Source organism: Phoenix dactylifera, unplaced genomic scaffold, assembly GCF_009389715.1.
Source record: "Phoenix dactylifera cultivar Barhee BC4 unplaced genomic scaffold, palm_55x_up_171113_PBpolish2nd_filt_p 001520F, whole genome shotgun sequence".
NCBI classification, from domain to species: domain Eukaryota; kingdom Viridiplantae; phylum Streptophyta; class Magnoliopsida; order Arecales; family Arecaceae; genus Phoenix; species Phoenix dactylifera.
The window spans coordinates 12,689-84,777 of record NW_024068829.1 but is presented as its reverse complement, the minus strand read 5'-3'; the positions used below and the strand labels follow the sequence as shown (position 1 = coordinate 84,777).

The 72,089-nt window shown below is 39.4% G+C and overlaps 2 protein-coding genes across 5 annotated transcripts; both read right to left on the bottom strand.

Annotated features, from left to right (window-relative positions):
* Positions 1-14,901: 14,901 nt before the first annotated feature.
* On the bottom strand, positions 14,902-24,573 carry LOC120108734 (protein IQ-DOMAIN 14-like). Of its 3 annotated transcripts, none has more exons than XM_039122431.1 (6): positions 24,262-24,573; positions 22,853-23,013; positions 22,497-22,781; positions 20,167-20,397; positions 15,950-16,081; positions 14,902-15,808 (listed from the first exon to the last, which is right to left on the bottom strand). In XM_039122431.1, exons 2-6 carry the CDS (start codon positions 22,925-22,927, stop codon positions 15,173-15,175), a joined length of 1,359 nt encoding a protein of 452 aa, XP_038978359.1. In that variant the 5' UTR covers positions 22,928-23,013; positions 24,262-24,573; the 3' UTR covers positions 14,902-15,172. The 3 variants fall into 3 exon arrangements, with proteins under 3 accessions (XP_038978359.1, XP_038978358.1, XP_038978360.1); XM_039122430.1 differs by having other exon boundaries at positions 22,853-22,974; XM_039122432.1 differs by having other exon boundaries at positions 22,853-22,947.
* A 12,966-nt stretch (positions 24,574-37,539) lies between these two features.
* Positions 37,540-47,415, bottom strand: LOC103722842 (probable inactive purple acid phosphatase 16). Of its 2 annotated transcripts, none has more exons than XM_008813539.4 (5): positions 47,036-47,415; positions 42,558-42,782; positions 41,534-41,807; positions 41,263-41,437; positions 37,540-37,878 (listed from the first exon to the last, which is right to left on the bottom strand). In XM_008813539.4, exons 1-5 carry the CDS (start codon positions 47,331-47,333, stop codon positions 37,648-37,650), a joined length of 1,203 nt encoding a protein of 400 aa, XP_008811761.1. In that variant the 5' UTR covers positions 47,334-47,415; the 3' UTR covers positions 37,540-37,647. The 2 variants fall into 2 exon arrangements, with proteins under 2 accessions (XP_008811761.1, XP_038978361.1); XM_039122433.1 differs by lacking the exon at positions 37,540-37,878 and adding an exon at positions 39,804-40,331.
* Positions 47,416-72,089: the final 24,674 nt, after the last annotated feature.

Genomic DNA, 72,089 nt, shown 5'->3' with positions numbered 1-72,089 from the left:
TCATGATTGTCCTGTATTAGAGATAGAACATAACAAGAGGATCTTTTATTAGAGATGAACTTGGACTACAATGGACCTTACTGATAATAGACGCGCAGGTTGTCGGAGTTCTATGTCCATAGAATCGGAGTATCATCGAGCTACTATAGTCAATATGCTCCCAGTCGCACAACTTCGATAACTCGGTATGGGCCTTCCCCATTTAGGCTCTGCTTATCGAGTGCTCCTAGTTGGGACACTTCAACCTTTCTCAGGATGAGATCTTTAGGTTGGAAGAGCCTGCTTTTGACCCTTAAGTTGTAGTACCCTAGCTACTTTCTACTGTACGCTGCCATGCGGATCTAAGCTCACTCCCTAGTTTATTCCAGCAAGTTGAGGTTGGCTCGGAGCTGATTTGAATTCGTCCAGTCATCAAAGTTCTCCACTTGAAGTGATGGGAGTCCGATCTCCAATGGGATCACCGCCTCTATTCTAAAGGCAAGGTTGAAGGGTGTCTCTCCGGTAGGAGCTCAAGATGTGGTTTCGGTATGCCCACAAGACATTGTAGAGCTCTTCAAGCCACAACCCTTTCGCCCGATCCGGTCTTACTTTTATCCCTTGCAAGATCATGCCGGTTGGTCACTTCGGCCTTCCTGTTGGATTGGGGTTGGGCTATCGAAGTGAACTGGTGATCGATCCTAAGTTTGGTGGCAAAACTCTTCAAATTGGACATTTTCGAACTAACACCCATTGGTGGAGATGATTACTCGAGAAAGTCCAGACCTACATATTATGTTTCACTAGACGAATTCTTGAGCTTTCGCCTCGATAATCCGAGTCATTGGGCTCGGCTTCCACCATTTGGTAAAGTAATCCACCGCTACAAAAAAAAACTTGCGCTACCCAGTTGTCGCTGAGAATTGTCTGAGGATGTCAATCCCCCACTGCACGAATGGGCAAGAGGCACTGAATGACATCCAACGGTGCCACTAGTAGCCATTGGACATTTGTGTGGTGTTGGCATTGCTCGCAACCTCTTGATGAAGTTGGAAGCATCCTTGTGCAAGGTCGGCTAGTAGTAATCTTGTCGTAGGATATTGTAGTCTAGAGACCTACCCCCCAGATGATTTCCACAGATTCTCTAATGCACCTCCCAGAGTGCATTGTTTCCCATTCTGGTTGGGGGGCACTCTGCCGAGTGCGTTGATTCTAATGTGAATCAGGATCCTAGTCTTGGAGAGCAGTGACTGACCAAGCGTATGCGGTGAGCCGACGATTGAGCGTGGGGGGGCTGGGTTGATTGAATTTCAGTCGGGTCGGCTCTGACGCACAATTGCCTATTGTAGGCCCTGGACCGTCGCGGTCAACATTTGACCTATTGAGTGAGCAGGTCAAACTGATCCTTGTATACAGGTGTAGTGGGCCAATCCGGTGGAGCGAGTTTGGGGGATTTACAACGACCCTAGGTGGTCAAAGCACAACGTTGCGAACCACGCAATGTGTCGTGGGTTCCTCATGACCTCATGCTGGGTGTCTCTTCCTCCAGTTGAAGTTGTTATAGCTAGGAGATCATACCTTCCTCTAGCTCCAATCTGGTGTCGTCAAATCTAGACTGAGGTGGGAGTGTAGCTCCGATGACAACAGTGATGAATCGGGTACTAGTCTCCTCTGCTGGCTAGGCCTAGAAGAAGTCCACTTGCCGGCCAATTTCCACTGAGGGGACCCTCCATTGCCAAAGTCAGAATTACGAGGCAACAATATAGGAAGGAGAGATCTCAGCAAAAGGTGATTTTTGTGAGCGATAGTAAGTGCTTATTATGCATGTACCTTAAGTCTTGCCAAATTGCCCTTTTTATATAGGAGAGCCAGTCTTGTCGTTTACCTGGGTCGACATATCGATGTGCAATGAAGCTAGGCAACAACAGTTGGTACGGTCGCGGTGCGAAGGTTAGTCTGTGTGGGTAGAGTGCAGTACAGTGTGACTCTGGATATGGGCTGCCATGACTGCGGACGGCTTGGGCTGTCAGTTGTTAGGGCTGCCAACCCTGGTCGGGGGCGTTGATTGGAGCTAAGTCATCACCTCTGTTCATGTTCGAGATCGGGGATCGGTCTAGCCTGAAGTCGGGGTATCCCATATTTTCCCCATCAATCATCATCCTTACCCCTTCAAAATATAGTGTGTGTGCCTTCTTTCAAATAGAATTTACTTTCTATTAGCTCCCTTATTGCCGGCTTTAAAACTGTTGTAATTACCTTTGTATTATCCAAGACCTTTGCTTGAGGAAGATGATTGGAGTGGGTAAGCAACAAGGAGGACTCTATCTTTTGCAACAATCTACTGCTTTTGCAGTTACTGTGAAATCTACTCTAGAATTTAATCTTTAGCATTGACACCCGTGACACTTGATTTCTTTTCCTTGCTAGGTCAAATAATAATATTTTTGTTTACAACAAATATATCATTGCAGTATGTGCCTTTTGGCAAAAGAAACTAGGGTATCTTTTTTTGTTAGCTTATTTTCTACTTCTATCTCATTTGAAATCGATTTACTGTAAAATTGGGGGTAGATACAAAGTACCATCCTTATCTGGTGCATATTATTTTTAATAATTGTTGATGATTATGCTCATTGCACTTGGTGTATTTGATGAATCACAAATCAGAAGTACCTCATTTTTTGAAATCTTCATAGCCATGGTGAAAACTCAATTTAATAATTTTGTTACAAATATTTGAAGTGAATGTATCAAAAAAAAAAAAAAAAATCAAAATGATAATGGTCTTGAATTCTTTTCGCAAGATAAAATTCATTTTTCAAGAATATGGGATCCTTTAATACCATAGTTGGGTTGGAACTTCTCAACAAAATGGAATTACTGGAAAAAAAACATCGATTTTATTTGATGTTGCTAGAGAATTAAGATTTCAAGCACGTTTGCCTTTGACCTTTAGGGTGATTGTGTTCTTATAGCTTCCTACTTGATTAATCTAATACCTTCTCTTATTTTCAATTACAAGAACCCAAATAAATTGTTGCTTAACTCTAAACCCACTTATAAGCATCTTTATATTTTTTCTTATTTAGTTTATGTCCATAATATCCACCACAAGTATCAATTTATTGCTCGTGCTTGATGGTGCGTGTTCATTAGTTACCCATGTAGTCAAAGGGGTATAAGCTTTAAAACCTTGATAACCACACCACTTTTACCAGCCGAGACGTCAAGTTCATGAATATATGTTTCCTTTTCATGAATTACTTGTTAGTCCTCCAACCATTCTGGTATTCCATTATCAATTCATGAGCTGACACATAAGATATCACCCCCATATTTATTTGATACTTCTCTAGAATCTATACCAACTCCTAGTACTAATGAGGATCCCAATGAACACAATCATGATCCCATGATTCCTTACAGGAAATTCTTATGCTCCCATTGTCCCTCATTGCTCCTCTGGACAACATTCGACCCTATGTTGGGCTAAAAGATTAAGAGGGCTCCATTAATTATTGCTCACTGCCACTCTCTATCGGCTTCTTCGAGTGTGATCTCAAAAAGTACTATATATCCTATATCTCAGTACCTTAAATCTCAGAATTTTTTTAAGCCTCTCATTGCTTTTGTACAGGTTTATCTTCTAATTCTGAACCTAGAACTTTCGTTTTCATCCAGGCAATGAAGCATTCACATTAGAGAGATGCCATGGCAATAAAAATTCATGGCCTTAGAAGAGAACAACACTTCGACTGTCACTTCTCTTCCACCAAAAAAGAAATCCATAGGCTACAAATGGGTTTACAAAATCAAATACCATGCCGATGGTTCCATTAAGATGTACAAGGCATGATACACTCAGCAAGAGGGGTTGGACTACCATGAATTTTTTGCACTAGTTTACCAAGGTTAATCGCAGTGAGGTGCCTTTTAGCGGTACCTACTAACAATGGATGGCCGTTACATCAACGATATGTGAATAATTCTTTCTTACATGGCAACCTACATGAGAAAGTTCTTTATAGTTTTTCAATAAGGGGTAGAATCATGTTTTGTAAGCTCTATAAAGCTCTTTATAGTTTGAAGCAAGCACCACGGAATTGGTTTGTGAAGTTTCAACCACTCTCTTTGAAGCTGGTGTTACACGATGTCACGCCCCGAACCCATCACCCGGGTCCGGTACGTGACCGGCCGCATGAAGCCCTAGAGCATTGCCCTAAAGATCATGCAAGGCCTAAGATAAACAACAATTCAATAAATCCACAACTAATTAATTAATTCAAATTGACAAATCTGAAATGTCCAAATAAACAATCGGTTCAATTACAAGATCTTCAAATGTTCATAAATAAAAGATAAGCTGCTTCCAACTATCTAGCAGTCTGACTCCATATCGATCTCACTTTTTGTCCCACCCGACATATCCTACAAATCCAGTGCCTCTGAAAAAAAATGTAAGTATAGTATGAGCTTTTCCAGCCCAGTAAGAATCCCAACAGCCACACACAATAATAATAATAAAATAATCAAAACATCAAATAAATGTCATTTCATCTTCTCAAAAGCTCAACAATAACAAGTGTATAAAATCAGTACATATACACAAATCCTTTTTCACATTATGTGATCCATTCCCGTATTACTCTGATCTCAAGTTTTCAGACTTTTCACTTCTGGCTTTGGACTAACCAAGTTCATGACCCAGTCCAAGACTGCACAAATCCCACACATAAGCTCGTGGCAGCTATCCCATGCGTAAGCCCGTGGAGGCTATCCTACGCATAAGCTCGTAGAGGCTATCCCACGCGTAAACCCATGGAGGCTATCCTACGCATAAGCTCGTAGAGGCTATCCCACGACAAGGTTAGTCCAACCCATTTTACATGTCTAGTTTTACATGTTTAATCACATTTCAATCATGTCACATATTTTCATAATTTCTCAAAATATGTTATTCATTCCCAATTTAATTATTCCAATACTTTCATAATAAACAAAATGCACACCTCATAGTGTCATACAAGCTCAAAAACAAATAGCAACATGCTGATAAAATATATCCAACGATAAATCCAATATATGCATAAATAAAGTGCTCAGATGTAGGGATTCTTACAGAAATTTGTGGACTGACTCAAATACGGATCCGGATCACAACCTACGAGCTGGGGTGCTGAGTCCCCTGATCAAAACCTCCTGGCTCTGCTGACTCCTCTCCTACAACATCAGTTACCAATCACAAACTAAATTTTTTAATATTTAAATATTCTAAACCATAATTCACATCTATTATGGGGTCCAACACCAGGTCCCCAAACATCTCAATCCTTCCAGATCTAGGGCAGTCAGGGTGGTCTGACTCCCACCCTTGTACCACCGGCCTATGTCGTCGCCAGCTGTGGCCGCTACCACACCGGCGATGATGGCCGATCCCGATGAAAAGGCCAAAAGAAAGGGATGATCCCTCTCTCTTCATGGTTGGGAATACATCTCCCTCCCTCAAATCCTTTTTTTTTGATCCAAGGGCAACAATCATGGTGGCTGTGCCCTCTCCTTCCCCAACCCAACAACACCACTGGCCGAGCCATCGCCATATCATCGCCGGCCAAGAGAAGGAGGGAAGAAGAGATATCTTCTTCTTCTTCTTCTTCTTCTTCTTCTTCTTCCCCCAAGAGCCGGTATGCTTTCCTCCCTTCCCCCCTCCTCCATCATCACGGTGGTTCTGCTTCCCCCACCCGACGGCAGCCACAGTGGTCCCGATCTCACCGCCGTCGCCGGCCGGCGGCCCACCGACGTGAGAGAAAGCGGAGAGGGAGATGAAGCCATGAGGAGAAGCCCTCGGTCCAACAACCCCCATCCACAACAAAGCCCTAAAAATCTCTCACAAACCAACACAGTCCCGTCCAACCCCCCCATATGCCATGGATCCCGGCCAACCGGCGGCCGGCGGCAGCGAAATCCGAAAGAAAGGGGCCGAAACAGGGGTATCCTGTTTCGGATCCCTCTCCGACGGCTTCACTGGCCAAAACTCCACCAACACCACCCAAAAACCAATCAATGAAGCACAAGGGATTACCTCGGTCCGGCGGGATGCTCCGGCGGCCCTTCCGGCGAGAAATTGGTGGAAAAATCCGTGAGTAAACCCACGGATCCGAGGCCTCTTCGTGCGTTTGGTGGGTATCCTCCTCCTTGACCAGCCGGCTTGCGAAATCCGCTGCCTTCCCCCACGATCGCCCTCTTCTCCGGCGGTCAAGCTCCCCCGACGACCGGCCTCCTCTCATGCTGCCGCCCCCGCTATGTTCCTCCTCTTCCATGATTGTGCCTAGGGCACAATCGTAAAAAGGGAATGGGCTCGGTCTTTTCGGGCCAGCCCATCATTTTTTTCTTCTGGGTATTACATACTCTCCCCCTTAAAAAAATTTCATCCTTGAAATTAACTTACTTGAAGCCTCAAACTTTAAAAAATATACATCCATCATATCATCCCTGAGATCTCAAATAGTCTCCCTCTTGGAGTACCTACTCACAAGATTTTGACATACAAAAATCATAGCATCTCAAAACTTGATCCTTTCTATTTACCACACGTAGTAAGTTCTTTTGATCTCCTTCAAAAGAATTTCAAACTTCCAACCTTGGATTAAAATGCCATAACTATATCCCAAGAGATTAATTTCTCTTGATTCTACACAGAGATCATAATTGGCTTGACAGAAATAGGAGAAATCTTTAGTATCAAATGCTCTTAATATTCTATAATCATTTTTCTTTTCTTAACTTTGCCTGTGATTAAATGATCAATCTTTATCCTAGGAAAACCGCAAACCTGTTCAAATAGGTATATTAACAATGTTAGAGCTAGAAGTTGAAGAACTATGTTAAATCATTCCAGGCCCAAGCTTAATCACAGAGCTATCAATCCGTTAACGCTAAATTTGAGATGCCCCAAAATTCTTCTTAGAATTATCAAAAATAGGAGAGCTCATAACTACTTCCAGTAGGCAAAAAAATCAACGATATTCCCCTCTACAAGAAAACTGAGCTAATAACTACTTCCAGTAGGCAAAAAAATCAACGATATTCCCCTCTACAAGAAAACTAACTCAAGTCTTCTATAATAATACCTTTCAGATCAAGGTATTATTATTATTATTTATTTTATTTTTTTTTAAATCGGTTTCAAAATAACTCAAACCACTACACTTCCGCTGCGCACTCTGATCTAACTCATCAAATTCTTTAAAGTCACAAAATGATTTCTGACCAAAGCATCACTTTGCACCGAGACTAAGAAAATCCAAATTTTAAATTTTCAAGTAGAACTATAGCAAAATCTCTAGATCTTTTTGTCCTCGATTTATATAGAGTATACTTACCATAACTAACCCCCAATCCTTTAGTCAAGTTTAAGGTCACTACGTGATCTCCACAACCTTCTTAGAATCCAAAATATCTAAGTTTAATTTAAAAGGGATAATTCTTGTATTTCCTTAGCAATTTAATTAGAAAATCTATATTGATTTTCCTTCCAACAGAATTTACTTCAAACTCAATGGGTTAGAACTGTTGAGCCAATATCACTATGAGTAGGAATTAACTCTATCCACCTCCAAATCCTTCTTCACCAAAATCCTTGATGTCTATGATCAATGCTACACATAATAACTCACATAAGCATCTCAAAATTGAAATCTCTACTCAATATTGTATTTTACAATGACAAAAATTTCTGGTTAGATCAGAAACCTAGACTTGAGTTCAAGTTAACACATCCAATAATCTCCAACAATTATAAGAAAAATTCAGGAGCCCAATCCAAATATACAAATTCATATAATTAGAATACTCCACCAACTTGCATACTATATGGCCTTAAGAATTTAATCCACTAATAGAAATACGTAAATTTACAATATTCAAACATGTCAATTCCAAATATAATCCACATACAGATTTAACCTCGAAAAATATTCTTTTCAATATTATGAAATCTTCTTAGCTCACTCCAATACTAAATCAACGTACAAATCCCACTCTAATAATTAGTAGCAAAATCAAAAGTACAATCACATCAAAACCCATTTCAAGTTTGAATTTTCAAGTCATTTAAATAATATCTGAACATGGTACGATCGATATGCCATTGCTGACCTTCCTACACTTATCTTAGGTCAAACCTCTCTTATCATGATCAAAGACAATTTATACTTTTCTTCCACACTCATCGAAAACCAAATCCGATGCATACATTTTATCACAATGCCCAGTGATCTTACACCTTAAGCACGAAATTTAATTGTCATATCCCAAGTGATCATAACCTTAAGCTATGATATATTTCTGCAACAGTCCCTAGTGATTTTAAACATATGCTCAGATTCCAATATCATTCCTGTTACAATCTCAGGTAATTATAAACCAAGGTTTTGATAGTTTTCCTATCATAATTCCCCACTCACACTCATCTGAACCTAAACCCTAGGATACCTTAACCTGAAGCTCTAATACCACTCTGTCACGCCCCGAACCAATCACCCGGGTCCGGTACGTGACCGGCCGCATGAGCTCTAGAGCAGTGCCCTAAAGATCATGCAAGGCCTAAGATAAACAACAATTCAATAAATCCACAACTAATTAATTAATTCAAATTGACAAATCCGAAATGTCCAAATAAACAATCGGTTCAATTACAAGATCTTCAAATATTCATAAATAAAAGATAAGCTGCTTCTAACTATCTAGCAGTCTGACTCCAGATCGATCTCACTTCTTGTCCCACCCGACATATCCTACAAATCCAGTGCCTCTGAAAAAAAATGTAAGTGTAGTATGAGCTTTTCCAGCCCAGTAAGAATCCCAACAGCCACACACAATAATAATAATAAAATAATTAAAACATCAAATAAATGTCATTTCATCTTTTCAAAAGCTCAACAAACAACAAGTGTATAAAATCAGTACATATAAACAAATCCTTTTTCACATTATGTGATTCATTCCCGTATTACTATGATTCTCAAGTTTTCAGACTTTTCACTTCTGGCTTTGGACTAACCAAGTTCATGACCCAATCCAAGATTGCACAAATCCCACGCATAAGCTCGTGGTAGCTATCCCACGCGTAAGCCCGTGTAGGCTATCCTACGCATAAGCTCGTAGAGGCTATTCCACGCGTAAGCCCGTGGAGGCTATCCTACGCATAAGCTCGTAGAGGCTATCCCACGACAAGGTTAGTCCAACCCATTTTACATGTCTAGTTTTACATGTTTAATCACATTTCAATCATGTCACATATTTTCATAATTTCTCAAAAATATGTTATTCCTTCCCAATTTAATTATTCCAATACTTTCATAATAAACAAAATGCACACCTCATAGTGTCATACAAGCTCAAAAATAAATAGCAACATACTGATAAAATATATCCAACGATAAATCCAATATATGCATAAATAAAGTGCTCAGATGTAGGAATTCTTACAGAAATTTGTGGACTGACTCAAATACGGATCCGGATCACAACCTACGAGCTGGGATGCTGAGTCCCCTGATCAAAACCTCCTGGCTCTGTTGACTCCTCCCCTACAACATCAGTTACCAATCACAAACTAAATTATTTAATATTTAAATATTCTAAACCATAATTCACATCTATTATGGGGTCCATCACCAGGTCCCCAAACATCTCAATCCTTCCAGATCTAGGGCAGTCGGGGTGGCCTGACTCTCACCCTTGTACCACCGGCCTATGTCGTCGCCAGCCGTGGCTGCTGCCACGCCGGCGATGATGGCCGGTACCGGTGAAGAGACCAAAAGAAAGGGATGATCCCTCTCTCTTCATGGTTGGAAATACATCTCCCTCCCTCAAATCTTTTTTTTTTTGATCCAAGGGCAACAACCATGGTGGCTGTGCCCTCTCCTTCCCCAACTCGACAAAACCACTGGCCGAGCCATCGCCATATCATCGCTGGCCAAGAGAAGGAGGGAAGAAGAGATATCTTCTTCTTCTTCTTCTTCTTCTTCCCCCAAGAGCCGGTATGCTTTCCTCCCTTCCCCCCTCCTCCATCATCAATGGATGGCCATCATCACGGTGGTTCTGCTTCCCCCACCCGACGGCAGCCACAGTGGTCCCGATCTCACCGCCGTCGCCGGCCGGCGGCCCACCGACGCGAGAGGAAGCGGAGAGGGAGATGAAGCCACGAGGAGAAGCCCTCGGTCCAGCAACCCCCATCCACAACAAAGCCCTAAAAATCTCTCACAAACCAACACAGTCCCGTCCAACCCCCCAGATGCCATGGATCCCGGCCAACCGGCGGCCGCCGACGGCGAAATCCGAAAGAAAGGGGCCGAAATAGGGGTACCCTGTTTCGGATCCCTCTTCGATGGCTTCACCGGCCAAAACTCCACCAACACCACCCAAAAACCAATCAATGAAGCACAAGGGCTTACCTCGGTCCGGCGGGATGCTCCGGCGGCCCTTCCGGCGAGAGATCGGTGGAGAAATCCGTGAGTAAACCCACGGATCCGAGGCCTCTTCGTGCATTTGGTGGGGATCCTCCTCCTTGACCCGCCGGCTTGCGAAATCCGCCGCCTTCCCTCACGATTGCCCTCTTCTCCAGCGGTCAAGCTCCCCCGACGACCGGCCTCCTCTCATGCCGCCGCCCCCGCTATGTTCCTCCTCTTCCACGATCGTGCCTAGGGCACGATCGTAAAAAGGGAATGGGCCCGGTCTTTTCGGGCCAGCCCATCAATTTTTTTTTTTCTGGGTATTACACACGATCTAGAGTTGATTTCTCATTGTTTATGAAGCATCATAGAGTTAGCCATATTTTTATCTTGATTTACCTAGTGAAGCAACCCAAGAGAGGAGTGAATTAGATTTCTCAAAAAAATTTCTAAGTATGTGTAGTGTAAAACTAACTTCTGAAAGTGTACATGAGAGGCTTAAGACAAGAGTGCACAGTAAATATACAAAAAAATAAAATCAATAAAGAAAACAATCAGAACATCACAAACATAAAGAAAAAGAATTTATAGTAGTTCAATGTCAAACCCAGCACTTACATCCACTCCCCCAGGCTCCCTCCTTAGAAATTTTTAATCCACTAATCATTCTCAAATGATTACAACTGTCGTATATTACTGACTAGGAATCCTAGCTTAACCCATGTACTCACTCATTTTTCGGGCATGAGCAAATCCTCTATACTCCATTCCAAGGTACTAATCAACCTATCCTAAGTTTCAATACGCTTGAAACTTGTTACCCATAAATACAAAGAGAGATAATGAAAGAACAATGAATACAATAAATACTCCTTAATGAGCTGAAATAAAACCAATATAGCACTTTTTAATTTGCTTGAGGGAAGCTCTTTTTGTTTTGCACTTCAAGTGAAAATCTTCGCTTAATGCTCTTGAAGTGGTGGTTGTGCTTGCATTGAATGCTCTTCAATATATGTGGCTTTTTTTCTCTTTCAATATGCTTAATCTCTTCAATCTCCTTTCCATGTGCTTTTATTATCTTGATTATGGGTTCAGAAACCACACGTTTCTCTGGATCATCATAGCGTACTTCCACATATCCACTCAGAGGAAAGTCTTTTCGTAATGGATGACCCTCGAAACCATAATCTGTTGATATACGGCGTAAATCTGTGAAGCCTTTGATATCAACTAGAGGTGTTGGAGAATGGTTTTTGACCATTGAAGGCCATTGGAGAGTGGTTGGAAAGCATTTAATATAGTTTGTTCGTATTGAAAAACTAGCCATTATAGAGTTGTCATAACTAAGGTGTCAACCTTAGGGGCTCGTTTGGTTCGCGGAAAAAGAAGGGGGAAAAGTGTGGTCAACGGGAAAGTAATGAGATGCCTCTTTTTTGGTTGGAGTTTTTAAAGGAAAGACATGAGAAAGTTGTATTCCCATGGGAATATGATTCCCACATTTCATGGAAAAGTCTTTTCCATGAAAAACATGGGAAATTTACTTTTCCATGAGGTGAGAATCACTTTATTTTTATTTTTTCCCAAAAGGGCCCTTCGGCATTAAAGAGGCATTAAAGACTTAATTTTTATTAAGGGCATAATAAGAATTATACATAACTTTTCCAGGAAAGTGGATGGCCAACCAAACATAAGCACTTTGGAAATTTGTCACTTTCCCATGATCAACCAAACATGCCAAAAATACTTTCCTGGGCATCCTCTTCCTAGAAATTTGTTTCCCAGGAATCATATTCCTAGGAGGGAAAATGCTTCCCGCGAACCAAACGAGCCCTAGGTCTTTAGGGGTTGATTCCTGGTCCTTATAGTCGACTCCTAGTCCTCAAAGGTCAACTCTTAAAAGGCTAGAAAAACTCTATTTTCTGCCTTTGGCTTTCCAGAGGTCGACTTCTGAATTTCAAGGGTCGACTCTTGCATCTTGGGGTTAACTCATGAAAGGCCAAAAAATGAGGCTCTTTTGTTTTTGACCTGTGGCTCTTTAGGAGTTGACTCCTACAATCTAGGGTAGACTCCTAGCCTGTGCCAATCAGCTCCGAAGTGCTAGATTCGATTTTTAAGGTTCAGTGGTTAACTCCTATGCACTTGGGGTCAACTCCTGATGCTCAAAAAAATTTAAGTGCTCTATGTTGACTTGTGGGAATCCAAGGATCATCTCTTTTCATGCTTGAGTTAGCTCCTATGGTGTAGAAGCCTCCAAATAGCTTCAAACTCCTCTCCAACTTCAAAGTTTTGATCTTTTGAGCTTCTCCATGCTCCTCTAACTATTCAAACTTCTAAAGCTTCCTCGAACAAAAAATTAAACTACTCCAAAAGAAATAAGCATTAGTAACATACTCAATTATTTTATATCATCAAAATCAATCTTTTGGGTCAACATCTTATATACATTAATATCATCATCACCGACAATGACTCTATTATGATTGATCATGTCAAGTCTTTCTTAAGCTTCAAATTCCATGTCAAATATCATGGACATCTTAAGTTTTTCCTTCGCATTGAGGTGGCTCGATCATGCAAAGGTATTTTCTTGAGTCAATGGGAACATACTCTAGACATACTTGATGATGCTGGTTATTTAGGTGCAAAAATTTCTGATTGTCCAATGGAACAACATTTGAAGTTCAACAACTGGAATGCACCTTTACTTTCTGACCCTTCATCCTATCATAGGCTTGTCGAATGACTCATTTATCTACTGTCACATGTCCCAATATCATCTATTTAGTCAATATCCTCAGCCAATTCATGAGCCAGCTAAGAAAACCTCATATGAATGCTGCTTGGCATATCTTGTGCTATTTAAAAGGCACTCCTAGTCAAGGCATTCTACTTTCTTCTCAAATTCCTCTCCATCGTTCAGCTTATTGTGACTTTGATGGGAAAGCTTCCCTACAACTTGATGCTCAACATCAAACTATCGTATTTTTTTGGATGACAGTCCAGTCTCATGGAAAACAAAGAAGTAACATGTAGTTTCATAATCCTCTACTAAGGCTGAATACTATTCCATGGAGGCTACTACATGTGTGCTAACTTGGTTATGCTACTTGTTGAATGATTTGAAAGTTGATCGTCGTCCACCATCCACTTTATATTGTGATAATCAAGTGGCTTTAGACATTGCTACAATCCTGCTTTTCATGAAAGAACCAAATACATTGAAATAGAATGACACTTGGTCCATGAAAAAATTTCGTAAGGGGTTCTTCAAACAAAGTATATACCATCTGCAAGTCAACTAGAAAGCTTTGGTTGCGATCAATTTAGTCACCTTGTTAGCAAGTTGGGCATCATCCCTGCACCAACTTGAGGGGAAGTGTTAAAGAAAATCAAGGAAGTTTAAGGCACATAGTAGAATTCCTCTGTACTGAAGATCTTTCCAGATTCATTGGAACACAAAGCACATGAAAAAATCAAGGACAGTCAAAGGCACATGGCAAAAACTTTTTGTACCAAAGATCTGTCCAATTCATTGGCATGCCAAGCACATGGGAAAATCAAAGATAGTTAAAAATACATGGCAAAATTCATCTGCATGAAAGACCTATCCAAATTCATCCTATACATATCACAATATTTCTTTTTTTTGTATTTTTTACCATTTTTAACCTTTAGATTCTGCATGAATGATAGGATCTCCTCTGTTCAATTGTTGTATATATATATTCCACTTCATAAGGTAATAGACAACAAACCATTTTTAAATCTCCATATTATTTTATAAATCCAATAACAAATACCATGATCAACCGATGGCCAACCAACATTAAAACTTTTGTCATGTGTAGGATTTTTTTGAAGTATCTTTCTACTCAAAATTTTGCAACCCGGTCTTGACAGAGTGGTACCTTTACCACTTTTGCGAAACTCAAGTCATTATTCCATTTTTGAAATCTTAGACTGGGCATTACAAAGAGTAACGACAAGGGGCTAGGCATAGGTTGAGAATATTTAAAACTTTAAATTGTTCCAAGAAGAAGACCTAAAACCAAGAAAATAAAGGATTGGCCTCATCGAAGTCTTAGACTAACCAAAAATCCGAATCCCTCAAACTTAGCTAGACAAAGTTTACAATGACCAAGGTGGTCCTCTTCGACCAAAGCCTACCATATTGAGTGTTTTATCTTCAATAAAAAGTATTGAAGGTCAGAAGCTTATATTCCCCATTGCTAGTGTACCACCTGATTAGCTAGGTAATCCTCCCTTGTTGCTACTGTTAAAGGAGTCATGCATTAAACCAAAGCCATTCACCTTTTGCTTCATAATGCTACCTTCCTACTAGAGGATTTCTGTTTCAAAGATCATAGATACATGATAGCAAGCAAGTTTACGCAGGGAATACATAAGGTAAAACATCTAACAACCAATTGGTGACTTTGGCCAATGATGAAAAAATTTCTTTTTCACAGAAGGGTAAAGGAATAGGTATCCAGTAACATAGTTAAACAATTCAAATTTAAGACATTTTTATTCTAGGATACATTGTCAACATTATCCACTGCTATGAGCATCACTGCAAACCTTGGTCGCAGTCTATATAGATGCAATCTCAAACCACACCCATGCAAAACTATAAAGAAACTTTCAAGAGAGAATTCTGATCCACTCCTCTAATATAAAATCCCAAACTGCATTACGAGAAGAAAAACTGAAAGCTTCTTATATGCTGCACTCTCACAAGAAGTTCACCTAAAGGCATCACCTCGATCCCAATCCAGCAAGGAGCATTCAGAGTCAAAGCCAAGGTAGTTAGAGGACCTGTGAACTTTATTGGGACTTGTCTGACCTTTCAAGTTTGGTGATCTCTGATTAAATACTGAAGGTTTGCTGGTCTTGCTGGGGCTTGCATCACCGATGATGGAAGGGAATGGTGAGAGGAATCTATTCGTATAGGGGGAATACTGATCAGAACAAATGTCAGTTCCCACCCGCTGTTTTGGTGTGCTCAATGATCTAAACCTTGCCTTAGTTGATGCTGTTGATGCCATGTAGTTTGGAAATGAAGGGGATGGCCAGAAGGAATCGTCATCCCTTGTGGAAGTTCGTCTTGACCGGTTAAATGATCTCCTGCCAAAATATCTGAGTTGAGTTTCTTCTGCCTCATCTTTGTTGTCAGAATCCAAACAGATTTGTGAATTTGAAACATGAATGTCCTGATGGAGTTTTTCCTCTGGACTTGGACTCGGATGAACCACAGGAATGTCCTTATCCAATGGCTGTGAGCCAACCCATTGCTCTAGCCAGCTCCATCTATGGTTCAGATCATCAAAGTCTAGTTCTTTAGATGATGGAGTTGTTGCCCTTCTTGCGTTTCTCTTCTCCTGATGAAAGAAAAAGATCAGAAGCATGGTGGCAAGTAAGACATGGATGCTTACTAATCAAAATGAGAACTATACTCGTTGAAACACCCCTCTTAGGGCGAGCGGTAAAGAAGAGAGTAATGTGATCACCAGAAGCCCTACCTGATGGACTGATGCATATTCCATTGCTCTCTCCCGCTTTAGTGCGGCCTCTCGCCTGGTTTTCAGTATGGCATCAATCTCGTCCTTCGATAATATGCTTCCATCCCACCTTCTCTCATTGCTTTCTTGAAGCTGCCCAAGCAATAACACAAATAAATGTGTAAATTTTATAATAGTAACTTATACTGGTCCGGGTAAAGTTTACAATAGGAGATAAATTTATGGCAAATCATGCAATGTTGTAGCCTTCTAATTTTTCAGACGATCACAAGCCACTCGCACTCTTGGAAAGATAAGATAAACTGGTCATATAACACTGGGTGAAACAGGAAAATTAAATGGTTTAACAACATATACTGCTTGTTATTGGATGTAAAAGAAGATGCTGAAAAATTTCTATAATGAAGAAAATTAACCAAAGTACCAGAGGTTGGTACATCATGCACCTGGGCCACAGCAATATTGTGTGGACCTCCTGAGTATTTTTTTTCTGTATTTCAATAATAGAGATAAATTGCAGATGTAGTAGTCCACTATTTTGGGCTAATGGGCTGGCCTGAAGAGGCCAAGCCCATTAGCAATCAATCATGGTCGATCACAATCGATCAGGGGAGGTAGAGAAGGAAAGGACTCTAAATAGGATGAGATTCCAGCTTTATCCGGCCAGTGGTTGGATCTCCTTGGACTCTCAGAGTCTAGCATGATCAAAGGTTGGGAGTTTCTGTCACGCCCTAAACCCATTACCCGGGTCAACCACGTGACAGGGCCACATAATCCCTAAAGCAAAGCCATAGAGATCATGTAAAGCCTAAGACAAGCAATATCCACATATAACCAATAATAATCAAATTAATTCAATAAACCACTAACATTAAATAATCAACTAGTTCAATTACAAAGTTTTAAATGTCCATCGGTATCAACAAAATAAAAGAGATAACTAGCAAGCCCATAAACTCTATCCCACGCGTAAGCCCGTGGAGGCTATCCCATAACAAGGTTAGTCTGAACTATATCTTAATCGCCTGATTTACATATTACTCTTGTCAAATCAATTTTTACTTACAGAGTGTATTTCTCTCAAGTTCCAGGTATTATTGTTCATATAACCATGCTTTCAATAACTCATACATATAATATCCATATGAGTATATTCGTACTAGAAATTATATAAATCATACCATTATATGCCAAACCAAATTTATCGATGGAAAACTTCCGATGCAAATCCAAAAGTACAAATCAATAACATGTATATATATTTATAATTGTAACCAAGTACAGAGATTCTTACCTTTACCAAAGACTAACTAAATACAATAATCACGACCCACTTCACGATCTACGAGCTAGGGTGTAAAGTACACCGATTAAAATCTTTTCGCGTAGAAGACTTTCCCCTTATAGAATCAAACTCGAATATCAGAAGAAAAACATGCATGGACTAGTAACCTAGACTGCCTACCAACGTCCACCAGGGGTCCATCACTAGATCCCCCGAGTCCCTTCATCACTTACTTAGCTCAACTAAAAAGAAACAAAAAAAACTATGAGAGAGAAAAACTAGAGAGAAATAGAGAGAGGAAAGAGAAATGGGAGAAGGAAGAGAAGAGAGAGAAAAAGAGAGAAACCTCTCTCTGTCTTCTCTCTATATGAACGGGGAAGTTCATCTTCCCCTTCCCATCCCCCATCCCCCTGCAGGTCGAAGGGGTGGCAGCCATAGTGGCCCAGGCCGCCCACCCCCACCAATTGATGGCGGCGCAACCTAGGCATTGTCAACAATGACGGCCAGCTGACATAAGGAAGAAGAGAAGAGGAAGAAGATCAATCCACACAGATCTCGGCCAAGATCACTATCGATCACCTAGGCCAATAGCTGCACAATCTCAGGGGTCCCAACCAAGTTCAAGCCCGGCCTAATCCAACCATGTTATGTCCTAAATTTAGGGCATAATATTTTAGGTATCAAAGCCTAGGTTTGATCATAGGTAGAAAATTAAGCTTAGGTTTATGATTTGTAGGGGCATAGAACGAGTATAGAAGAGTTTGGTTTAAATCACAGTTGCACAGCAGATGTTTGGTGGATAATTAGATGAAGACTAAGTACCTTCATTTGTTTGAGAGTGAAGTTAGGGTAAGTTTCGAGGATGAAACTCTTTTTACAGAGGTAGAATGTAATGGCCTGGTCAGGGCCCGATCTGCTTGACCACCCCTACCAAGCTTTGGCTTGACCCAGCCAAAGCTAAGTGTGCCTCGCACGTGATGGGCGGAGACTTCCATCGGGAGTCTTTCTTTCTTCCTTCTCCCCTAACAACTCTGACTCGAAGTTGGAGACCTAGGGCCGCCGAAGCCTTAGAATTCCTCTATAAAAACACCTCCCCACCCCTTTGTAACCTCCATTACAAGCATCATGCCTCCTCTCTTCTTTCTCCTTGTTTTGTCGGGTTCCTTCCATTGTGAACACTGGAAATCTAGGCTAGGGAACATTATCGGAGCTAAGGTAAACACCATCCTTCCTTTCCTTTGTTTTCTTTTCTTCCCACGGCCTTAAACCACCATCATCGTCCAAGAAATCGGTTGAAAATCGACCAACAAATTCTCTTGTTAATTGCCCCCATTTTACCTTTTTCTTCATTTTTCAAGCCACTGATGCTACTGCCTCTTGATGCCAGACCCCTGGTCGAGTCCTCCAACCTCCCTACAACCTTTCCGGTGGAGCTATGACTGTTGGTGATTGGCCAACAACCAAAAAATGGAGAAACCCCCTATCCTCTATTTTTTCAACCCCTTTTTCCATGATTTCTCGTCGGTCCACCACCGCCATTGGTTATCCACCGGCCGCCGGCTATGCCCCCTAGCACAATTCCCAACGATCACAACCTCCTTTTCTTCTAGGATAGATAAAAACTCTCCCTTTCTTGTTTCTCTCTTTTCTTCCTTTTTCTCTCTCTAAGTAGACCTATGGACCCCAATGATGGATCCGGTCTTTCTTTCCTATGGATCCAAGTTGACCCCCATAAAGAGGCCCTGAACTACTATGGCTTCATGATTTATTGATCGAATTGCTTAGACCTAACCCATCTAGAGCAGTCAATTGTTGTACTGGCCAACTGTTCCCTTTTCATGTTATTTTAATACTATTAAAATCATCAAATAGGAATTAATTTTATTTTTAATATTTTAAATAGGTTTAGTAGATTCATCTAGCAAACTTTGAAGGTTTAAAGTAGAAAAGTAAGTAAACCTTACACTCCTTATAAATTTTCAAACTATAATATTTTTCATGCATTTGATTTGCTATTTATAATACCATATTTTTTTTAAAATGAAGGATCAGTATATGTGATATAGAAATCATACTTTATTATGAAAAGTAGTTCCATAAATATTTTTAATAAAAATGACATATTTATGAAGCGCAAATCTATCATGTCATTTAGTGTGTTTTCATCTACTTTGTGCTAAGAAAAATATTAAATATTTTAAAGGCTCTCAGATAGCTATATATAAGCCCCTAGAATTGGGGAAGACGAAGCTAGCATCCATACAAAACACGACCCTGTCAACAGATTTAAAGTTGGCATACGAAGCATGATACATTATCAATTACGAAACATGCCCCAATCTCGAGTACAAGTGACCCTAGTACGAATATATGTGAGCAATGCTTTAAATTATGATATAGCTAAATGGCAAAAAAAATGAATTAAGTATTTATTTGCAATATAAATTTAGAACAATATTTATGAAATATGGATGATCTGTTCATGCATAATTTGCTTTATGAGTAGCTTTATCACATTGTACCATGAAATGCTTTATTTTTGTAATATCTGTTATTTTTTTAAATAATGCATGCATTATCATAGAAAAACTTATGATTGATCCCATCAAGTAGTGTAAGTCTTACTTACTGAGCTAGGTAGCTCACATCTCTTTATTTTGTTTTTCTTTTTCTAAATGAATAGGATCACTAGGAACGAAGGATGGTCAAGACTTGAAGTTCACGCTAGCAAGCTCGGCAATTTTGTAGCAGAATTTTAATTCTTTAATTGACTATGAGTTTGTAGTTTGTGACTTTCTAAATTATAATTTAAATTATATGTTGAATAGAATATTAAACAAAATATTTTGAATCAATTACTTGATAGCGTTGAACATGAAGTAATAGGGGATGAGGTAACAAAATCAGTAAGCAGTGAGATTTAGGAACCTACCATTGTCTTTATATCCTCCTTTTCCTTTGTTTTCCTATGGATAAGGTCTCTGCCATCACGATTCGGATTATCCTCGACAATTCTCATTCTGCTAGCACGGGCCAGTGATTGAATCTTCATAAGAGACTGCAAACCTTTGAGAGCAATGGCTGTCTGACGCCTCACTGATTGACCACGAACAAGAGCTTGAAGCCTAACCAGGCCCTTCAGTGCTCGCAAAGCTCTCCTTGCCTACAAGGAATTTGTACCCAAACCAAACACAAATGTAATGCCTGTCATACTAATAAACTCTTGAAAATTCAGTAAATAACGAAGGCTTTCTCTAAAGGGTGTGCTGAATTAAGTTTTCCATCCTCATCCAAGATGCCTACGCAGGAAAAAGCATAATTTGAGAAAAGTTGGTATATCATGTGGACACATAAAAGTTCTGCATGAAAAACCTACGATTTAAGTATGTATGGATAAGTGTAATAAACTTCAGGGAAGATAGGGAGAAAAGTAAATCTTTCTAGAGTGCTTCACAGTACTAGTGTATACTGTCACATACCGGATAATATCATATCAGTACCAAACCGAGACTCGCTATGCAAGATGTACTAAATCTCGGTGCACAAACCGACCTCCGTACTGGGCAAAACAATACTGTACCAGCATGGTACCAATATCGGATCCAGCACCAAAAAGGCAAACTTTATTCAGAACTTTTAATTAGAACATGGGCTTCGAACTAGGCTGAGATACAATTATGGATCAGTATCAATCACTCTCCTAGTTGATACCATCTGAAACAAAACTGAAATTGTCTGCTATTTTGACCAGTATAACTCTGTCATATAGTTGGAATCTTTGCAGCAAGATGTCAAGACAATTAAGATGCTTATAATCTGAAAGAATATTTTTGCTTCAGCCAAGCAAAAGTTTAAGTAAAAGCTATTAGGAAGACCTCAGCCAATAACGCTATGATGTGAATGATATCAACTTGACCAACAATAAAATCATATTTGTCACTCTTTTATTTATCATTTGAACTAGAAAGGAGCCTACATGTAAGCTTTATTTTTATTTCTGTCACTTGAAAAGAAAGAACTTTGATGTGCATTGCAATAAGAAGGTAAATAATTTTAAAAAAAGAAAATTGTGATAAGACAACATTGCTTTAAGAACTCTAGAATCTAAATCATGGTAAAATTAACATACTCAAAGTCAAGTTTAGCTGTGACAAAAAATCGTATATGGGTCAATTTGTTAATAGAATCTTGGTTTTGTAGTTAAAGTTGGAATATTCTTTTTAGTATTATATTATTTCACATACAAGAAGAATTGCTTCTTGGAACTTGCATAATTTATTGGTTCACGCGAGAGCATTATTGCTGTCCAACACTGACTGACCTCCTTATACCATTACATCACATTAAAGCATCTCTTGGAAAAAATGTTCAACAGTCTGGGTACAGTTCTGAAAATGTTAACATGGAGATAATAAATATAAAATATTCTACAGAATAGCTAAAACATGGCCAAATTTTAACACAATATAAATGCAATACTAAGTATAGGCTGCTTTTGTTGCGGAATAAGGAATGAGAGTAGCTATATAGCCCTCTGTCTCATTATTCCTCCATAGAGGTGCTCATCCTTTGTTCACAGGAAAAAATTGTTTGGTTGCAACCTGGGTAATAATGGCAGGAATAGAGATGAAAAAAGTAATAGAAAAGGTAAAAGTTGGGATCAAAAGTGAAAAAGTGGGAAAGCGAAGCCAGTACAATATTAAGGTGACTGAATGTAGCATGATAAACCAATACCCACAAGTTATTTAGGTTTATTCCACAAGTCAAATGCAGCCGAAAGAGCCCAAGAGATTCTTGAAAGGCAAATGGTACAACTGATAAGGTGGCATAATGGTCGAGGGAAATAATAGCTCATGAAAGAATTGATTTAGTAAAGAACAACTTGGTTGATCCCAAGGTAAAATTGCATCACGGGATAAGAGAACATGGGAAACTTTAAAACTGTATGAAAGAGAGTAAAGAAATCCCTGTCATATTATACCCTGGTGCTGCAAACTTACATTTAACAAACCAAATGATCTGAATGTTCTACTAAGATTTCAAGCTATAGGCTTGCATGGGACATTCAAGTCCATGAAAACCATAGCGGAACTGGCAAGCTTATGGAATTTTTCATTGTATGTATGTGTTGGCATGCACTGAGCATATTGCACCATAGGTGAGATCATTGTGATAGAGGAAAATGGCAATCTATAGAATATCTGGTATCTCATGAACAGTAACAAAGTTTGCTTAACAAATAAACAGTAACACAGGGCTTACAAGATAGCCACGGAAGGCGGTCTGAATTCTGATTGCTGCAATATCTCTGCTCCTATGATAAGATGATGGAGTTCCTGTGAGGCGGACAACCGCAGCAGCTGCCTGAGCAGCAGCAACAGCAGCCTCGGCAGCTGCTGCAGTTGCAATGGCAACAGCCACTGCATGCTTGCTCTGCTCTTCTTCTACTTCTCTGAGTGATGGTTCCTTCTGTGGTGATGGAGCCGGAAGGGCAGGTGAGCATTTGGATTTTAGCCTTCCAAAAAGCCATCTTCTCCTCCTCTCACTCTGAAACAGAGGCAAACATGACACCCAATCTAAAGTGTTGTAAAGCCACAAAATGATGGGTAAACTCTTACATTTTCCGGTATTGATCTGGCCTCAGAGCTAAAGAACCTCTTCACGCGTTCAAACCAACGCTTCCTTTTTTCCATTGCATAATCATGGCAAGGTACTGAGAAATTTCAAACATGAATGCCACCTTATTTGCATTACAAGTAACTTATTAGATCCTAGTATCCTACCATAAAACAAAGAAAAATAGTAATAACATCAAAAAATATATGAAAAAGTTCAATAATAAAGTAAGAGAAGAAAAAAGAAAGATATATCATAATTCATAACATTATCGTGCATAATTAATTAGAACTTCATGCCATACCCAGCGAGGAAAAGAAAAAACCGCATAGACTCTGTGATTGCCATCTGTTCAGGAGTGAAGGACATGATATGGAAGGCTATAACAAAATTGAAGTTTTGATTTTGGGGAGATATACGTAAAGTTTACAGATTACGAAGGATATAACACGCATTGATATATTGAATGCAGCATTATGAGAGCTTTTGCCGAGAAAGAGGTCTCAGACAAGCAGAGTCTGGCTTTATCCACAGATTAAATGCCTTTCTTCAGAAACTGCGATGAGATATTTACAGTCATATCTCTTGTTCACTATCCAAAGGTGATTCAGTAGACAATATCCAACAAAAATCATGGACACACACAACTAATTGGAGGAAATCCATTATGTTTGTTTGCCATCAAACCCAAAGAAGAGAAGTTTAGACACGTTGTGGTTGTTACTATCAACCAAAACTCAAAAAATCTTCGAACATCTCCTTGCAGAAACATGAACAGTAGAACATAAACTGTTTGCAAACAATCATACCCTAATAAAGACATGTAGTCAAACTTACATCAAATGCAAATAGTAATGAAATCTAAGCAACGCCAAAATATTTAACTCCCCACACAAAACCAAACCGAAAAGAGAGAAATAAAATATAGGGAAAAGGAAACAGCGATAATAATTATGTTTATAAAAGTCATTTCAATTTCTTTCTGGATTAGCCAACTAAAAGACTAACACCATAACATGCATCATGCCAACTGGATGAGGAATCATAATATTTCCTGCAGCCACCTACAACACATCGACAGTGCAATACCAACTAAAAATCGCCTCGAGTTGGAAATCATGGCTACAGAGCTATAGCGCATTCCTTTTTCCCTTCCCATGGACAGTTGTAACAGAGTTCAGAACTGACCAAGAATAGCTAATACAAGGTGATGCCGGTTTACCTATCATCAAATCTAAAGGCATAGGTGCCTGAATGGCTTAAAACCCAATAAATCTCCTCGACAGATCTCTTAGAACAGAATAACTATAGAATATAGCGTAATTCAAATATCTGTATGCGATTTGCACCGAACCTAGAAGAAGATACTGTGCATTTATATCTAATAAACAAAGGATTAGTGTATGTATACCTTTTCACAATGAGACAGCACTGGTTTAAGGCCCGTAACTTCTCAAGGGACATATATGTAGGATATCTTCACATAGTCCTCAGAGAACCTGATCTAAGAGCAGCCAAGAGTGCCATTTGAGAGCCCCAACTCCAGAACTTGATCATTGAAGGGAGAAAAGTTATTCACTGGTCTCCCCTTACTTTTCTTTTGTCTTTATGTTAATTTTTTTTCCCCTTGCTTTTCTTCTGGTTGCTCCACTTCAGCAGGTGGAGAGGGTGGGGGAAGGACTGCCTGGAAAAGGCTAGACTGCCTGTTTTGAGACGCATGTTTTGGCCACGCCGCTACTATTCAAATGCCAGTTAGCAGACTCAACTTTTCATCCTCGAAAGCAAACCAAGCTGCTTTCACAAAACAGCTGTCCAGAGAGCCCACGCAGGGGAGGACAAAGGTCCACTGGGAAAATTACCCATACACCCTTGTTCGTATTGGGTAATACTAATTGTGGGTTTCGAAAGGAGGTGCACGTGTCTTGTTTTGTGAAAAGGATCTCTCTCCTCTTTGAGTGTCATGAATTTTTTTTTTTTTTTCTAAAACAGATATTTCATACAATACGAGTACGAATACATCCAATAGAGTCGGAAAATAAAAGGTCCCAAAGTGCTCCGAGCATCTCTCTCTCCCCATACTATAGGGTACCTCCTGAGTGGCTCGCAACATATGCCGCCACCCAGTCGGCCGCTCTGTTAGCCTCACGATATACATGCATGGCTCGGAATATGACTCACTCCCTCGCCATCTCAAAAATGTCGCAAAGTAAAGGGTGAAGCCCCCCATAGCTGCTCGAGTCCTTTCGGACCCAGCTGATCACAGTAGTCAAATCTCCCTCCAAAAAGACTGACCTCGCTTGAAGCACTAGCCGCGCGTAACACATACCCATCCAAGCCGCCCGCAGCTCTGCCCCAGGGACCGAGGTGTCAAAAATCTGACAGCCCCCTGCTGCCACCACGCTAGAGCTCGACTCCCTGATGACGAATCCAGCCCCTCCTCTCCTACCTCCATCCAAAATTGAGCCATCAAAATTGACCTTGAGAAAACTCGGAGGTGGTGGCTCACAGGTGAAGAATACCCTATGTGGAGCAGCCGAAGCAGTATGGGGGCCCCAGATGTCCCGAGCTGTCAAAGGTCTATGGGCTAGGTCTACATGTATGATCTTTGCTGCCTGAGCTCGAACCTGCTCCATCACGAACCGCGATGATGGCCTGCCCTTGCCAAAAATCCGAGCGTTCTTGGCCAGCCATACCTGGTAAGCTGTATAGGACGCCCGAATAGCCAAGCTGCGCATCTGAGGGATACCAGCCCATCGCCGAACCACCTCCAAAAAGCAATCCCTCTGGCTCCAAGCATCCTCCGGAATCCCAGTCAGACTTCAAGCACCCCGCGCCCAGTCGCACTGGAAGAGCACATGATCCACTGACTCGTCCATCCCACAATCCAGGCATAGGGGGGAAAGACTCACTCCTCGTCTACTCAACACTGAGCACGTCGGCAGACGCTCCCAGGCCACCTTCCAGAGAAAAAGAGCGACCCTCTGATGTAGCCCAAATCTCCACACCCAGCTACAGTCCAAGCCCGATGCTGACATCCGCTGAATAGCTCGGGACACATCACCGACCCCGACACTCGCTCTGCAAGTAGTGCTCCACATCCTGACATCTGGGCCTGCAGATCCCGGAATGAGGAGCGCCCGAATCCGCTCTACCAAATGCTCTCCAAACGATTGGCCTAGTCTGTCACCATCCCACTCCGTCGTCCCCGGCCTGAGAAGGTCAGAAACCCGAAGCCCCTCTGCCCCCTCACCACTAAACATCGTCGGCCATAATCTCTATGGGAGTGCATCCACCCACGGATCCTCTATCACATCAATGCTTCATCCGTCGCCGATCAACCATCTAGAATGCGCCAAGGCCATCGGCAAGTACCTCACGATCTCTCGCCACAAAAAGGAAACCCTATGGCTGCCGACCGCCTGCACAGTAACTCCGCTTCGACCATATCTACCTGTCATGATTAGGCTCCAAAATCCATGTGGCTCCAGAACAACCTGCACTGCCCACTGTGCTAGAAGAGCCTCGCGCTGCGCCAGGAGTGACTACACCACAAACCACCCTCACGCAGAGGCAAGCATACTCTCTTCCAGGCCACCAGATGTACTCCATGACCCCCCCACGAGAGCCCCATAGGAAACCCCTCATGAGCTTCTCAATCTCCTCTAGGATCCTCTTCGGCATGACTGTATGTGTCATCAGATAAATGGGCATAGAACATAGAACTGACCTGATCAGCGTCGATCTGCCCATCATAGAGAGTGATGATGCTCTCTAACCCTCTAGCCTGCTCCGCACCCTCTCCAACAAGGTAGAGCACTCCACCACCTGCAGTCTCCTTCCTGTAAGGAGGATCCCTAGTAAACCAGGTGATGCCAGACCAACTTAAATGGAGGCAGGAGAAGAGGGGAAGGGAAGGAGGAAGAAGAAGAGAAGAAGGAGAAGGGAGGAGAAGAGAAGAAGAGGAAACGTGGGGAAAAGAAGTCTTTTAATTCTGCATTAAAAACCCTAATCAGCTTACAAGTTCCCTTTAAATAGGGCCCCATAAGAACAATTAAAATAAACCCCTTACATAAAATAATTCCCCACAAATAAGCCCTAAAATGAAAATAAGCCCAGAATAAAATAAACCACAAATAAATCCCTAAACACAAATAAACCTAGAAATAACAATAAGCAAATATGCAAATAAAATGGGGACCTAGCTGATGTCCCCATCAACTCCTCCCGGGTGAGAAAAACTCGACCCCGTCGAGTGTAAATCGGGGCGGCTGTCGTACTGCTCCAGAAGATCCGGGTCAAGGCGCTGCAACTCAGCTCGCGAAATCCACGACACATCTGATTCGGGTCGACCTTTCCACCGAACAAGGTAACGTTGGTAGCTTCCTCTCCTGGTAGATATAACCTGCTCATCTAATATATGTTCTATGTGTTCTCTGCGTGCATGAAACTGTGGAGGTGGAGGCTCACTAGCAGGTGCTAGAGCAGGGTGATCAACAACAGTGGATGTATCAACAAAAGGGTCAGAAGGAATGAATGTTGATTTCTTGTATGGGACTAAATCTTCAATATTAAATGTCGCACTAATCCCATAGTCTTCAGGAAGATCTACAACATACGCATTCGAACTGATTTTCTTTAGGACTTTGAATGGTCCCGCACTACGAGATTGCAACTTTTTGAACGTTCCTGAAGGAAGTCGTTCAGGTCTAATTCTTACCATGACTGAATCACCTACATTTAATTCTTTATAACGGCGGTGCAAATCAGCAAAGGATTTATATTTTAAGTTATTAGAGTGAATAAGTTTGCTGATCTCCTGATGCAATGAATGCAGGTGTGAAGCAAATGATTGTGCAGACTCAGAGACTCTATGTTGATGAGACATGGGGATCAAGTCTATGGGTTGCCTAGGTTTATAACCATTCACCACTTCAAAAGGACTCATGCCTATGGTCCTATTGACCGAACTATTATATGCAAACTCGGCAGTTGGTAACACGAGATCCCAAGTCCTAGTATGCTCACCTACCAGACATCTGAGAAGACTCCCTAGACTTCGGTTGACAACTTCGGTCTGGCCATCAGTTTGGGGATGATAGGCAGAGGAAAATTTTAATTTGGTACCCATCATGTGCCAAAGAGTTTTCCAAAAATAGCTCATAAATTTAACATCCCTATCGGACACAATAGATTTAGGGAGACCATGGAGTCTAACGACTTCGTCAAAATAGAGTTTCGCAATCCTAGAAGCATCAGAAGTCTTAGAACATGGTAGAAAATGAGCCATTTTAGAGAACCGGTCCACTACTACAAAAATGGAATCATGTTTGGTCGAGGTACGTGGAAGCCCTAACACAAAATCCATGCTAACATCTTGCCACGGACAATCAGGAACTGGTAGTGGAGTATAAAGCCCAGTGTTCTGTTTACGTTGTTTGGCTAATTGACATGTGCGGCACTGAGCGACGATCTTGGCCACGTCTCTCTTGAGACTCGGCCAGAAGAAACGTCTTTCCACCATCTCAATGGTTTTGTCTCTCCCGAAATGCCCAGACAGTCCTCCAGCGTGTACTTCCCATACTAGAAAATCTCTCAAAGAAGTTCGAGGAATACACAATCGGTCGGAGCGAAAGAAATAATCATCGTGTAAAAAGAAATCATCGTGCTCTCTCTCTACTCCATCTCGTAAGGTCAGGTATACATTACTAAAATCAGGACATGTGGTATATTGTTCCCTGATCCTTTCAAAACCAATTACTTCAGTGCTCATCATGGATAGGAGGAAGATCCGTCGACTGAGCGCCTCAGCAGCCTTATTCTCAACTCCAGCTTTATGTTTCAGCACAAAAGTATAGGCTTGTAGAAACTCAATCCATCGGCCATGTCGAAAGTTTAATTTCTTTTGAGAATTGAGATACTTTAAAGCCTCATGGTCTGAATACAGGACAAATTCTTGCGGTAGCAAATAGTGTCGCCAATGTCGCAAAGTTTGCACTACCGCATAGAATTCCTTATCATAGGTGGAATAACGCAACCTGCCGTCACTTAAATTTTCACTAAAGAACGCGACAGGGTGACCTTCTTGGCTTAACACACCACCTATGCCAACTCCAGAGGCATCACATGCGACCTCGAATACCTTAGTGAAATCAGGGAGGCGCAAGACAGGTGCTCCGGTCATCCTATGCTTAATATCTTTAAATGCTTGGGATGCCGACTTAGTCCAGATAAAGTCTCCTTTCTTCATGCAATCTGTGATGGGAGACATTATCGAACTAAAATTCCTAATGAAGCGACGATAGAAAGTAGCCAGACCATGAAAACTGCGTACTTCGGCTAAGGTCTTGGGCTCAGGCCAATCGACTATCGCGCTTACATTTTCTGGATCAGCAGAGACACCCTTGGAAGATACTATGAACCCTAAGAAAGTGACGTGATCAGTCAGGAAGGCACACTTCTTAGGGTTTGCAAAGAAGCTTTCTCTCTGCAGGACTTCACAAACCTGCCTTAGGTGTGAAAGATGGAGCTCTTGAGTTTGACTATAAATGAGGATGTCATCAAAGTATACAACGACAAATTTGTTCAAGAAAGGTCGAAAGATCTGTGTCATCACCCTCATAAAAGTACTTGGAGCATTTGTTAATCCGAAAGGCATTACTAACCATTCGTAGAGTCCATTTTTGGTTTTGAATGCTGTTTTCCATTCATCCCCAGGACGAATCCGAATCTGGTGGTACCCACTCTTTAGGTCGATCTTGGAAAAAACTGTAGCACCAGACATGTAGTCTAAAAGGTCGTCCAGCCTCGGAATGGGAAAACGATACTTTACCGTGATTTTATTGATAGCACGGCTATCGATGCACATCCTCCAAGAGCCATCTTTCTTGGGAGTGAGGAGTGCAGGTACAGCACAGGGACTCAAACTCTCACGAATATACCCTCGAGTGACGAGTTCGTCAACTTAGCGTTTCAGTTCAGTGTGCTCGTTTGGATTGAGTCTATGGTGGGGAAGATTTGGCAGTGACGCTCCAGGAATGAGATCAATTACGTGCTGGATATCACGCATTGGAGGGAGTGCCTCTGGAAGATCAGTTGGAAAAACAGAGTGAAACTCCTCCAACAGAGGAACTACGGCGGCCGGATGTTCGACATTTGACTCCACATTAATAACTCTAGCCACAAGGGCGAACACAGGTGAATGGCTTTCGATATCTTTCATTACCTCTTTCGAAGTAATGATGTGGAGTGACTCTTCCTTTTGTGGTGTAGCACCCTTCTTCTCAGGAACGGGCTCTCTAGGAGGCAATGAATTCAATATAATTTTCCGACCCTGGAACATAAAACTACACGAATTTGACCGACCATGAAGTGTGACGTCCCTATCGTATAACCAAGGTCTTCCTAAGATGACTTGACCTACGTCCATCGGAAGGCAGTCGCACCAAATCTCGTCTTTATAAGATAGGAATTGAATCGGGACAAGGCATCTTTCTGAAACCGAAATGGACGTCTTATCTACCCAGGCTACTTTATATAGATTAGGATGAGGGGTAGATTTCAGGCCAAGGCGAGAAACAACTCCAGACGCAATGGCATTGATGCAACTCCCGCTATCAAATAAGATTTTGCATATTTTACCATTGATCTTAATAAATGTATAAAATAGGGAGGTTCTTCGCCAGTCTTGTTCGGTCTTTGTTTGGGCTAGTGTGCACCTCACCACATGGAGCCTATGGTTTTGGTCATTCCTATCAGTGGGCTCATTTTGGTATTCAGTCTGAACAAACTCTAATTCGGTCTTTTCATCTCCAAAGTCATCTACAAAATCCTCAATGTTTGGTTCATAGACTTCTTCGACACATTCAGTATCCTGGGTTCCTGCTTCCAGTTCAGTCATTAAATAAGTCTTGGCATTACATTGGGACGCAATATGGCCAAACTTTTGGCACCTGAAACACTGGGTTTGGTTTCTTAAGGGCGGGTTGGACCCTAATATGCCTTTCCCTTTATCAGTTGATGTACTTTGAGCAGGCACCGGGAACGTCCTAGTCGGTGTTTGGCTAGAACCGGGCTGTGAAGGATGGTTGGAGAGTGGTCTGGGTTGTGGGAGATGGCTTTGATTAGGTCGGGCTCTTGGGGGTAAGAACCGAGAGTCGGTACGTCTCACCACAGGGACTCGTAAAAAACTATCCACGTCTTGAGCCAATTGGTATGCCTGGCCAAGGGTAGTAATCTCTCGGAGGATCAATTCTTTCTGGATCTCCTCACGGAGTCCTGCCCGAAATCTAGAAAGAGTAACAGTCTCCTCTTCGATTACACCACACCTCATGTGAAACTCCTCAAATTGTGCAATGTAATCGGCAACAGTTGAAGTTCCTTGAGTTAGTTTCTGCCACCTATCCATAAGGCGTTGTCGGTAAGAGAATGGCAGATACTTCTCATTCAGTTTCTCTTTCATATCCTCCCAAGTGGTGATGCGTGGAAGCCTCTGGGTCTCACGCCGATGTTCAACGTTATGCCAGTACCAGTGAGCTTGCCCAATAAGCTTCATTTTGGCAAACCGTACTTTTCTATCTTCAGTCATATCGTACCACTCAAAATAGTTATCCATGGCTGCTCTCCAATCAAGGTACACGCTCGGCTCTAATTGACCAGCAAATGTGGGGGCTTCTACTCGCACGGTACGAAGTAGTCGCTCGTCAAGATCGCGCTGGTGATCAGAATGATGTTGGTTCCTAGGGGGATGGGGAAAAGCTGCAGGCGGTGTGGTCAAACCAAACTCGGGATAAGCTGCGATTGGGGATGATGGTTCCGGAGTCCTAGGGTGTTGTACTAGGGCACGGATCTCACGTTTGAATTCGTCGTTATCAGCTCGTATTGCAGCTAATTGTTCCAGAATATCTTGTATGACTCTGGGGTCCATGGTGGATGAAGGGGTCTGAGAGTCAGTGAGGAGGTACTCTCTACCACTACGGGTGGGCATACAGGAACTACTCTAGTTGGTGATATGATATGCAATGCTACTAATGAACCCTAATTGTCCAAATGTAATGCAGGACAACCTACTGATGCAATCCACTAATGCAACCTACTATGAATTCGGAAGTCAGCAACTTTTCACAAAAATAACTTAAAATTAAATGTTACTAATTTGTACTTTGGTTAGTTCAGAATTAAAGTAGAAAATTAGTCACTATAAGAAGTTAGGTTGCAAACACGTTTTACGGTCATTCCAAGTCTGAAAGTAATCTGATCTATGGATGTTGATGATGTCCTGACACTAAGGTGTGCTAATTTAATATTTAGATTTAATTGGTAGGTAGGACGGGTGTGGTGGAAAATGTTCTAGGTTTTGCAGTTTGACAAAAAAATAAGTTTCAAAATAGGACTATCATGCAAGAGAACTAGAACATATTTAGATAAGCAAGCCCAAAGGAGGAAGAACCTATTACCTGTGGTGAATACAGTTGACCAGAATCGTCTGCTCGTGGAGTCTCGAACACGAAGTTGACGCTGGGCAGAGCTAGCTGGAGTTGTAGACCTGGATCTACAGCACAAAGATTCCTGGGCTGTCGAAATGGGCTGAAGAACACTCTGAATCGGGCCTGAAACAGGGCCTGCAGCCAAGGGCCTTGGGCCGCGCTTCAGCAAACGGCACACGGGCCTGGACCAAGCCCGTTCTGAAACTGCCTGGACCTGGGCCGCGCTCAAGGAAGGTTGGCGCGCGGGCCGGGTGGGGGAGCTGGGCTTGCGGCCTGCTGACCTCGGGCTAGGGTCAGGCTGGTGGAGCTCGGGTGCAGCGTGATGGCACCGCTAGGATGTCTCCTAGTCTCGGGTGAGAAGAGAAGGCCGGATGGAGCTCGGCGAAGGGACGCTGCAGGTGACCCGCTCGGAGGAGACGGCGCTCGGAGGAGGCTCGGACGAGGGCTCGGGCGGCGGGAGGCAGACGGTGGGCGGCACTCAGGCGGTGTTCCAGATCATAAAATCAGGATCTAGGATGTTGGGATGAAGAAGAAGGGCTCGGGCGGCGAGAGGCGAGGGCTCGACGGCGGGGAGGCACTCAGGCGGTGGAACTCGGACGGCGGAGACGACGACAGCTCGGTCACCGGAGGTCGAGCGGCGACGGCTCGGGGTGCTCGGACGAGGTGGCGGAGCCGGAGGGGCGCTCGGCGGCGGCGCTCGGCGACGGGGCGGCGACGGGCAACGGCGGTTGCACTCAGACGGTGGGGAGGCACCGTGGACGAACGGTGGCTCGGCGAAGACGGCGTCGGTGGCGATGGCGGCGGAAACCCCTAGGGTTTCCTTTTCGGCAGAACAGAGGTTTTTTTTTTTTTTTTTTTTGAGGGGAAACACATGCAGGTCACTTGATCCGACCTTTTTTTTTTCTTTTTTTATTTTTTTTAACTTACCGGATGTGGACCCGGGCTAACGGGTTTTGGGGTAACGGGTTTAGAACTTACCCGTTACCGTAACTCCTTCTTCAACCTCCCGATCGATTCGGGAGGTCGTTCCGGCCGCTTCGGCGGTGGTTGCGGGGCGGCCGAACGGCGTGGCAGCGGCGGAGCTTGCGGCCGCAGCTTCGTGGTTGGAGGCGACAGGCGGCGGCCGGTGGTGGTAGGAGGACACAGCGGCGTTTGCGGCCGGAACGGAGAGCGAATCGGCGGTTGCAGGCGGTGCGGCCGACGCAGTGGTGACTCCGGCTTCGAGGGACAACGCTGCAAGGAGGGCGGTGACGTTCTTCTTCTTTCCGGCGGCGGGAACCACTCGTGGCCCTTCAACACGCTCCGGCGTCCGGGGTCGACGTACGGCGTAATACTCGTGCGGCCACAGAAATCCAGGGATCCGGCGACGATCGGCCATACACCGGCTGCCGGTGGTTGCAGGTGGTGGGGCAACGGAGACGACCGAGGGAGCAAGTCAGATGGATGCGAGGGAGAATCCGGCGCAGGGACTGTGGCTCTTTCTTCTCTTTCGGCTGCAGAACCTTTTTTTTTTTTTTTTTTTACTTTTGTGCGGGAGCTGAGAGAAGCTCGGTGAACCAGGGTTGCTCCCCTCTGCCCCTTTTTGTGCAAACTGAGAGGACAAGAAATCTTTTTTTTTTTTTTTGGTGAGCGGACTGACAGAGGGAAGGGGCCTGTTCTTGTTGTTGATGGTAACCGAGGGAAAGAAAAACTGTTGACGGATCGGGGCTTTGGCAATAGAAGCAAAACCGATTGCTCTGATACCAAGTTGATGCCGGACCAACTTAAATGGAGGCAGGAGAAGAGGGGAAGGGAAGGAGGAAGAAGAAGAGAAGAAGGAGAAGGGAGGAGAAGAGAAGAAGAGGAAACGTGGGGAAAAGAAGTCTTTTAATTCTGCATTAAAAACCCTAATCAGCTTACAAGTTCCCTTTAAATAGGGCCCCATAAGAACAATTAAAATAAACCCCTTACATAAAATAATTCCCCACAAATAAGCCCTAAAATGAAAATAAGCCCAGAATAAAATAAACCACAAATAAATCCCTAAACACAAATAAACCCAGAAATAACAATAAGCAAATATGCAAATAAAATGGGGACCTAGCTGATGTCCCCATCACCAGGGTCCCCAGAATCGCCCATACCTCCCATCGTGTCCTCCGCTCTGTGCTCGGACTGAAGTGTATGGCTGCTTTTTGGAGTTGACTATTTGCCCAGACATCTCATAATACTTTGTCAAAACTCTCTGAAGGGCTCTCGCATCAGTCTCTCTCGCCCTGGCGAGCAAGAGACAGTCGTTTGCAAAAAGTAAGTGAGAAATGGGGCGGGCACCTAGGGCTGGACTATAGGCTACCAACTCCCGGTTCCCACAAGCAACATGCAAGGCACATGACAGTACATCAGAGCAAATGATAAATAGATACGGGGAAAAAGAACATCCCTGACGAAGACCCATAGTGGCTCAAAAGAATGGCGATGGCGTGCCATTGATCAAAATGGAAAAGCTAGGCCTGTGCACACATCCCAATATCCAGTCAATCCAAATCTAGTGGAACCCGAAGCTCTCTAACGCTCGCCGAAGAAAATTCCACCGTATCCGGTCATAGGCGTGCTCCATGTCCAATTTCACTGCCATCCAGCATCGCCTTCTCGAGGCGCGCAGTAGATCCCCCATCATCTCCTTAGCTAGCAAAATGTTATCAGAGATACTCCTCCCCCCTACAAAAGCTCATTGCTCCTGGCTAATAATCCTCGACAATATATCTTTTATCCTCCCCACCATGATCTTCGCGACCACCTTGTACATAGTAGTGCATAAGCTAATGGGTCTATAGTGACTCGGTTCCGAAGCATCCATTCAGTATCAATGTTATAAAAGTGGCCTTCCAATCATCTACCATCACCGTCCGACCAAAGCAAAACTGTACTGCCTCCACCACTCCCCTCCGAATAATGCACCAATACCTCCGAAAGAAGAAGGGTGGAGATTCATTCGGTCCTGGGGCCTTATCCTCGGCAAGACTCCATACCGGCTCCTGCTCCTCCATCTCTGACACTGGCCGAATCAAAGCTGCATTTTCTATCTCCTCAATTCTGACCGGCGGCCTGGAGAGCTAACCTATAACATGTGCTCCACCATCCTCCATCCACCTAGATTTGAAGAACTCCAATAACACCCGTCTCACTGCAGCGTTCTCCTCCACCCGTGGACCTGCCCCAACCCTCAAAGAGCGAGTCATGTTCTTCTGCCTCCCAATGACTGTCGATCGGTGGAAGAAGCTGGTATTCTGATCACCATCCTTAACCCACTGAACTCTGAACTTCTGTCTCCAAAAAATCTCCTGGTAGCGGAGCAATGAATGATGGATAGCTAGTGATTGCCGTAAATCCACCATATCTGCCTCCATAAGCTCCTCTCCCCAATCCTCCCGCCCTTGAAAATCCACTATTAGAGTCTCCACCTCCTCTAGTCTCCGGAATTGAGTGTCATGGATTCATTTTGAATTATTTGCAGAATTGAGGAGCTTGTTTGTCTTTTGAGGCTGCCAATCAGGTTTAGTTGGTAGAATTACCATGGATTGGTCTAGTCCTGATGCATTTTGATGGGCTTTTACGTATAGCTTATGATCTCAATGAATTTTGATTGGTGTTATCGAGATTCATTGTCAAGTCTTAATCTTATTACGAATTTTGTTATTTGGTCATTAGGTCTAATTACTTTAGGATTTGGGTCAAGTTATATTGAGCCTTAGGCTGCATATATTTGAGTTTATTTTTTAATTAAAGTGGGATATTTGTATTTTTATCTTTCAAGAGGAGGTATTATTTTTTTTATTATCTTGCATTAGGAGAGAGATTGTGATTACCTAGTGTACAACAAAGCTTTTGATGCATAGTTAATTCTGAAGCTATGCCAAAATCCGAGCTGTTAGAAGACTTTATACATGAGAATTTGATTTCATGTATAGAAGCCAACTGGAAGCTGCTCAAGTGGAAGTATGTGAATATAACCAAAGTTTTACTGTTAATTTTATAGGTGTGTAAGAAATGGCTGGTACTTGGTACTTTAGTAAGCAGTGATTGTAACTCGCAACTTAATATTTGTTGGTGTAGCTCGCAAGTCTCTACAAATATTTTTTTTTTGTGTTTGGTGTTTATTTTGGATCTTGGGCCAACACGCGGATATACTTCATCTACTCCAGATAGCGTTCCGCTCTGCAAGTCCTACCTATTTGTGAGAAAGACAACGAGCTTTGGTATGTGATGTAGGAAGGTTCTTTCTTACATTAGTGAGAAAATTTAGTTCCAAAGAATTCAATTTATCCAAGCTAAAACTAGATTGAATCAGACAATCCATGTAACCTTGAGGATTAATTTGCCATGCAAAATACGATTTTGCCAAGTTGATCCGACAGAAATTAGGAAGACTAATCACTCTAGCTCAACAATAGAGAAGATCAAAAAAAAAAAAAAACATCCCAAGGGCATTTAGGGTGGAAAGGTGACCAAACCCAAGATGAAAACTAGTAGGCCCATGACCCTAATAAGATAAAACATAAGCTAAATTAAACCAAACGATCACATCTAAAATTATATAAGAGCAGATTTTTCATCCTCCGCCCCTGATCAAATCAGAACAGATCCGAGTCAAGCATGATGGAGCCCAACTCGGCTTGTACGTAGTCCCACTGTCAAAATATGTGATGGATCCACATGCATTTGTACCCAAAGTGAGGCGCACACCCCCATATTAAGTGGGGAAGGGTGCGGTCGACACGAAATCCGAGTTATTTTTACCCTCAGAAGTAGCATCAGAGGGGGGGGGGGGACATTTGCAGACAGGGACATGTGCTTCCGAGGAGGGTGTCCGAGAACCAGTGTGAAAGAGGAGTCAACTTCGTAGAAAACTACAAGAATGAGTTTTGGGAAGTGGAGAGATGCCCTTACCTGTGTAACTCGGTGGGGCCTCTCACAACTGTCTCCCTGGTGTTTACAGCCATGACTCTGCATTGGACTCACCTTATTCCCATAATCCCATATCTCCAATTCACATTCCCCTTATAATTCACTGCACCACTTGTCAATATCTATTCCACAATAGAAGAAGATCAGAGACTGCCCCATCAGCTATTTTCACCTTGGGAAACATAATAGAGCATGCTTAATTTTTTGGGCCCAATCACATGGACCTCATGTGAGAATTCAGAAGCTTTTCAACAAGAAGCAAATATAAGAATGATGATATATATTGGTAATGTAAAATATGTATATGTGACACATAAGAGATTAATGAAATTCTGCTATACAATCAATCTGCATTATTTTCTCTCTCTTGCTTAACAGCTGCAGGTGCTTTCTGAGCTCAAAATGACTTCGCTGTGCTCGGACCCATCCTCCATCCTTATCCAAGACCTCAGTGTAAATGGCTGTTCAGTCATCTGGATAATTCTTGCTCCCCGGGGCCAGTCTCCGTAACCACCATATCCGGTATGGCGAGCAAAGCACAGCCAAAGATTCTTATAGGGGCAGCACCAATCTAACCCATGGTTGTGGCCAACAAAGACTGCCTGCAGAGAACACAAACAAGGATAACAAAAGGGAAAAGTCACTTTTCCATGGATCTATCCAAAGCACATGGATGTCCTGTTGTCACCAAGGACTACCATCTATAATGCACAAATAATAGTTATATCACCCAATCATTAAGATCCATGTGATAGATTGTGCAAGCTCTTTAGAATACAGAGCAAAGTAGAAAGTTGTTGACCGCACTACCACAAAATTAATCATCCCGAACTTTGACCATCAATCTTATACAGGCAACAGATTGATGAGGTCAGATATGTTATATCTATGTCCACTAAAAGAACTAGTTAGCTACATGTTGGATCTACTAGATGTTGATTTGGTACACAATGAAAAGTTGGAATCAGTCAACAACCTTTTTAATATCAAGCAAAAAGGAACTAATAAAGGGATTTAATTACATGTAGATTAATTTATTTCTCCTTTGTGTTTGCCTCGTAAAGGAATTGATGAATGTTATGTGCAGCAGGGAAAAGTAAAAATCCTTGGGACGCGTTTAATTTGCGGGAGAAGGATGAAAAGTACGGTCCATGAAAAAATGACAGTGTCTTATATTTGGATGGAGGCTTCTAATGAAAGAGAGGGGAAAGTAGCCTTGTCTCATGGGAATAAGTTTCCCACCTGCCATGGGAAATAGAAACCTCTGTAGGATATGGGAAACCCACTTTTCCATGGGCTAGGAATCAAAGAAAAATCCTTTTCTTTTCAGAAATGCCCTTAATCCTAGTGTCTTATGTCGTTTTTTTTTTTCTGCATATAGTCAATTTTTTAAAGGCATAAAAGGCATTTTATATAGCTTTTTCAGCAAAATAGATGGTCAGCAAAATATAAATCACTCCAGAAAGTGGGCTTCCACTTTCTCCAGGTCAACCAAACATGCCAAAACAACTTCCCCATATAGCTAGATATCAGCTTCCCCGAAAACACATTTCAGTAAGGTAAAATTCTTCCCGCGAACCAAACAAGTCCTTGGTGTCTATCGCCAAAGCAACGTAACAGTGTTCATCATCTTATCCAAGATTTTGAAGAATTAATTAGTGCCTCATAGTTAGTTGTGCATTCAATAAAAGAGAGCTGATACATCTTGGAAAAAGAGATGGAGACAGATTAACATGTCACTTTCAATTATGCTCATTATAGGACTTCCAGAGTTAAATCCACAGGTGGGTGCACATGGGATGGATTCCAGAGTGGCCAAACAAATTGCCCAGGATTCTGTCAGAACGTAAGGACCAAAACCTGACCCGTGATCATATGGACCAGGTACGTAGAGCCACCAACTCAGTTTTCCATCAAGTTCAGTTGGTTTTGTCCATGCTTGATTTGTTTTCATGAACTAATTTCAACCTGTCAAATAGGTTTGTAACAGAGCACAGAACCTAATGGTTCTATATCTATCTAGATCATGCCTTATTGTTCTTGTTGCAACTAAAAAAGCTGCCAGGCTGATAGTGGCCGTGTGCTTTCCTACTAGAAAGGCAGTTCACCAAAGGATTGTAACTTTAAGGAAGTCAAAATCAACTATTAGTCAAGTCTAATAATTCTGGCTGCATTATACTTGATGCCAGTGTGGGTTTTCAAGAATTCTAGTCCTTCATGGTAAATCTTGTTTGCATCATGAAGTATTTGTGGCTCTCTAGAACTTGGCAATATAAATGACAATGTTTAGACAAAAGACAACCATATTCATGGGGCATGACAATGAGCTTACATGTTCAAAACTAATGTACTATAATCTACAATCTGTGTCCTGAAATGCATAAAAAGATTGCATCCTGCTAAAGATGTTTGTATCGATATGTATATAATTCTATAGTACTTTCTTATGCACTCCCAAGATCTGAAGAGTGATCATACACCAATAGTTGCTTTACACAAGCTATACTAGAGAACCGACAACAAGAAACAAAAAAGAGATATATGATCATAATAAATATATGGAAGGGGTATATAAGAAATGGAATATGCTCAAATCCGACAATTGACAAATACAATGAGAGGCCACGACCACTGGAAACATCAACACATAGGGTTGGAACTAAGCCCCAGCCAGGCTGGCCCGGCCCAAGCGGCCCACCTTTGGTTCAGGTCGGGCTTGGGCCATTTAAACGGGGCCTAATTAATCTTCAAGCCAAGTTCATGTACTTGTCCAAAACTTAACCCACCAGGTGCAGTCCATACTTCTCTCTCTCTTCCTGCTCCCACCCTGTTCCTTCACCTTCCCTTCTCTCTTCTCCCTCATCTCTCTCATCTTCTTTTCCCCATCCCACCCATCTTGAGCTCTCTCCTTGCGTCATCTCCATTTTATACATTGTTGTATATGTATTTTCTCAACAAAAAATAAACATTGTTGTACACTTATCGTATGCAAATATTGTATGCGAAAGCCTCAGCAGTTCTAGACATGATTGCATGGTTCCAGCGCACCCAGCTCCTCGAGTTTTAAGGGCAATAAGCAGTTTGCAGTGACAAGGGGAAATGAGTAAAATTAGTAGATCCACATGTCAGAAAGAGCATACACACTACTCTAGATTTTTTTTTTTTTTTCCATTTTACATTTGGTTGCATTAGGTCCAGAAATCTAAATTGTGACAAGAATATAGCCACATATCTACTTCAGCATAACAAAATTAAGAATAAAATTTTCTTGTCATTTCCTTAATAGAGAAGAAAAGCACAAATGTTCTCAAAGACAGTTGAAGAAAGTTGATTCCATGAACTCATATAGAAGTTGGCACATCGATCATAAAATACGCATCAACTTTTCAAAGAGAGCACTATGCTGGTTCCATTTGAATTTTAAGGCATTTTCTATTCCACTGATGGGAGAGGTTGCATGACATTTGCAAGTGGTACAAAACTGCAAACCCTGCTCCCCCTCTTTCAAGCAGATGCACACACGCTCGCACACGCACACACGCTCGCACACGCACACACACAAACATAAATGGCCCACTTTTTATATAGGACCTTCGGAAATAATTGAAGTATATGAAATACAAGGATAGTATCTCAAGGATGCTCCAGTAAGGCTCTTTAGAAGAACAAAAGGAAAGCATACAAAAGGAACAAAAAAAAAATCAAGAATTTTCTTTAGATTTGTTGAATTGTGAGAAAACAAATATAGTCGTTAAGAAAGCTATTAAGATATGGATAAGTTACCCTGATCCAGTTGCCATGCCTCTTAACGTTTTACCCCAAGATCACTACTTCTTAAGAAACACACACAAAAAAGAAAAAGGAAAAAAAACTATCGTGGAGATCTATAAAAAAGCTAGTTTACAGCACAGACATGTATCTTTCATGAAATATGCAATTGTATGTAAACTAAAGAAAAGTTGCATCAGTTACAAACTTTTCCTTACCTTAACAGAAGGCCTATCTACAAGAATGTCCATTATCCCCCATTCATCTTCTTGGGAAGCCACTCTTTCTTTGTTGATAGAACCAACACATGGTTTGCGTAATCCAAAAGTACGCATAGGAGCTATTTTCTTGTATGCTCTACTTGGTATATGCCAAAAGATAATCTCATGGATCCTGTAGAACCAAAGAAATTCCATACTTGAAATTGTGTTATGTCGAATGGAAATAAAATTACAATACAAGGAATTACAATATTTGTAGGTTTTCAACCTTGCGTCAGGGTTAATTGCCTGTGATTGCTTCTGGAACCATTTAGCCTGAGCACTAGATATGACTTCTGGATAGGAACCACCACCAGAATCAAGGAAATACAGGAATACAGCTGGTGAATCTGGGTTTTTGGATGAAGATATTTGCAATACATAGTTGGAAACACTGGGCCAAAGTTCCCTAGGACCGTTCATTGAATAAGATAGAACATTGCTGTTAATTTCCTCCTCCATCAATTCCACACGTGTTGTCCCTCTAAAAGTACATTCTTCTCCTGCCATGGATATTATTATATATCCCTAATATGCTGAATGAAATAGACATGTTTCACTGACTTATATACTTTACATTATCAAAACCACTTGAGAAAGAACATATATGCACAAGAAGATCTAAGGTAATAAATTATTCAGATAATATTGAAACAGATTATAAATTAGGTAAGTTAGCAACCAGCATAAATGTTAAAGAATAATTCAAAATGTACATCATTTACTAATTTGCACGCATATATAAGAGGAAAATACAAGATTAGCTATGAAGAAAACACCAATAAATTGTTCCAGAACTTTTCCGGAGAAATATTTTATAATACCATAGATACTTTAGGAAAAAGGTTTGATGACAGTTTCCCAAAAAAAAATTACTTAATCTGACAATGGAAGTTAAGAAACAGCAGATCAAGATTTGTAGTTATCAACTTATCATAAAGAAAGACACTTGCAGCTAGAGCTGTTTATGAAAGTATTCTTTAGACAGGGACAACAGCAGATCAAGATTTGTAGTTATCAACTTATCATAAAGAAAGACACTTGCAGTGTATCAACAAACATCTATCAATAGCTTCACACCTTCATCTAAATTTTTCCCAACGTTAATATTCCTCCAGATTGTTTTTTGATTCAGTCGACTAGAAAATAAAAAATTAACAACATAAAGCTGCAATTAGCCTGGACATATTACAGCACACTTTTTAAAAGAAAGTACACATAAATTTAGTTTTACTATTTCTTTCCTTTTTTACCTGAAATTGAGATGTTTTCGTGAGGACATTGCACTTGTGGAATTCCAGTGGCAGAAAACCATTCAGATGGCCACTCAAATTGTGCGTCATCATGGTTTCCAAATACTGTAGCCCAAGGAATTCCTCTGCTTCTCGTAGGAGAAATAGCCCGGCCCCAGTATAAGCTTGCATTTGGAATTGGAAGATTGTTTGCAGTAATAACGTCACCAAGATAGATCACGAAATCTGCAATAATATTTTTTTCGACTAACAGTAAAAGTCATCAACCAAAATATCTTTCAGTTAGACAAAAATATTAATGAAGTTGGCCTACTTTCTCACATATAAACTTAAAGATCATGGACATGAGGATATTTTTATTAGCGCATTAGATAATAAAACTTCCATATCTTAAAGTACAACTTTGTGGTCATTAATACAAATGTGACTCGCCAACAAAACCAAAAAACAACATTATATGAACCATAAATGAATAAAAATTCACCATACTTTTGACTACAAAATGCAGTACCGATCATTCAATTTGCAAAACAGTAACTATGTGAGGTCTTCTTGCTCATGCAAGGTCAAAAGACTCCTCTGCACAGAGAATTCCCACATATTCATTGTGCTACCAAATTCCTTAGAAAAGCACAAGGAAAAACTTTCAAAAAGCAAGTTCAGAAACATATTAATAAGTATTTGTATAAAAGGATCAAAATGAAATAATTTTTTTAAAAGGATCTTGTAAAGAATTTTGTACAGATCAACAGCTCCATTTTGTCCTTATTATAGAAGACCATACCCCATCATTCAATTCTGCACCACAATGGTCTGATCTTTGCAATACAAGTCAGATGCTTCTGAAGCATCTTTATCTCCTGACATTCATAGGACAACACAGACTTACTAACCATAATTACATTCCTTATCCATGGGAATTGTCCATGTACTGACTTATTCAAATACTTCTGGCTCCCCTGATGATCTGGCACATATTCTTTGTTGATTAAAAAAGGGTGAATGAATACAAGTCATATACAACTGGTCTTGTACTTCTGTATCAAATTTTCAGCAAATCTTGGAGATGAGGCATGCTTTTACTTGGTTGGTTTTGAGGTAATTATGTCTAAGAAATGGTATTGTGCTTCCATCATCTAAATAACCTTGAATAGCATGCAACAATCACAAAATACTCCAAAATATATCCTTCATTGCATCCACAAGGCATAATGTCACTAAATATCTTCATTTTGCTGAAAATTATATTCCTCCAAAAATATTCATATAATATCTGAATTTTTTTTTCCCATAGTTTCAGCAAAAGCTTCATTGTCATTCATTCTAATTTTACAGCCATTATCATGGGATGCCATTTGCTTGGTTTCCATCCAATTGATTCTAAACCCTTATTGTCAAAAGTTTTTCTTCAGACTTAAATAGCAGTTTTTTCTTGTAATCCAATCAAATAACAATTTCATCATCCACAAGTATATAGAAAGTCCGATAATGCATTCTTTGAAGATCTTAAGGCTAATCTTTAAAGCTAACACAAAAGAAAACACATTAATCTCATCAGAGTTAAAATTTTATTTGCTCTATCAAAATAACCATTTGCAACATTAATTTTTCTTATGCCCACCAGTTTGCATCTCAAATTGTAAGATGTCACTATCCAAGTTGATTAGGATTGCAAATACCTCATGTATAAAGACAGCGTAGTGTTTAAAACTTCCTCATAATCATAACAATAAAAACTGAAGCTAACCCCACTATTTGGGATCAGCTTCGTTGATACTTGTTCACCAAGCGTTTCTATTTGGGACCACCACTAATGTTATTTCGAGCTTTTTAATACCTTTTTTCACAAACACCATCCATGTCACTTAGGTCTTCTCCTCCTTTTCCTGCATCCTTCAACATGAAGTAACCCTCCTTATTGGAGCCCACTAATATCTCCATTGTACATTCTCTTACAATCTTAATCAATTCTCCGTTGCTTTGTTCTTTACATGTGAAACTCCAACAATTCCTCTTGTATTCTCATTCTTATAAATCTACAAAAAGTTTTCTAACAAAATAGCAAGAAGTAAACTAGCTATACTTCTTAAAATTATATTGATTGAGAGCATGATTCAAAGTTTCCCCTACAACTTAGAAACTAAAAAATATTTCAGGCCTGTTTGGTATTTTGTTGTTTTTGTGTTTTTGTTTCCCTACAAGTGAAATGCCATATGAAAATTAATGCTGGAGAAAGCATTTGCATGGAGCTTCCGCCAGTTTCCATACTTTCTTAAAATAACAAGTCTTTCTTCCAAAAAGCTCTAGAGGTTGTACAAACAATGTTAATAAAAACAAAGGGTTTCTTCTTACATGCTTGTTCAGTCTAGTTCAATTTTCTTTTTGGATTTTCAAAACAAAGGCAGAAAACAAAAGCAATACCAAATGAGCAGTTTCACCTGAACTAGTCCATAGTGGAGTGAATTTCAGATTTTTCACCAAAGCTAATTTACAGGAACAAACTAATTGTATGTATGAGCTATTGATGGCAATTTCTCGTTGCCCCTTTTTCTCTTTCAATTTCACAAATATTCTAAATTGAGCTTAGATTTTGCATGTTTTAAGATGATCAAGAAGCATGATGAGATAATATTCAAGAAATTTTTAAAAATAAAGTTTTAGGCATAGGTTTACAATGGTGACATATTAGGATCTTGAGAGCCTCAGTTACACCACTGATATAACTATATCTGGATAAGTCAACCTATACCCTAAATATCATTCTAACATATAAAGAGTAGTCTCAAGGACTCAAATTGGACACAAGTGATGTTTAATTATAAGTATCCATCAAGGGTAAACTTCGAAAACAAGCATATTACTATATAATTAATTTCAATTTTTCCATTATCCTTTATGGTAATCAAAGAGCCCCTCCAATCTTATCATCGAGGCCCCACAGAGACATCAATCCATCTCTAGCTAGTCCCAAGCTGAAATGAGCATTCCACTGCCTTACATCTTTCATCAACCTCGCCCCTACAACCCCCTGCACTAGCATGAGTTTCTATTGCAGCCTTAATTGGGTTCACAGTCATTGTAAATTTAGAGTTATACGTTGCTTTGTTACAAATGTCTCCTTCCCCTATATAGTGGACATGATATCCTTACGATAACAGTCTTTTCATATTCTTGTAGCCTTGACAGTGATTGATGAGTGTGGATTTTCTGCTTCTTTTGTGTACTTCACAACTTTTATTACATCATTCGAGTTGTACATGCTTGATCACCTCCTAAACCTAGTACTACATTCTCACATGGTAATCACTACATCGTCAATTTCCTAAACTCGCCTCCTTATCATTAGATTCTTACTATGTCATCTCATCAGTATTTAAATTTAGGGACTACTTTCCTTTAGAATTCTGATAAAACTGCATTCTGTATATCATTATTTTTTGCTTCAACTCAGTTAATTCTAGATCCTTACTCTTCAAACCATTCTATCTAATTCTAAATCACCTTAACTCTATATCTTCTACAGATAACACAGATCAAATATCCCTCCAAATTCAAGCATGAAAAGGGTATAAACAAAATTATTATAATGCTCCTTACCAACAGAACGGCTTGCTGGAACCCTCAAATGATGCTATACCATTAAAAGCAAACCACCTACACCAAAGATTTAATGCATTTCCAATAAAAATAGACTAAATTGTAACATCATCAGCTAAGAGTGGCAAGTGACCTGTTAGCAAAATGCAAATGTCAGCGATCCAATACGGGTCTATTTGGATGATTGAGCCGAAAACCCTATAGGATTCATGGATTGGGCCAGTACAAAAGGTTAGACTAGGCCTATATCCATAAATACCTAGGAATAGCTTTGAAGTGGACCAATCCAAATCTCATACAGAGAAAAAAAGAATCTCAGCAAGTCCCTTTTTCTCCCTACGGGATTCGGGCTTGCCCACTCCAAAATTATTTCTGCATATAGGCTTAGCCTAGCCTGTAATCATGTGATCTTGCTGCTGGATATACTGGCCTAATCCATCAATCCTATAGGATTTCCAGCCGAATCATCCAAACAGGCCCTAAGACTTCCGAGAGTAGGCAATTAATTAAAAACAAATACACGTGTTATCACTATACCACTAGAGCTAAACCAAGAAAACCTTTACCAATCCAATCTTTAATTAAGAAAACAATTGCAAGTGCCTACCATTGCCATCCCCTTATATCAAATGCCATTAAATCAATTTGTATGAATGAATTCATTTCCATTTTATAATTGCCACTGACGTTCCAATATTCATTTACAATTCCCCAACTATTACTCATGATCATTATCTTCTTCTTCTTCAATATATATATATATATATATATATATATATATATATATATATATATATATATATATATATATATATATATATATATATATATATATATATATATCTTTGCCTGCAAGATTGATTGATGCAATGAAGCAATACCTGGCGTCTCTTGATCGAGCACGGTCGCCATGACCCGGTCGGAATTGACGTCCTGTGCGGGACCCCAGTCGGTCCAGGCGTTCTCCCCGTAGTGGAGGTCTGCGAACAGCGCGATCTTGAATGCCGACTCATTGGAGAAGAGGAGGGTTTTTTCACGGGGAAGCGAGGGGTCGTAAGGTCGGCAATTCGAAGTAAATGTTAGAGTGATGAGGAGGAGGAAGAGGAGGAGGCGAGTAATGGGGGAAATTAGTCTTGGACGGAAGGAGACGGAGGTGGGAGAAAGAGGAGGCCTTGCCATTAGAGATGAGTACTAGAGAGGTGAGTTGAGGATTAGTTGTTGGACTTCGAGCGTGTGGATGTTTCTAATTGACGATCTCTCTCCCTCTCTTTAAAAAAATAAAATAAGGGTGGAGGTGTAACCAATGCAGAGTTTTTCTAGTAAAATACTTTTTGCCGGATACTGTTTTAGTATAAATTATGGGATATTCTCTTTTTCCTCTTTTGGTAAAGAATATGGGATATTCTTTCAACACGTGATTGAGTAGAAGATTCAATTTTCGGAAATTCTTCCATGGCTGTCGATAAGAATATTCCATGGAATAGGAATCTAGGAAGAGCTTGGCTTCCTATGTTAACAATCTACTGCCTTTTCTTTGCCTAATCTTTTCGGTCTTTTTTATATTCTTATCTATTATCCATGCATCTCTAGTTTCTTATCTATGACATGGAGGAAAGAGATCTTATAATTCAAAGGGGAGATTTTTAATTTAAAATTTCACCCTTTCTATTTTTTCAAGTAGGTATTTTGTAACAACCGAGAATCTCATCTAAAAATAATAATAAGAAGGTATTATTTAATTTTTTAAGCTCTGTATAAATACCTAATTATACTTAGTGCATAGCTTGTATGGAACTAAACACACACCCACATAGATCATCGCATGATCTTTCCTTTTAAGCCCTAACTTTCTTGGCCGGCCAAGAATATAAATCTTTTCAAATCCAATCACAAGTATCACTAATCCAATTATAAACATTACAATCAGCTCATGGTTAACCTAACTAGGCCTATATTACAGTGTTCTAAAATCAACTTGAGCTATGGGTTTGGTCCACTCTAATATCATTTGTAATAACTTAGGATCTCTTAAAAAGGCTAACTAGAAGGTATCATTTAGGTTCTTTAGCTTCTACAAAGATCCAAATTTGCCCATTATATAGTATAAATGGGACTGAATACACATCCATACGAATTTTCATATTGGAGTGTGAAACTCGATCTCGACTCAGCCAGGTCGGTTGAGTCAACCTAACAAACTCACCAAGCTAGAGCTTAGATGCCCAACTGAGCTAGATTAGTGCTCGGCCAGACTAGAGAGTCTGAAGCCTCGCCTGAATGACGTGGCTATATACGCAAACTGCGAGAGGATCTTGGGTAAGCTGCCATGCATGCATGACAGTTGACGAGGGCATGTAAAAATTTCCAAAACACTTGTCTCTAATTTTGTTTTATTTTCCACTCCTTCCCTCCCCCGATCGTCCTCCATCACCACGACCATCCTCTCATCCACCATCCCCTTTGCTCCTCCTAAGCTTTCAAGCGTGCACCGAAGCTTTCTTGTTGCCAATATCATAGGGCAAGCAACAATCAAGATGACCCTACCTCGACGTCGTTTAAAAAGGCTAGGTAATCTCATTGAATTCCTCACTTCTCTTATCCATTTAGCCTCTTTCTTCTCCTTAAGGTTGCCTGAGGTGTCAGCATGCGCTCACTAGGTCCTGTTGCTTAGCTAGTAGTTAGTCCCAAGCCAAGCTCAATAACCCTATTTCAAGGTAGAGCATCCCCTAACTCAGAGGTTCGAGCCTGATCGAATCTCCTTCTTCGATCTTTCTTTTTCCTCCCTACTGCCACTCGAATTGCTGACACCACATCATCCTCGCCTCCCTATTGGACAACCGTTCAAGCCCTGTCTATGGGTGTTGACTTCATTGTCTTTAGGACCAGGTGCCCATTTCAACAATCGGTTTCTCACTAGATTCTCATTAGTGTTTCTCGTCTCGCTAGAGTGGTTGCCAAACCCCACTGCTTTGTTGACGATTGACCGAACGTCAGAGGTGCTGAACCTTTCTCTACCATTCCCCTATTTCCCCTTCACCATTCACCTACCTGTACCCCGTCTCTTCAGCTACATCAGTCATCACCAACAACCCATATAATTCATGATGAAATCTATCATGCCACCAAACATTACTGCAATATCATTTAAAAATAGAAATTAATTATTTATAAATATCATCGGTGACATTAAGATTGCATCACCAATGGTTTCAAATTTGCTAATAAAATTAAGGTTTATCATCAAATCATCATGATTAATTTTGTAACAAAAAAGAGGTTTTCACCACCAAAATAAATGGTTATTTAGTGACGAAAACCTATATTAGCTCGTCAAGATCAACACGACCTTATGCTCACATCTATGGCTGCTAATGCATCCATTCCACATGCCCCTCCCAGTTCATGTAAGATATAAGCAACATACTACTTTTAAACTATTTTTTAATAATAAATTCAGCATTATCCCTTTGGTCAGAAAAACTAATGTATCTTTATCTAACTCTTATACTATAATTCTCTAACTACTCTTATATTCTGTATGTAGGTTGACGATAATAGTTTTGGCTCATTATAGTTGTGGCAGCTTTAGAGATTCTTTAAATTACAACTTGAACTCTATTTTATCTTTTGTTTATGAGTTATTAGAACATTTTGAAAGGAACATAATCTCCTTCTTTATTTATGATAAGTTTAGAACAATAATAGATGTTATGGATTTTTACAAGCTTTATGTATGTAGATAATGACTATTTATTTGTAATAAAATTCAATTCATCAGAAATTATAGTTATAAATGGTCATAAAATATTTTCGTCACTATATTGTTGTCTTAAGTTTTGCTAATGAAATTTATTCTTGAAAACTCAATAGTTGATGATTAAACATGATGCATTACGAAATTATCATTATATTTAATGACAAAACATTCTTGTCACCAAATGTTCAGCATAAACGTAGATCTATGTAATGAAGCTTTTTTGGTACTAAATTCAATATTTAGCGACATAATTTGACTCATCACTAAATCACCATGATATTTTGTAACAAAGAAAAGTTTATCACCATATGATCATGAAAAATTCAATATTTTAGTGAAAAACTTCGTTCATCATCAAATTCAACATTCTATGATGAAAACTCGCTCGTCACAAAATTACAATAACATTCAATAAAAAGTATTTTTGCCACCAAATCCAAACCATTGCATCATATAAACTTCACAAAAGATTTATTATTGAATCTTTTAATGGTGATGGTATACCCTTTACAGACAAATTTCTTCTAATTTTTTTTCTTTAAATTCTTTTAATTTTCATGATGAATAGTTTTATCACAAAAATATGACATCTTTGATGACAAATTTGTTTACCTCACCAAAATTTAATCTTTGGTATTGAAAAATATGTCATATCGTGACAAAATTTGCAATTTTTTGTGATGGAAAATATCATCACCAAATATTTTACCATTTGGCAATTATATAGTTTTGTTGTAATTAGTATATATTTGTTGACGAAATATTTCTGTTGTTACCTTATACATTTAACGACACATTTTTTCTGATGAGTGTCGTAATAATTTTTTTCATCACCAAAAGTTTTCTATGACAAAATTAATTTTTTGGGTGATGATTTTTTAATCAAAAATATTGTTTTTGTTTGTAGTGAGCCACCACTATTGCCACTGTCATAGATGCTATTACCATCACCACACCTCCGTTACCATTATCATCACTATCAAATAGAATTGAAGTAACTGCCAAACAAGTTTTGGGTTTCGTTTTCAATAAAAACTAGAAATTGGTTTCAAATTTCATAACTAAAAACTAGAAGTGATGCCACATGCAACCCAAACCTTACTTGATTAGCAACATTTAGAAATCAACTTGAATCCAAAATTCCTACATAAGCTTACGAAATGTATTAGTCTGACTTAATCCACAATATAGACAATCTTTGTGAGACCGAATATAAGTCCAAAATCAAGCATACAATTCCTCCTTTTCCATGTTAAATAGCATCTACTTGAAATCCAAAAACAATCTAGAGAAAATAATTAAGAAAAATCATTCCTCTCATTCAAACTCAAGTTTCTTTCTAGAGGTGTGGTTTGGGAATTGAGCAAATCAAGGCCAACCCAGCCTAACCTGATCAATAAAATATGCAACATAGCCATACATGACCTGACAACAAACCTGATTAACAAAACTAGAACCCAGCTTAGATCCCTGATTTTGAATCTATATAGTATTCAAACTGAGCCAAATTAGGTCAAGTTCAAACGAAATTGAAATTTGGAGGGGTAAAGGAGTTCATATTTTACAAAATACATGTTTACACCTCATCCTGACAACCTCATGAATAATTGCCTCGAGTATGGACAAACCTGAGGACCAAGACAGGTTAGCAGAGTTGCCACATGATTTTTGTTAGGCCAAATGGAGCTCGCTGAATGACCACAAGAGGTATTGATGTGCAGATCAAACAATACCAGGACTTTCATGAGTCAACTTAGTCCAATAATGATTGAAAATCAAATCTTTGGCTTGCAAGTGTGCAGCATGGGAAGCGCATGACTGTTATTGAAACAAGTGGAATCATGGAAGGTAACCAACAAAACTGCTAGAGATACGCGGTGAACCGATATGGGCAGTTATGTGTACTGAAAACCAGCGGCTACTTAATATTTTAGAGTTGTATTATATAAATAATAAGATGTAACTAGAAGCGGAAATCCTTTAACCAATCCAATACCTCCTCTTTATCTTCATCTTTATTTTATCATTGTATTTATCTTTAATTTTCTTACTTTAGTTACCTTGTTTTACTCTAGTTTATTCGTAGCTATTAGAATAGAATTGTAGCCTCAGCTACATCCTGCCTCCTCTTCTTTCGGGCATAGTGAAAGTCTTTAAAAGTTAAGGCATTAGGATCCGCTCTATCAACCTTTCATTCTATCTTCTTTTCGATTATCCACACACGTGGCATGCCTATGAACTAGCACGAATCTGCCTGAGGGACGTAGGTGCCACTCATCCCTCCTCCCTTGTAGAGATTCCGATGGCTAATAATGTGGATCAGGTATCAAATCATATAATGTTAGAAACTTTGGAAATATGAGCTAAACAAGAATTAGGCCAGCTTAAAGTTTGAAATATGGACTCAATTTGTCTTATGTTGCTCGAAAGCTCTATCACAAGAGTTTAGTTGCGCGAACTAGGCTTCTAAAGCCAGCACCAGCAAGAGCCCACTTTGGGAGTTTTGGTTCGCTTGATGCGTGTTAGAGGTAGTTTCATTGTCCACAATTGGGAGAAATGGCTCAAAGTGACAGGCCCAAGGGAGCTGAGGTCAGTTCAATGAACTGGGCGCCACTCATCCCACTTACAACAAAACAAACATGCCTATAATATGATAGGCTTGTTTGGATTTTAGTCAATCATGATCCAACTTGGCATTCCGTTAGGTTGACATGCTCCGACAGAAGTCCCACCATATTTTTATGTCATCTCGTGTATTTAATGCCAAATCTTTTATGCAACTTCGTATCCCTTTACAATACTTTAATCCATGACGTAGCCATGAAGGATGGGTAATACATGGATTATTAAATTATAGAAGAGTTTGCATGCCAAGCAAAACAACATGATCATGTAAATTTACCACAACTGTCTCCATTAGACATTACATATCGATGCATGTGAATATAGATTGTCACGTTAATTTATTAGAATCTTTGGATGCTTTTTGAAATTTTCATTTTGGTTCAAGGATTTTTTTTCTTCTAAATTGTATTTAGCAACTTTTTTGTAATATGTGGGTTTTAAACGTAAAAAATTTATGTTTATAATTTTCTCTTTTCTATTTTTTTAATTTTGGACTTTTCCTTCTTGTCTTCCTCACTATGCATTAGAGGGGCATTTTACTTCTTATCGTACAAGTGCAATATTGATGCACTTTCATGTTTAGTTGGTGCACTCTTTTTTTACTCTCTCTTATAGAAAAGCATGAAGTGTATTTTTAGTCGAAAAGCAAAATGTATATAGCACCTCATAGGCAGGTAATTACACTTTGCGAGTGATTGAGAAAATATGCGTTACAAAAATAGTGGAGGTGGTTGAATCTTAATAGTACTTTAATGCACTATATTTTGGCATTTTTCTTTTTCGGCCATGCCCATACATTGCATGTGAGACACATAAAAAAAACTCAGTACAAGCAATCACTCAATTGATTTCTTTGTGTGATTACTGGGTCCAAACTAGCATTTAATAGAGGGGTCCTAAAAATAAAACTCATTTATGAGTTATAAATTCAAAACGGAATGATACAATGGTTTTATAAAGTCCTAATAAATTTGGTTATGATAATTAAAGGATCACGTGATTGAATAAAAGGTTTCTTTTATTGTTGTTTTTGTTCTCATTTGGTTGCATTTATAAGTGTAAGAAGTATAGAAAATTGGAAAGTGAGTTTAGAGGAAAGTAAATAATGGGGGAAACATTTTTTTGTTTTTAACTACTCGATGTGTTAGAAGTAATACTAGACATGAATAAAATTTTAACATGGATCCTCATGAATAAAATTTTGACATATATCCAATCTTACTCTTCCTTTAATAGATATGTTAGAAGTGATACTAGCTGAAAACCCTTTACGCAATCCGTCCACTTAATTTCGCGAAGGTTGTATGAACCTTTAATCAAGCCATGTCTAACATATGTCATTGAAGAACATTCACCAATTAGCAGTATTAAATTGTCCATACAACAATTGAATTACATCCATTCTAAAACAAAAATCACTTATAATATATGTTTGTTATTAGCAACAAATAACCTTTTCTAGCTTGTTAAAAATGTATTATACTCAAATAGTAATATCAAATATAATTATTAATCAATATTCATGTGCCCCGATGAATGTTTTGTAAGTGAATCCTAGGTTCTTCGGTGTTAAGCATGCTGATTTTTTTTTTTTTTTAAAAAAAAACCATGGCTGAACCTGATCGGGTTGCCTACGTACCCCTTCATAAGGGGGATCAAGCCATACGTAGTTCTTTTTAAGTTTTAAAACGCAGCGGAAAAATCGAATCAAACAATTTAATTCATGCATGCTTACAAGATCAAATCTAGAAATCAGCACCTTAAGAACACATAGGATTATGCCGGAATCGTTTAAACAATTATGCTAAAACTTTTATGCATGATTAACTATCAGATCTGAAATTTAAGAACTCTATTCCGATTAATCTCCGAATATCCATTGAATGGATTCTGGAGATATCTCCGTGAGGAGCCCCAAAAGAGGGTAAAACCTCGGGGAATCAGACCTAGATCTTGACACCATAATAAAAGATTAATGTAGGATTAATACCTTTTATGATGGAAGAAACTTGTGGATCTGATCCTCGACTTCGCAGCCACGCACACGAATGGCCTCTACGAGAAGTCCACGCGAAGTTCCTGAAGAGATCCAATCCTGCGGAAGTGCTAGCTTGCGCAGAATTTCTTGAAAGCTGAAATCTGCCCGTCGGGATTCAATCAACTCTTGATCAATCGTCTTGAAGCAGATGGAGATGAGGTTTGTAAGAGAAGTAGAGGACTCAGATCTGATCTTGAATCTTCTAGATATTCACCCTGAAAACCCTATCTAAAATGGAGAAGAAGAGGAAGAGGAGGCAGGTGAGGAAGAAGGCTGCAATGGATGATGTTTTTGGTGCCCATGTTTGACCCCTTTTAATGGCCTCCGAATTTTCATTCAAAATTCGAAATTTATTTTCAGAAAACCTCTTTTAGTTGGCACATGCAAAGGAATAGGAACAACCCAAATCAGATCTCAACCAAATCTGATTTAAATTCAAATTTTAAACACATGTGCAAGAGGGAAGGAATTTGAAATCCATGCGGCAAGGTAAAACACTTCATAATTTCGAAATCACCTCTTGAAATTCGAATTTAATCCATTCAAAAACTCATACGCCACCTTGGCTGATGGTTTGAATGATTAAAATCATTTAACACATTGCTTAATGTTTGAATTTAAATTCAAATAACAAACAATGTCGCCATGTGTCAAGCAATGGGTCCATGTGCCATGCAATAATTTTGGTTTATTTAAAATTCATGAAATCCAATTCCATGTCACCAATAATTGCCACATCATCTGAGCCTAATCCTCTTGGGTTGCACCTAATCAAATTTGGTCAAACCCAAATTAAAACAAAGCAATTTGGTTGAACCCAATCTAATCAGGTCAGACCCTGATTGAGCTCAAATTGAATCCAATTCAATTTTGGCTCATGCAAACTCAATCAAATTGAATTAATTACTTTGTGTTGGACCTAATCCAATTAGGTCAATCCCCAATTAAGAACAAATTAATTTAAAATTAATTTGATCAGCTTAAGTCCTTTTTGGTTCTAACCTAATCCAATCAGGTCAAAATCCTGATTGAGCCCAAACTTGAATCCAATTCAATTTGGCTCATCCTTAGTACAATTACTCAATCAAATTGAGTTTATTAGTAATTTAATTACTAATTAATCCTTCAATAATTACTTTAATTATTTTATAAGATAATTTGCCAATCAAATTGACCAAATTATCCCTGAATGATTCTTAATCATTCATCAGCTTTCTTGATCAATCAGGAATCTTCTATGCGTGTGACCTCATAGGTTCGAACCTAAGCCGGTAGTATAGGAACAATTTCCTACACTAATTGATGTGACCATCTAGCAATGGTACCCAACGTCCGGATAGGCCGAATATATGCGAAGCAAATATTCTGGAACCCTGAACTATGGTTACTGTATAATTCAATCCCTTTGACTCCTAATGCCAGGATGACTTAGAGCTCACTGTCAACCCTATAATTAGTACATCCATTATGTGATTAACTTTAGATATCCCGTGACTCCTCACTGGGATTACCCTGGCCAAGGTTTTGCTAAATTAATCACAAGACATTATCTCCTGTTTTCAGGAGGGGTCAATTCCATCTTGACTCACAACTGACTACGCAAGTACTTGACTGCACCCAGTGACCTTCCGTCACTGAATTAGAAATTCAGATAGTCCGGTACCAAAGTACAGTGAGTTGCTTCTAGTCACAGGTTGCGGTCTCAGGTCAGAGGGCCAAACTTATACCCATATCCACTCGGAACATCTCTCGACAGTAGAGCATTCCGGAATTGGTCACGTTCAGTGAAATGTACTCCTACACTTCACCTGTGTGGCATACCAGTGTCTCCACACTCCTTGGTTAAGAGGACAACCAACGTATATGTCACATAACGACCTAATCTCGATAATGCTGTCGTCCTAGTAACAACATATCATTTGGTCGCGAACAAGTTTAAGAACTCAAAGATAAATCCTCCTTTATCATAACATAAGTCCTAAGGACTTCATCATATAAGAGTTCATTTGAAGATGAAATGATGAATAATGCCGAATAACACTTTATTAATTTGTCAATTCATTTACAAAATTCAATCATCAATATGCTGACGATTGACATTTAGGATACAAATCCCAACAACTCCCACTTAGCCTAATGCCAATCGGCACAGTATCTAATACCCATCTTCGACTTGTGTTCGTCGAACTCTTTGATGCCGAGGACTTTGGTAAATGAGTCAGCCAGATTTTCTTTTGTGTCGATCTTCTGAAGATCAATATCACCTCGTTCGACGATCTCTCGAACCAAGTGGTAGCGACGTAGAATATGTTTGGTCCGCTGATGTGCTTTGGGTTCTCTTGCTTGAGCTATGGCTCCAGTATTGTCACAAAATACAGGCACTGGACCATCAATTGAGGGTGTCACTCCAAGCTCGGTGATGAACTTTCGCAACCATACAGCTTCCTTGGCGGCATCAGATGCTGCGATATATTCTGCTTCACATGTAGAATCTGCCACTGTATGCTGCTTGGAACTCTTCCAGCAGATGGCCCCACCCTTAAGAGTGAAGATATATCCCGACACGCTCTTGCTATCATCTTGATCTGACTGAAAACTTGAATCGGTATATCCTTCAAGTTTTAAGTCAGAATCACTGTAGACAAGCCACTGATCTTTAGTATTTCTCAAATACTTAAGGATGGTTTTGACAACCTTCCAGTGGTTGCTACCTGGATCAGACTGGTATCGACTCACTACTCCTAGTGAGTATGCCACGTCTGGTCTAGTACATGTCATGGCATACATTATAGATCCCACTGCCGAAGCATATGGAGTTCTATCCATACTCTCTCTTTCTTGCGAGGTTGTCGGACAATCCCTTTTAGAGAGGTTAATTCCATGGCCCATTGGAAGATAGCCTTTCTTGGAATTAATCATACTGAACCTTTTCAGTATAGTATCAATGTATGTGGATTGGGATAATCCAAGCAATCTTCTAGATCTATCTCTATAGATCTTCATCCCTAGGATGTAAGATGCTTCTCCCAAATCCTTCATGGCAAATTGAGATGACAGCCAAACCTTTATTCCTTGTAATGCAGGAATGTCATTCCCGATTAAAAGAATGTCATCCACATACAAAACAAGAAATATAATAATTGAACCATTTGCCCATTTATAAATGCAAGGTTCCTCTTCATTCTTAATGAAGCCATATGATTTGATCACCTTATCAAATCGTATGTTCCAACTCCGTGAAGCTTGCTTTAATCCATAAATGGATTTTTGAAGCTTGCACACCTTAGACTCATCTGCAGATATAAAACCTTCAGGTTGCATCATATACACCTCTTCTTCTAAATCTCCATTTAGAAAAGCAGTTTTAACATCCATCTGCCAGATCTCATAATCTAAGTGTGCTGCTATCGCAAGCATAATCCGAATGGATTTGAGCATTGCCACAGGAGAAAACGTCTCGTCATAGTCAATACCATAACGTTGACGATATCCCTTGGCAACCAGATGGGCTTTATAGGTCTCTACTTTTCCGTCTGCGCCCCGTTTCCTTTTGAATATCCACTTACACCCTATGGGTTTAATTCCTTCGGGTGGGTCAACTAATGTCCAAACATCATTGACCTTCATGGATTCCATTTCGGATTGCATGGCTCCAAGCCATTTATCAGAGTCATACCTCTGCATTGCATCCATATATGTGATCGGATCCTCATCGTTTTCATCAAGTTCGATAGGATCCCCATCCCGGACCAAGAAACCGTAGTATCTGTCCGGCTGACGTGGTACTCTACCCGATCGCCTTAATGGTACATCTAATATGGGTTCTGGATCTGATCTAATCAAATCCGACTCAACTGGTTCAGTAGATGGTGTCGGATCTTCTACATGTTGAACTTCTCTAAGCTCAACATTAGAGCTATTTGTTCCTTCACCAAGGAATTCCTTTTCTAAGAAAATTGCTCTATTGCTTACGAACAACTTTTGTTCTTCAGCAAAGTAGAAGTAATATCCTTTAGTTTCTTTAGGGTAACCAACAAAGAAACATTTGTCAGACTTGGGTTCAAGTTTGTCTGTCTTCAAACGTTTGACGTACGCCGGACACCCCCAAATCCTAAGGTGAGAGAGCATCGGCTTACGTCCAGTCCACATCTCATGTGGTGTTTTATTTACAGACTTACTTGGAACCTTATTTAGAATATAGCAGGCTGACTCAAGTGCATATCCCCAAAAGGATATGGGCAGACTTGCAAACCCCATCATGGATCGAACCATGTCTAACAGAGTTCGATTTCTTCTTTCTGATACACCGTTATACTGTGGTGTACCAGGAAGAGTCCATTGGGAGAGAATCCCATTCTCTCCTAAATATGTCAAAAACTCATTGGAAAGGTATTCGCCTCCTCGATCTGATCGAAGAGTTTTAATACTCTTTCCAGTTTGTTTTTCTACTTCATTACGATACAATTTGAAAATTTCAAATGCTTCAGATTTATGTCTCATTAAATAGACATAACCATACCTAGAAAGGTCGTCTGTAAACGTAATGAAATATGAATACCCACCTCTAGCATCTGTGCTTATTGGCCCACATACATCAGAATGTACAAGGGTCAATAAATCACTGGCTCGTTCACCTTTTTCGGTAAAAGGTGATTTGGTCATCTTACCAAGAAGACATGACTCACAGGTTGTCAATGATTCACAATCATTAACATTGAGGATTCCCTCTTTACTTAACCTGTTCATCCTGTTCTTGTTAATATGACCTAGCCTATGATGCCAAAGGTAGACATCCGTGACATTATCTATTCTAGGACGCTTACTTGACGTGTACATTACATTAACAGGTTGTGATAACAAGTAGATGCCATTGCTCAATTGTCCATTCATTACAGTAACACCATTCATAATGATATCACAAGAATATTTCTTTATTGAAATTTCATAACCATTCATGGCCAAAAGGCCTACGGAAATTACATTCAATAAGAATGCAGGACAATAGTGACAATCACTCAAGACAACTACATGAGAATTGAAAACAAGTTTGAGATTTCCTAAAGCTAGAACTGGAACAGATCTTCCATCTCCAACATTCAGGAATCTCTCGCTGTTTTCAAATCTCTCATTGACCTGAAGTCCTTGCAATGAATTGCATATATTAAACGGACTTCCAGTATCTAATACCCAGGTTGAATTATCACATATAGAGAAATTACAAGGTGTTATCATATAAATACCTTGATCAGCAACTGATTGCCCTTTTCTCTTGCTTAGCCTGTTCGGGTCAAGTGAGGTAAGGTACTGAGGACAATTCCTCTTCCAATGCCCCTGCTTCTTAGAATAGAAGCATTCTGCCTGACTTTGGTCATCCTTAATCCTTTTGGTCTGACTATGCTGAGTTTTCAGCTTTCTATACCAATTATTGAAGTTGGGACTAGTCAACTTGTCATTATCCAATAATGAGCGAAGTGACAAACTTGTGGCCATTTCTACATAAAAGAAAATTTGGCTATTAGTATATGAATTGACTAAACACAGTAGACTTGGACTTTAGTCTAAAGATACTCCCACTATTTTATACAAATTGGTAGCCTCTACCTCCAATTCGAAAAATAACTCCTAATTCTTTAGTGGGCACTAGAACCCAATAGATCGCATATAGGCCCGAGTGTGGCTCGGCTAACCCATATGCACCTATTGGTAGGTTCTAAACCAGTTGCTTCACCAAGCAACTTCTAGTGATAATTTTGCCCTAGGTTCTTCGGCAGGCGTGTGGCGCCTCCACCGAATACCCTAGTCAGGTCCAACCATTAAATGATAGGGTTAAGTCTAATCAACTAATAGACGACCAAGCCCGAGTGTGGCTCGGCTCACCTGACCGCCTATTGAAGGTACACTTAACTCATCATATATTGAATGATAATTCCAATGCTTGATAAGTACCAGGCGTGTCGCGCCTCCAATAATTATCAAAACATTGGACCCATTATCACCCAACTTAATGGGAGGCTATGACCTAGTTATCCCCATAACCATTTCATTTTAAGGACCTAATAATTTTAGAGGATTTCATAATTAGGATAGATGAGAAGATCCGGTTAGTCTAATTTCTCCCACTGACTTCACCAAATCAGATTAGACTCAAACCGGTTAAGGAGACACCTAAATCAGTCAAACTGATTTTCCTTATAGGCATGGGCTAACTCGAATCATTAAGTGATCCAATCAAAATGTGATTGACCATGTCGGCCAGGTAAGTGAGATCGGTGGAAGGGATATGCCATTAACTCGGCAAAGACGAATCAGTGCGAGTAGCTCCCAATTAAAAACCACCGGTCAAAACTGCCAAACTTACCTTAGACACCGACTGGTTAATCAATTTCGATTTGATTACTCAAATGACTCGGGCTACACCTCTGAGCCTAAATCAAGTTCCATCTTGGTCTAATCAAAGACATGGACTTGATCCATCTACAACTATTGTAAATTGATCTAGAATTTTCTTGACCTAATCTAGTTACTACTTAATTAGATTTGATCAATTAATTCTATTTGTCCATGTATGATTCTAACCTTAGGTCTAACCCAATCCTAGGAACTTGATTCAAGCTAACCCATATGCCCAAAGAATTATGCAATGTCAATTAATTGAGTTACAATTCTATTTCATAATACTTAATTCTCAATTAAGTTTAGACTTATGAAAGTTTTGATCATTGCATATTTCTTTTTAATTACATATTAATTACAATCTTTCAGTTCTTAAAATATATTTTCAGATCTGAGTTTTTGTAATTAATCACATGTAATCAGATTAAATTCATGTTTAAGTCATTATATTTAATGTTCATGCATCACATATACATAACAACATGAATTAATACAAACAACATACATCTTATGTATTTGTTTTTTCACTTTTATTTTCAGATCTGATTTGTTCATTAAAATCAGAGATCATATGAATCATAAATTTTATTTAGATCTAATCTAAACAATATTATGATTTCAGATTTATTTATGTTACAAATCTTAACACAAACATGCATCATATGCATTCAAAATTTCAGATCTAGTTAATCATGCATAATCAGCAATTAAATCAATCATAAAAAATACTTTAGATCTAATCTAAGCATGCTTATGATTTCAGATTTAATTACAAGAATTAAAACATAAAAGTTTAAACATGAACCTGGCTCTGATACCACTGTAAGTGAATCCTAGGTTCTTCGGTGTTAAGCATGCTGATTTTTTTTTTTTTTAAAAAAAAACCATGGCTGAACCTGATCGGGTTGCCTACGTACCCCTTCATAAGGGGGATCAAGCCATACGTAGTTCTTTTTAAGTTTTAAAACGCAGCGGAAAAATCGAATCAAACAATTTAATTCATGCATGCTTACAAGATCAAATCTAGAAATCAGCACCTTAAGAACACATAGGATTATGCCGGAATCGTTTAAACAATTATGCTAAAACTTTTATGCATGATTAACTATCAGATCTGAAATTTAAGAACTCTATTCCGATTAATCTCCGAATATCCATTGAATGGATTCTGGAGATATCTCCGTGAGGAGCCCCAAAAGAGGGTAAAACCTCGGGGAATCAGACCTAGATCTTGACACCATAATAAAAGATTAATGTAGGATTAATACCTTTTATGATGGAAGAAACTTGTGGATCTGATCCTCGACTTCGCAGCCACGCACACGAATGGCCTCTACGAGAAGTCCACGCGAAGTTCCTGAAGAGATCCAATCCTGCGGAAGTGCTAGCTTGCGCAGAATTTCTTGAAAGCTGAAATCTGCCCGTCGGGATTCAATCAACTCTTGATCAATCGTCTTGAAGCAGATGGAGATGAGGTTTGTAAGAGAAGTAGAGGACTCAGATCTGATCTTGAATCTTCTAGATATTCACCCTGAAAACCCTATCTAAAATGGAGAAGAAGAGGAAGAGGAGGCAGGTGAGGAAGAAGGCTGCAATGGATGATGTTTTTGGTGCCCATGTTTGACCCCTTTTAATGGCCTCCGAATTTTCATTCAAAATTCGAAATTTATTTTCAGAAAACCTCTTTTAGTTGGCACATGCAAAGGAATAGGAACAACCCAAATCAGATCTCAACCAAATCTGATTTAAATTCAAATTTTAAACACATGTGCAAGAGGGAAGGAATTTGAAATCCATGCGGCAAGGTAAAACACTTCATAATTTCGAAATCACCTCTTGAAATTCGAATTTAATCCATTCAAAAACTCATACGCCACCTTGGCTGATGGTTTGAATGATTAAAATCATTTAACACATTGCTTAATGTTTGAATTTAAATTCAAATAACAAACAATGTCGCCATGTGTCAAGCAATGGGTCCATGTGCCATGCAATAATTTTGGTTTATTTAAAATTCATGAAATCCAATTCCATGTCACCAATAATTGCCACATCATCTGAGCCTAATCCTCTTGGGTTGCACCTAATCAAATTTGGTCAAACCCAAATTAAAACAAAGCAATTTGGTTGAACCCAATCTAATCAGGTCAGACCCTGATTGAGCTCAAATTGAATCCAATTCAATTTTGGCTCATGCAAACTCAATCAAATTGAATTAATTACTTTGTGTTGGACCTAATCCAATTAGGTCAATCCCCAATTAAGAACAAATTAATTTAAAATTAATTTGATCAGCTTAAGTCCTTTTTGGTTCTAACCTAATCCAATCAGGTCAAAATCCTGATTGAGCCCAAACTTGAATCCAATTCAATTTGGCTCATCCTTAGTACAATTACTCAATCAAATTGAGTTTATTAGTAATTTAATTACTAATTAATCCTTCAATAATTACTTTAATTATTTTATAAGATAATTTGCCAATCAAATTGACCAAATTATCCCTGAATGATTCTTAATCATTCATCAGCTTTCTTGATCAATCAGGAATCTTCTATGCGTGTGACCTCATAGGTTCGAACCTAAGCCGGTAGTATAGGAACAATTTCCTACACTAATTGATGTGACCATCTAGCAATGGTACCCAACGTCCGGATAGGCCGAATATATGCGAAGCAAATATTCTGGAACCCTGAACTATGGTTACTGTATAATTCAATCCCTTTGACTCCTAATGCCAGGATGACTTAGAGCTCACTGTCAACCCTATAATTAGTACATCCATTATGTGATTAACTTTAGATATCCCGTGACTCCTCACTGGGATTACCCTGGCCAAGGTTTTGCTAAATTAATCACAAGACATTATCTCCTGTTTTCAGGAGGGGTCAATTCCATCTTGACTCACAACTGACTACGCAAGTACTTGACTGCACCCAGTGACCTTCCGTCACTGAATTAGAAATTCAGATAGTCCGGTACCAAAGTACAGTGAGTTGCTTCTAGTCACAGGTTGCGGTCTCAGGTCAGAGGGCCAAACTTATACCCATATCCACTCGGAACATCTCTCGACAGTAGAGCATTCCGGAATTGGTCACGTTCAGTGAAATGTACTCCTACACTTCACCTGTGTGGCATACCAGTGTCTCCACACTCCTTGGTTAAGAGGACAACCAACGTATATGTCACATAACGACCTAATCTCGATAATGCTGTCGTCCTAGTAACAACATATCATTTGGTCGCGAACAAGTTTAAGAACTCAAAGATAAATCCTCCTTTATCATAACATAAGTCCTAAGGACTTCATCATATAAGAGTTCATTTGAAGATGAAATGATGAATAATGCCGAATAACACTTTATTAATTTGTCAATTCATTTACAAAATTCAATCATCAATATGCTGACGATTGACATTTAGGATACAAATCCCAACATGTTTCTAGACAACCATATCTAATCTAGGTTTCCTTGCTGCGAATGTATTAGTCCAACAAATGTTTTGTATCTCATAGTGTCCAACATCGAATAATAACAGCACGATATATATTAAAGTGACCGGTCAAGCTAAAATAATATTTTTAAGCTTGTTATTTCTTGACAAAGCCTCATCAACTAATAATATAGGATTAGAAAAAGTAGAGAGAGTTTTACTAAATATAACATCCAAGGGACTTTGACATCCATGTTGGAACCCAAGATGATAACCAGTATATCAATCTCTTTATTTTTCTTTTAGCATATAATGTAAGATTATCTTTTCAAACATGAATTTTCAATTGATAAAATCTTATGTCATGTCTTAAAAACTATGAAGCTTAAAAAGAGCTATTATGCTTAGTATTGTTGCCAACAAATTTTCTCTTGACAATAAATGTCTAATTATCAGGTATTATAGGAGAATCATATCCATTAAATATGACAACCAATTAAGTTTTGGTGTCTTGCTTATTCGGCCTCAACAAAGCTTTACTAGTAAGCAATGACTAATTATCATGAAATAATATGATCATATACATCAAGCACAACGTCAAGATTCACCAATTATGCTTGGTATTGACCTCAACAAACCTTTACTAGCCAAGGATGTCTAACTATCAAATAAAAAAAGAATAGCATCCATTAAATATAATGAAAATTCAAGATTTACCTAAAGTACTTGATTATCCCCAAAAGACCTCCACTAGTTGTTATTAATTATGATAATTGATCAAAATTCTTGTATACCACTTGTTATTAGCACCGACAAACCCTTATTAGCGAACAATGCTTGATTATCGGATACTAACATTATCATATCTGTTTAGTATGATAATTGATAAAGATTCACATGCCCAACTTGTTATTATTTCTGTAATGAATATTATTTGATGTTTGTGCAAGTCCAACGATTAGATATAACGTACTCACAACCGATACGAAGCAACATCAATCATGATTCACATCTCATACTTATTATTAGCCATGAGAACTACACTACCCAATCCTAGATTATCAGGTAATGACACGATGACATCTATTAAATGCGATAAATGATCAAAATTCATATTATGCTTTGTACCATGATAATTAGCTAATATGAGTAAACCTAATGTTACTAAATGCCGCAGTTACTAATATCCAACCCATCCAAGTAACAGGGGCCTTGTACTAGAACTTGGTATGCATGATCAAATCTTCATCCCGGTCTAATTATCAAGAATTAGATAGCAAGCCTCGACAATTATACTAATTGACGATGTCAAATTACCAGAGAACAAAATCACAATCCTACAAACTAACCAATAATGCTAGATTTTCAAATATAGCAAAAGCATATCCACAAAACATAACAACTAGTAAAGATTCACATGTCCAGCTTGTTATAGGTCCCAACATACCTTACTTGCCAATAGCTCATATTTGACAATTAGATAATGATAAAATCACATCCATTGGAAGCAAATGTCAAATCAAGATTCAATATCTCACACATATTATTACCTGTGATTGCCAGACTAATCAATAATCCTAGATTATTGGATAATAATATAATGATATCTATGTGATGATTGCTCGAAATCCACATATCACAAGTTTGACTACAAGAACCAGGCTAACTATAACTAAACTTCACTGAATCTTGCACTTGCCAAAATTCACTGTATCCAAGTAATACAAGCCCTATACTAGAACTTGTCACGCATGCATGTTTTCCTATTCTTCTTATCGAGATGAGGGGTAACAAGTTTTATGGCTAGGTTGTCGTAGATGTATAATCGTGCCACCAGCATTGGATTATCCAGAAATAGAAAAAATCAAATGGTGATGATGAAAGTAGCAAGGGTCTAAGTGCCTTGACTTTCAAAGACTTTTATTACCATTACACTACCCATTTGAAAGAAACAAGGATAGAGTGTAATCGGGGCTATAACTAAATTACACTACTGCTCCTCCTATTGGTAAATTAGAGTCCTATTGAAGAACTAATTTAAAGATAAAGATAAATTAGTTTTATTGATAAGCAAAAAAGCTTTTTGCTCAGATTACAATCCATTAATTATAACAAAAATTGTAGAATAATCGTTGAGTTACTATACTCGTCCGTGCTGGCTCATCACGATTTTTAGCAACTGCAGCAATTTGTTCCATGATTCTATTCACTTCATGTGCAGCATAACTACAAGACAAATCCTATTCTAAGATAAAATTAGCATCCTTCAGCTTATGCTTGCACGCATCATAGTTGAGTCCTATTCCTTTAGCCTATATTCCTACACTTATCCAGGTTAGATTGTCATAGCCCAATCATGTTAGGTTTAGTAGGGATCACATGACTTCCATCTGTTCTTATCCCTTAACTTCGTCTATGTGGCACTTGCTCGGGGTTGTCATCTAAGTTGTTGAGATGATGTATACACAATGCCCTCCACATCTCACTGGCTCATAATTGAAATTCTAATAGAATGTCTATATCATCATCCCCTTGGTAGTGCAAAGTGGAGACCCGCAATTATTGTCTCGATTCGATGACCAATCATCTTCCATTTACCGAAATACCATCATTATCCTTGGCAGTTGGCAATCTACTCATACCCTTTTCAATTCATCTAAACTATATTCTTCTGCTATATACTTTTTCTACATTTAATGTTCTCGTACACTCAATTTGCCTACATGCTTCTCAAAAGATCTTCAGGATTTATGGAAATATTACCTCTATCTCTTGATAAAACATGCTCCTTTATAAATTGGCCCTACATACTTTTCTTGATGCTCATCTCTCACCCTTCTAATCATACTCGTATCTCCCTCCATTCTCCTTCTAGTCACCATAGCGAGTGAAAGTGAGTATTAGTCCGAACAACCTAACTGCTTTGATCAGTTGGCTTCTAGTTGGCTCACTATATTGGAACGTCATCAAAACTGAATTCCTCTAACCCAAAGCCTCCAATCGATAGGTCAACATCTTTACATCCACCCTTCAAATAATTCTTCACCTTCACCATCTTCAGGCTGGTTCATATAGACCCCTCTCCATTTCAACCTTCAATGACTGGGTCTGTGTAGAAGCTCCATGCCTGTTGTGCCATGGCCACTGTTGTTAGCTTACCACCACTACAATTGATGAACTATCGTGGTGGTCAAAATATCTGATCGTCCTAAAGATTATAGGACTTATAGGACAATAGGTCGACAATAGCAAAAGATTGTCTCCAAGTTGTTAGCCATTAGGTCAAAAGAGTTGAGTGTGTACCTTGAGAGTATCAGACAATCGACCTTATATTTGTATTTTCATTATACCATTTTATTAGCAACAAGTGAAAAATGGTGGCCTTCTAAATTTGTACCTTTTGACGTGCTTTTCAAAGATGAGATAATATTTCTTTAAATACTTTCCATTAATGGATTGGCCATAAACTTCACAGCCAATATTCCTCAAGAGTATAAACTTTTTCAAGCTGTACTTGATGAACGATATATGGTCCTTCTCAATTTAGAGACTACTTCCTAAATCGAGTATCTTGTAGCTTGATAGGGAGTATTCTTTTCCATAGTAGGTATCTAATGCCCAAAGACTTTGGCTAAACCTTTTTATCATAGGAACAAGCAACTTTAAGCTTCTAAATATGCAATTGGTCTAACACTGCCAACCTCATTTCATCCAACTCCCCTAACTTGGCCATCATGAACTGAGCATAATCCTAACTAGTCAACTCAAACTAATGGGCCACCCTATATGATTTGACAGTTTTGTAGTACTACATCATGACTATAAGTTAGGGAATAGGAAGTTGTTTTAGTGGCCAATCTCTTAGAAGTCCTATACACTATAATATTTTAGAAAGGACTTCATGCCACTCAACGTTTCTCTAACAGATTTGTAAATTTTGGCCACCAATATCTTATTAGTTGATTCGGCCTATCCATTACCTTGGACGTAATATGGTGTTGAATGAATAATGCGGAAACTAATCTCCACAAATGCCAAGAAGTCTTGACTAGTAAAATAGTCCCTTGATCAGTTATGATAGTTTCTAGTAAATCGAATCTATGACTTATATGATGCTTAATGAAGTTAATGATAGCAGACTCATTTGCTAACTTCATAGGCATCAATTCTACCCACTTTGTAAAATAGTCTATAATCATGATGATGAACTCATGACCTCTTGATAAAGGTAGATGAATCTAACAAATCAAGTCCATGTCCAAACCTCTGAATGACCACGATTTGATGATAAGATGCAATGGCCCATGTCTTTAGCATACCTAGCACCTCTTAGCATATCTCATGCAATCTTCCAACATCTTCGACTAGCATTAACCGTATCTGATGATTAGCCATCATATTTTTGGACTTACCTAATGGGTCCTACAAATGTTTCATGGAGTTCGCCCATTACTAGTATGGATTCCTCTTCATTAAGACACCTCAGTAATGGTTCATTTGGCTACATCTTGTACCATTAGAATATAATTGATGGCCTTTAGCTTTACCTTTCTTTCAGTTTTGGAGAATGGTTCATCAAACACTGGATAAGGGGGCACCTCCAATCCTTCTAGCCGACATCTAAGGCACCCACCTCATATCACAGTTGCATATCAACTTATCTTTCGAATACAGATGGAAGAAGCCTCTTTTCCATAGTAATGAATTTAACGTAAATATCCACAAAAATCTTAACTCCTGATGTTATCTGTGCCAATTCATTAGCCTCTTCATTCTCAATCTAGTGAATAAATTCAGGGTCACTTTAATGAAGCCCTCCATCAACTTCATAGCCATCATGTAAAATCACAAAAGTGTAATATTGGTATAGCTGTTTAATTACTACTTGAGAGTCACCTTCAATTTTAACTATTGTGATCTCCATGTCAAATAATATTTCTAGAGCAATTATCAAGCTTCATACTTAGCCTAATTGTTTGAATAGAGGAATCCCAATTAGAAGGAGAAAGCTGTTATTTTCTAGTAGGAGAGTTGTTCTTTTCTAGTAGTAGATTTGATAATGACCCTTACTCTAGCAGGCCCTCGATCTTCTAGCTATCGAATGATAACCTCCAAGAGTGAAAGTTGATCTCTCCAATCTCTTTATGCCACATAATATGCTCATCAATAGTTACACATGGGTGATTAGCTAGAAAATCGGTCGAGGCTTGATCCTTTTTAGCCTTCTAAGGTGCATACTACTAAGAGAACTAAGATGCCAATCCTTCCATGTATGATCGGTTTAGTCAATATATACTTGATCATATTAATGATACAAATTATTTGAACAGACACTGAAAGCATATAATATCTTAGCTTTATACAAATATAATATAATACTAAACAAAGCTTGTTGACCAACGTATATTTCCATTCAATTTTTGTCAATGTTATGTTCAAATAGTACATGACTTGTTTGCATCCAGCTTCAATGTCATGAGTCAAGAGGAACCCGACAGAATCTTTAGCTGTGCAAATGTATAACTTCTATAGAACTCCCACTCTAGATAGAATTAGGGCAGGAGGGTTGGCAAGATAGTCTTTTATCTTCTTGAATACACACTGATGTTTATCGATCTACCTAAATTCATTTCCAATTTGAAGCTTCAATAGGGATAAAAATTATCAAATCTTTTCAACAAAGTTAGATATAAACCTCCATAGAAAATTTATTTGCATAAGTAGCTTTTGTAATTGCTTCTTATTGCATGGTGGTTTTTTTGTTGGGCTTGAATGATTGCCTTTGCGTTATTGTTGTCCATATCTATTCCTCTTTGGTGCACCAATAAACCTAAGAAATTACCACTAATAACTCTGAATGCATACCTTAGCATATTCATCTTTAGTTGATGAGATCTCATCCTCTAAAATGATCTTTATAAACACACCAGATGCTCGAGCATACTCAATGACTTTACCACCACATCATCAATATATTTTTTTATAAATCAGCTAGCATTTCATAAAAGATTACATTCATCGCCCTCTGATAAGTGGCTCCTGTGATTTTGAGGTCGAAAGGCATCATCACCTATTCAAAGATTCCAATTGATTCTGGGTACCGGAAAGTGGTCTTGTGCACATCCTTTTTCACAATGAAGATCTGATTATTGCCAGAATGGCCATCCACTAATGATAGGACTTCATATTGATGTGTTGCATTAATCAACATATTTGCGACTAGCATAACATATTGATCCTTTAGGGTGGTCGTGTTCATATCTCAAAAGTCAATGCACATATGTAGCTTTCCATTCTTCTTGATGATCGGTACAAAATTTACCAACCATTTAGTATCTGAAAATTCTCATGAAGTTGGTCTTAAATAATCTCTCAACTTCTTCTTTGACCGTTCAAATTACTTTGGCCGACATCCTCCTTTTTGGGCTATTTATAGGGCTTGATCCCTTTTTTGATTAGCAATCTATGCTCAACTAATTTTTGGTCCAAGCCTAGCATCTCTATATAATCCCGTGCAAAATAATTCAGGTACCTCTAAAGCATGTCTACCATTTTCTCCTTGTCTTCGGAATTCAATAGCCCACTGATAAATATCAATCATGATTGAGAGTTGATGCCCAAATTGACTTCTACTAGGGGATCTTACACCTTGGTATTTGTATCTTCCAAATTTGGTAGAGCATGGTGGAGTTCCTCCATCTAGATTTCATCAAAATTCTCTTCATATATGAATTTAGTTATGCAGGCCAAAGTTCAACTCCTTCTAACTCTACATAGGCTACTAACCTTATGAGGGTTTCTTTCATAGCCTTAACCCCTTTTGATACTTCAACCATCGGTCTGGTCTTCAATAGATGGTCGTTCGACACCTATCGATTGTAGCATCTTCAATATGTATGCCAGCCTAAAAGAGTTAGTCCTCATTATACGCGAGGCTATAGGACTTATTAGACCTTCCTATTTATTTTGCCATAAAAGTTCGATAGAGCCAAGGTTAGGATCATAAAGCTATGTATCGACTGTATTAGCACATCAAAAAAGGCTTGTTGATTACAATAACAACCTCCACCTCGTTCTGGCTATCATCTACATCTAAATTCTATCCAATCAATAGTTGGTGTAGGGAAGACGAGATGCAGTAATTGGCATGGATCTAATTTCTTTCTAGTAATATGTTGTAACTAGAGACTACTTTAATTACAAAAAAGAAATAGTCATTGATACTCTGATTTCCGCCTAAATATGGACTGGTAACATCTCTTTTAGTTTACAAGAGTCACCCATGAAATTGGTCACTATTACATTTGCCGCCAACAAATCTTCCTCCTTCTCGAGCTTTCTCATCATTGAATTCAACATAATATTGATTGCTACCGTATTATCTACCAACACTTGTCTTAGCAGCTTGTCGAATATATGGACATGTTATACAAGGGCTTAATATGTTTCCCATCTCCCTTGTAGATCTCTAAAACACTTCTATGGCGGCCTCAAAATGCTGATCATTAGTAGCAATCTTCTGACTTGTCAAGTAGAAGTCATCTCTTCGATGTCTGAGTTAGCCAAGATCTTCAGGCATTCTCCTTGCTCCTTGATATTGCCTTCCATGCTTATCGGTTGACCGATCTTCACTTAAAAGATATAGGGCAATGTAAACACCATGTTCACCTCCACCTTGTTTGGTAAGGAG

Coding starts and splice junctions, on each gene's coding strand:
- LOC120108734 (XM_039122431.1), bottom strand. CDS start 22,927: ATGGAAAAAAGGAAGCGTTGGTTTGAACGCGTGAAGAGGTTCTTTAGC. Junction 22,782..22,852: donor CCAGATCAATACCGGAAAAT/GTAAGAGTTTAC, acceptor CCTCTGTTTCAG/AGTGAGAGGAGGAGAAGATG. Junction 16,082..20,166: donor AGGAGGATATAAAGACAATG/GTAGGTTCCTAA, acceptor TTGCTTGGGCAG/CTTCAAGAAAGCAATGAGAG.
- LOC103722842 (XM_008813539.4), bottom strand. CDS start 47,333: ATGGCAAGGCCTCCTCTTTCTCCCACCTCCGTCTCCTTCCGTCCAAGA. Junction 41,808..42,557: donor CGAAAACATCTCAATTTCAG/GTAAAAAAGGAA, acceptor TATCCATGGCAG/GAGAAGAATGTACTTTTAGA. Junction 37,879..41,262: donor TAGATAGGCCTTCTGTTAAG/GTAAGGAAAAGT, acceptor TGTTCTCTGCAG/GCAGTCTTTGTTGGCCACAA.